The sequence below is a fragment of the Coptis chinensis genome, chromosome 7 (genome assembly GCF_015680905.1).
Source record: "Coptis chinensis isolate HL-2020 chromosome 7, ASM1568090v1, whole genome shotgun sequence".
Lineage (NCBI taxonomy): Eukaryota > Viridiplantae > Streptophyta > Magnoliopsida > Ranunculales > Ranunculaceae > Coptis > Coptis chinensis.
The window spans coordinates 4,623,674-4,695,762 of record NC_141462.1 but is presented as its reverse complement, the minus strand read 5'-3'; the positions used below and the strand labels follow the sequence as shown (position 1 = coordinate 4,695,762).

At 36.1% G+C, this 72,089-nt stretch overlaps 1 protein-coding gene and 3 long non-coding RNA genes across 4 annotated transcripts; all 4 read right to left on the bottom strand.

The window, feature by feature from the left end:
- Positions 1-33,197: 33,197 nt before the first annotated feature.
- On the bottom strand, positions 33,198-34,049 carry LOC147485421 (uncharacterized). Its single transcript, XR_015203253.1, has 2 exons — positions 33,978-34,049; positions 33,198-33,455 (listed from the first exon to the last, which is right to left on the bottom strand). It is a non-coding gene; the product is annotated as an uncharacterized LOC147485421 (long non-coding RNA).
- A 1,743-nt stretch (positions 34,050-35,792) lies between these two features.
- Positions 35,793-39,011, bottom strand: LOC147485420 (uncharacterized). Its single transcript, XR_015203295.1, has 3 exons — positions 38,890-39,011; positions 38,729-38,784; positions 35,793-35,855 (listed from the first exon to the last, which is right to left on the bottom strand). It is a non-coding gene; the product is annotated as an uncharacterized LOC147485420 (long non-coding RNA).
- Positions 39,012-41,686: 2,675 nt separating this feature from the next.
- LOC147485419 (uncharacterized) lies at positions 41,687-48,977 on the bottom strand. Its single transcript, XR_015202287.1, has 4 exons — positions 48,317-48,977; positions 47,786-47,851; positions 47,616-47,692; positions 41,687-41,780 (listed from the first exon to the last, which is right to left on the bottom strand). It is a non-coding gene; the product is annotated as an uncharacterized LOC147485419 (long non-coding RNA).
- A 5,374-nt stretch (positions 48,978-54,351) lies between these two features.
- On the bottom strand, positions 54,352-55,151 carry LOC147485418 (NAC domain-containing protein 53-like). Its single transcript, XM_086572438.1, has 3 exons — positions 55,041-55,151; positions 54,806-54,904; positions 54,352-54,721 (listed from the first exon to the last, which is right to left on the bottom strand). The coding sequence occupies exons 1-3, from the start codon at positions 55,057-55,059 to the stop codon at positions 54,387-54,389; spliced, it is 453 nt and encodes a 150-aa protein (XP_086428564.1). The 5' UTR covers positions 55,060-55,151; the 3' UTR covers positions 54,352-54,386.
- Positions 55,152-72,089: the final 16,938 nt, after the last annotated feature.

The following is a 72,089-nucleotide window of genomic DNA, read 5'->3' as shown; positions in this document are numbered from 1 at the left end:
TAGGTAGGCTGATTTTATTTTTTATTTTGTTTTATTGGGTAAAGGATTTGTGGTTTGTGAAAAAGGCTAATGAAAGGCTAAGTGGGGCGACTAGCGGATAATAAATTTGATATAGGTGTAAATTTTTGGCTATATCGATCAAAAGAGGGCCTAAATTCTCGCTTAGGATATGGTGAGGTGATCAAGCAAGTGGATGTGTGATTTCTCTACTCAGATTTGACTTATCCCTTGTGTCATCACTCAGATATTTCACTCTTATGAGGCTTTTCAGCTAGATGCTCACATGATATGCATGTATTAAGTACTCTAACCTAGGTCTCAGAAAAATATTGTCAAGTACAATCAAAGATGCCCATCCAAGATGTTCATGAAAAAATGCAATGACTATTACCTACGTATTAATTTAAGTTTCAAAAATTAAATCCTAATTCAAGTACACGTGAGATTTCTAGACTAATATCATTATGGAGAAAAGAAACAATACCATTATCACTAAGTGCATAGTATAAATATTATTTATGATTTTTAATATTTTATATAGAAAAGTGCGTAATTTACATCCTAAAAATGCCTAATTTTTGCAAATATTTCTATCCCACCCCCAAACAATCGAACACTTTTTCTTCAAAGTGTAAAGAGATAAAGAAAGAATTTACCATAGAAACATGGCAAAAAATGGCAATACCTGTAACAGAAATATTGTAAAGATGATATGTTAACATGAAACACAATTAAACTGTTACGTACTAACTAACATCAACTCTACTGGAGTAAACATGACAGACAAAGGGTGAAAAAATGATTTGAAATGAAATGCCAAAATATGCCACCCCCAAACAAAATTAGAAAACTCTTTTTAAGTTTGAAAAATTTTGTTGCCTATACTCCAGAAAGGTGGTATGTTACAAAAATTTTATGGGTCTTTTAAAGTTAGATTCCTTAGACTTAATGTGATATATATGTATTAACATGCAGTTTACCATATATCAATAATCTAAATAATTGTGGATCTTTCCATAAATAGTTAACACAGAATGCATCATCAAATAGAATTAAGCACCAAGATTTCCTATGTCGTGGCTTAGTGGAAAGGGAGTGAATTCTGATGGATCTAGAACCTAATCGAGCGTACAGTTTCTTCTTTTTTCTCCTACGAAAGGGATGCCAAGTGAATGAGCGTGAGAAAATGGATGGTTTTGGGAATTACGTGGAATGTGGATAAGTTTTAGAAGGAAGGATGGAAAGAATGAAAAAGTGTCAGGTGGCTTGTCCTTGGGTATTACTACTTCAGCAGATGGGTTTTGAAAGTCATGAAGCACAGGAGAAACAAGAAGGTTTAGTGCAAACTCAGGGTTCCTTTGAAAAGGTGGAAGATGGGGAATATTGGTGATGGAAGGTGAATGAGTGATATGAGGATGTAAGGTGGGTGAATGGTACTCAACAAGTGTTCATAGTTCTATATCATCAGAGGCCTTGAGATATGCAAGACATTCCTTAATAGGTGGGTCAGAAGAATCACTGGGATAGAGGGTGAAAAATTCTTCTTCCATCATGGCGTCAAGGGATTAATGGATGTTAATAGGAGGGGACTCGCAAGGTGGCAAAGAAGGGTTGCAAAAGAGGCCAAGGAAATCTTCCTTGATGTTATCTACGTCTAGGGAATAGAAATTGTGATATTTGTCTTCTTCCATAAGAGGGGTATCTACTAGTGTGGGGACGAAAGCATCAGCCACACTAATGTGAGATACAAAACTCTTAATGGACTTCACTTCTCCATCTACAAGCAAACCTAGTTGTCCTTATTTTTGTCTAAACATGTTAACTTCCACAGAAAGATTTCCAAAAGAAAGAGTTATTGAGCCATCCCGACAATTGATTTGGGCATTGGCGGTTGCCAAGAAAGGACGCCCTAAGATAATGGGAATGGAATCATGAGCAACTTATGTGTCGAGAATTACGAAGTCGGCTGGATAGTAAAAAACTTGAACTTAAACGATAATATTTTCAACTACACCCTTGGGATACTTAATAGAACGATCGGCTATCCGCAAAGTCATTTTGGTTGGTTGAAGTTTTGTTAGACCTAGTTGTTTATATAAATAAAAATGGAGTAATTAACACTCACCCCCAGGTCTAATAGAGCAGTTGTTATGAAGTAATCTCTCAAGGTGCATTGTACAGCAGGATGACTAGGGTCCTTGTACTTAATAATTATGTTATGTCTAGATAAAGATGGATATTGTTCAATTAAGAAGGTTTTGTTGGGTATGTTGGTTTTCTTCTTCTTGGTGCACAACTCTTTTAGAAACTTAGCGTGTCCAGGTAGACTTTTTATAGCATCCAAAAAAGGTAGGTTTATAGTCATCTTTTTAAACACTTCCCTAATCTCATCAAAATTCTCGTCCTTTTTAGACACAATTAGTCGCTGGGGATACGGTGGTTTATCTCTATATTTAGCATAAGGGTCAAATGTATTATTAGTCTTTGCTTTATCTTTAGCTGTTTTCCATCTAGGTGTCCAAGTTGGAACCTCTACAGTGTAGGATCATCAATTTCTATGGTGGTATTTAGTAAGGTTGTACCTTTTGGTTGTGGTTGGACTGGAACTTCTATAGTTGTAGGGTTTTCAATTTCTATGACAATATTTGGTATGGTTTCATTTTCATCTTCTGTTTGCAGCCGATCTTCAGGCATAGTTATTTTGTTATCAACTACTCTCCCTAAATGAAAGGTAATGACTACATGTAAGTCCCCTGGGGTTATATTACCATTACACTGAATACTATTTATTTCGCAGGCGGTGTTTGTTGACTTAGGATTAGGCACTGCTTGACCTAGAAGCACGCCTGTTTGGTTATTATTTTGGTTAGGAGACATGTTAATAACCTTTTAGCACAAAGATTACATCTTTTGCATCATTCGTTGCATCATTTTAGAGTTTTGATCACGATGATCTTTCATCAAGTTAGAGTTTTGTTGCATAATTTGATTTTGTTTTTCCAACAAGGTCACTACTACTTCGTTGAACTGGAATTAAGGCTTGTTGAGCATTCATGTCTTAATGTTGATAGTTTTAGGTCATGGGCACTAAACCTCTATTCTGGTCACCTAAGTTTCCTTGTCCTTGAGGTTGAGTTAACTGGTTGAAGTGTGATAGTTGTGGTGGTGGTTGTGTATAGACAAGAGGACAATAAAAGTCGGAATACTTAAGACTAAAACAAACATTACAATGAGTAGAGTTAATGGTCATGACGGGAGTGGGTTGTTGTTGAACAGAGAGGACATCTACTTTTTTAGTGAGGGCATTGATATGAGTTTTAAGCTTGGGATCAAGTTTAACCTCAAAAGAAGAAGGAGTGGGGCGGGAAGAGTCGTTACCTTCCCAATTGTTGTTTTTCTTATATTGTTCTTCTAAGAATTTATAAGTCTTTAAGGCTCCTTTACTAAGAAAACTATCCCCAGTCATGATATCTAGAACCTCCTTTATAATGATGTGAAAGCCCTTTGAAAAAGGCACGAACAAGCATGTCTTTCGCAAGATTATGAGGCGAGCATTCAATGAGAAGATCAGTGAAACGATTCCTGGCCTCTGAGAAGGATTCATGAGGATTCTGGCGGAAGAAATGAATCTTTTGAAGCATTTCATCTGTCTTCAGAGGTGGGTAAAAAATGGGAGATTACCCCTTGGATTCAAGCAATTAAAATCTTGTCTTAAACGAGTTTAAGACGACAGTGGTGACATTTGATAAACACAAATTTATGTAAACTAACTATCTATGCGTAAACACAAATAATCAATCAACTAAACAAGTGCTTAGATCAATATTCCTACTCTCAAATAATAATGAAGTAATATAAAGAGTACGGATTCATTCCACTCCTAAACTACCAAGACATAAAAGAAATTCAACTAATTTAATTCACAAAGAAACAATGGTGAGAGTAATATTTTGTTGAAAGATTTCTAGTCTACGATTATACTATGGATTCAAATAAATCTAAATTAACTAAACTAATAAAAATAAGTTTTTGATGGAAGAGAAAGATATAGAGAAGAGTAATCAATCCACCTAATTATTAGTTTCAAGCAAGAATATAATTATTCATTGAAAAGAGATCATCTTTAGGTTTTCACACAATGATCCAACCTAAAGCCTCAAACTTTATCATCCCTAGCAACAACCTACATCTCTATAGTCATTATTACTAGCATATATGATTATTATAACCAAGTCTCTCGACTTAATTATAACAATCCCTAGTTTAATTTACTATCTGCTTATTTTGGAAGTCATACAATAAACTAAACTCATTGAAATATATACACAATTAAATAATTCTACTAAGCAATCTATTCCTCATTAGACTTCATAATCACTCCCTCTAATAGGGGTATTAGCATAATATCATTGGATTAATTAAACTAAAATAATGAAAGGAAGACATAATGTAAAGAAGTAATTGAATTGAATAAACTAAAACTTTTATTAAAAGGTTCTAATGGAGGCTACAAACTAAACTAATTAACTAAACCTAAACTCAAAAAGGAGAGAGAACTAAATTATTCTAACTAATGGGAGGGAGAGATTTAGGGTTTTTATTCTCTTATATTATGATACAAAATCGTTCATAGGCTTTTAGGCTAAGTTATGGGCCCATAAATCAAGTTAATAACCTAATTGATTGAATCCAAGACTTCTAATTCATGTGGTATTACTGTAGTGAGAGTTTTCATTGACTTATACTACTCAAATCGAGTCAATGCCTAGACCATTGGAAAACACTTTCTGAGCCGGTCATTTTGATATAAAATGGGCCCAAATCTGAGTCCTAAGTCCAAAGATATGACCTTTTGATGTTCTGTTAACTTTTCTTTAGCTTTCTAATCCGGTTTGACTTTCACTTAACAGTTTTGACTTGGGCTTTTTAAGGGCTTTTTCTCCATTAAACTTGGGCTTTCTTCATGGACCTTCTCTAGCAATCACTTTAGCACCTAATTAGTAACAGTTTGACATTTATTCAACTCCGAAGCCTGAAATACTCAAAAACATGTAATTAGTGATAAATCTATATTATTAATAACATAATTGGCTAAATAGAAATACTATTAAAGGGTTTAAACTACCTTTTTGGGCTCTTATCATATATATATATATATATATATATATATATATATATATAAAGTTTACTAGTTATCATATAATATATATATGGGTTTAGGCCCCATTTGTAAGATCCAACGGTCAGATTTCTTCATCTGAAAAAAAAAAATATCATCTCGTAGCTGTTGGATCTTGCAATTGGGTCTAACTAACCCTATATATATATAAGCTTTACACGGCGGCAAACTTTTAACGTAAACTAACGATATGCAACAATAAAACGGTCATAAAACCGCCACCACAACGGTCATAAAATGGCTCCATTTCCTTTCTATACATAAAAAGTTCACCACATCCTTCACATTCACTCCTTTTATCTTCTCCCCTCTACACTTTTTCTTTAATTCCAATTAAACTTTTGCTCTTACCAATCTTCAGCTTCATGGATGCACTAGAAAAGTTTGAGCAGCAACAAATTGAATATGCTACTTACGTCTTCATGCTCGTTAGTTTTATTATCCTAATGTTGTTGATGTGGCATATAGTCATATCTAATATCTAGATCTGTATTTTTTCTGTTGTCATTATGGTGTTACAACTTAATGTAAGATCCTATTTACATATTCTTATTACTTGTTCTTCTACTTACGCTACATCTAGAGATCTTGCTAAAAAAAAAAAAAAAAAAAAAAAAAAAAAAAAGATTAGGTAGAGTGCACCACTCCTTGTAGTCGTATGCCCTATTCTTTCCCTTCCACATTACATCCACTTTTGCTCTTTGTTTAATTGATTTATGAATATGCAAGTTGGCCAAACTACCCTATGAAACCTTCTCTCGTATATTCTATCTCTTCTCACGTTTGACTCACAGTCTCAGGGATCTTACTTTAAACGATCTTTTTGGCAAACACCTTGAAAGAGTTATTTTAAAAGATACACGTGGTCTAACTACCCTGTGACACCTTGATCTGTATTTTCTAAACTTTTAGATTGGTGCCTATTTAAAGCTAGGCTAGACGCCTCTCAAATCCAGTCTTCCTTTTTACACTAAATTATCTTCACCACTCTATTCCTTCCATCTTTAATGACCCTCACTCGAATTTTCGTGCCCGAGCAAAACTTTATAGAAAATTTTCAGAGCAGTCTATTTCAACCATATTTTGACACTGCAATTTTACGTCGTGGATGGTTCCTTCTATTATATCATAAGGAGGCAGTTTATTCTAAAGAGTTGGTTATGCATTTCTATACACGGTTATTTCCAAAACGGGCAATTCTTTGTCCAGCAAACGGATGCGAGCGCGAATTGACTCTGGAAATCATCTCCGAGATCCTTCAAATTCCCATAATGAACCTTGGGGTACACCTTCAGGATTCACTATTCGACAATATAAGGCATCTAATGTTTGCAACTATCCTTTACGACGAATACAACCGGAAAAACCGCATTGTTTATCAGCAATCCTTGCAAAATAACCAATTAGCTATGATCCAATGGTTAGCCCATAATGTGCCCGACACATCTAAGACTTCCAAAATAACCAAACCCCTCCTCCATCTACTTTGGGTCCTATAGACTAAAAGCAATGATTTTTGCATAATTTAATTTCTTTGGAATGCGATCGCACGTGCCAGAAAAAAAATCAAGTCCTTTTCCAACCATTATGACACTTATCATGGTGCGTTGGGGTTTTCCTATTGCTCCTACTACCTATCTCAGAACAGCTAACATTCTCACCATTCACTCCGTTTGTATGAACAGTTTTTGGACTCCCGACATTGCAAAGAACCATGCCGGTGCAAAAACCAACGAAGGTTTTTCCTCTGTCAAAATCTTCACTGATAATGTAATACACAACGTATTTAATCCTATGGAAGGCCTCCATTTAATTCACCAAGGAATAATGATATTATACACACATCAGAACATCATCATTACCAGTCTTCTTGAGTTTCACGAGCTTCAGACAATGCACGATGAGGAACAAGAACAATTCTTGCACAGCCACAACCAGTTCTCAACAAATCACAATCTCATAATGGAGAACCAATCCGAGATTTACCAAACACAGAGCGCCCTGTTGCAATGGGTTGTTGTACGAATTGACTTCATCGAGAATCTTATAAATGGATTTCTCCCACCTAAGGATCCTCGCCGTTACCCGGGCCATGGCCCAAATTAAATTTAGCAAATTTTTGTTCTTTGTCGTTTTCTGTTTTTTCTTTAGTAACCCTAATTATGTGTAGCGCAATTTTCCTATTGTAATCAATGTCATTTGTTTTTACTCAGTCATTTCCATCAAATTCTAAAAATTGGTTTACCTTTGTGTCTAGGAGGTGTCTTTCATCACACGTATTCTTTCATCCATTTCCTGCCTTCCTATCTGCATCTCCAATAATGGAACCTCCAAAGATCATTCCTGAACAATCCTTCCAGGCTATGTTGGATTCTCCTTCATATGGACTTCATTTCAGAGACCTTATCACCCAAACCGGTTGGTCCTCCCTCATTCTGCAACCTGAGCAGACATACTTTCCACGTTTAGTGGCATATTTTTATGAGCATATGGAGGATACAACAACATTTAATGGTGCACATGGTTTCTTTTTGAACGGATTTGCAGTCCGTATGGGTAACACTAGACATATATTTCACGAGCCAACAGTTGCTATGACTTTGGACCTTCCCTATCACAAGCCCACCCCCACTATTCAATACATCATACATAACTCCTTTAATCACTACTTTTGGGAAGATTTCACCGGCCTCTACGGCGATGGCCTCACCCGAGTCGTTGAACGTGAGAAAGCTGGCCGATGGCCGAACAAAATAATTCCACTAGCAAGTATGACAATGAATGTCAGGACTACCATGTTGTTTATCCTTATGAAAATCATGGGGGATTGACATTTTTCTACTACTACCAAATCAACTTGCAAGACTTTCCATGCTCTCGCTCAGCAACACACTTTCTTCGACATCACAAACCTCTTAATTGAGAACCTGAAAAGGGCTCGTGATTTTCGACACCATTATATCACCTTGTCCGTTACCACATGTCAGATAATGAGGGCATTCTTCCCACAATTTTCGACCACTTTTCAAGACTGGGTACGAGTAGATTCTATGTGTCCGGCGAACATGATAACTCGTTATTTGAGATTTTGGGTCTGGCATTGAGGCTCTTCAAGGTACCTGAAGTTTGGCAGGCCAGGATAAACTGGAGTGACGCCAAAGAATGGCACTTCGATAAAGATGATACTGAGAAAGACAAAATTTATGTTGACAAACTATCTATGCATAAACACAAATAATCAATCAACTAAACAAGTGCTTAGATCAATATTCCTACTCTCAAATAATAATGAAGTAATATAAAGAGTACGGATTCGTTCCTCCTAAACTACCAAGACATAAAAGAAATTCAACTAATTTAAATCACAAAGAAACAATGGTGAGAGTAATATTATGTTGAGAGATTTCTATTCTATGATTATAATATGGATTCAAATAAATTTAAATTAACTAAACTAATAGAAATAGGGTTTTGATGGAAGATAAAATTATAGAGAAGAGTACTTAATCCACCTAATGATTAGTTTCAAACAAGAATAGAATTATTCATTGAGAAGATATCATCTTTAGGTTTTCACACAATGATCCAACCTAAAGCCTCAAACTTTATCATCCCTAGTAACAACCTGCATCTCTATAGTCATTATTACTAGCATGTATGATTATTACAACCAAATCTCTCGACTTAATTACAACAATCCCTAGTTTAATTTACTATATGTTTATTTTGGAAGTCATACAATAAACTAAACTCATTGAAATATATACACAATTAAATAATTATACTAAGCAATCTATTTCTCATTAGGCTTCATAATCACTCCCTCTAATGGGGGGATTTGCCTAATATAATTGAATTAATTAAACTAAAATAATGAAAGGAAGACATAATATAAAGAAGAAGTAATTAAATTGAGTAAACTAAAGATTTTATTAAAAGGTTCTAATGAAGGCTATAAACTAAACTCATAAACTAAAACTAAAAAGGAGAGAGAAAGAAAGAGATAACCCTAATTTTTTCTAACTAATGGAAGAGAGAGTGATAGTTTATGGTTTTTATTCTCTTGTATAATTATACAAAATCGTGGATGGGCTTTTAGGTTAGGTTATGGACCCATTAAACAAGTCCATAACCCAATTGGTTGAATCCAAGACTTCCAATTCTGGTCGTGTTACTGTAGTGCATATTTTCACTGACTTATACTATTTTAATCAAGTCAAGTTCTAGACCATTAGAAAGAGCTTTCTGAGCCGGACATTTTGATATAAAATGGGCCCAAATCTGAGGCCTGAGTCCAAAGATATGGCCTATTGAAGTTTTGTTAACTTTTCTTCAGCTCTCTAATCCGGTTTGACTTTCACTTAATAGTTTTGACTTGGATTTTTAAAGGCTTTTTCTCCATTAAACTTGGGCTTTTTTCATGGAACTTCTCTAGTAATCACTTTAGCACCTAATTAGTAATGAATTGACATTTATTGAACTCCGAAGCCTGAAATACTCAAAAACACGTAATTAGTGATAAACCTATATTATTAATAACATAATTGAGTAAATAAAAATACTATTAAAGAGTTTAAACTATATTTTTGGACTCTTATCAAACCACCCCTAAACAGCATCTTGCTTGTCCTCAAGCAAATATGTGAAATTAAAATAAGTAGCCAAAAATATATTTTTAACTAATCTCATTTTGCTGAATGCGATTGCATTGACCATATGCAATAAGACCTTAAACTACTAAGAATTCCTTAGTGGATAAGTTTTAGCCTCGTGAGAGTTTTCTAGAGAAGGTACTCACAAACTTCATTTATACTACAACGACTAAGAAATAAAAGTAATTGTTCCCTAATTTTATCTCAGAATCTATACATCTCACTAGTATTTAAACAAGGATGATCATTCTAAAACTTAAAATAATATATGTATAATAATCAAATCATCTTAAGATAAACAACTATACAATAAACTATTATATGAAATGCAATGGCAGGTCCGTTTATGAAACTTTTGGGTAGCGTGCCTAAGTAGGTTCTCACAAGGTATGTGTCAAAACACATAACATTGATTTTTCCACTCAAGTTTTAGAAATTAGAGTGTTAATGACAATCCAAGAAAGCTGAGGTTAATCAAACACATCTACCACTTACTATCACACCAACCTATTCCTAATTGAGCTAGAGGTCTTTATTAGGTGATATGGGGCGTAGGTGCTAGTTAAAGAAGGAAGGAAATGAATATTCAAAAAGACAAGTCTGAGAAAATAGGGTCTTTATATTATGTAACTAGAGAAAACCTAGTTCTTTTGCTTCTACTTTTTTTTTGCTCTATACTTAGCCCTTATTTTGGCTTTTGACTCCTTTTGATTCTATTTTTGGAGTTTTAACTTTTATTTTTCTTTCCTTTTGGAAGTTTTTTTTTTCTTTTTCTTTAGATGGAAACTTTCTTTTCTTTTTCTTTTCTGAAGCAACTAACTAATTTTTATTTACACAGGTTTTTCTCTTCTCTTTTCTTCACTCATCCTATTTCTCAGACTTATCAAGATAAGTAGGCTAATTTTATTTTTTATTTTGTTTTATTGGGTAAAAGATTTGTGGTTTGTGAAAAGGCTAATGAAAGACTCAGTGGGGCGACTAGCGGATAATAAATTTCATATAGGTGTAAATTTCTGGCTATATCGATCCAAAGAGGGCCTAAATTCTCACTTAGGATATGGTATGGTGATTAAGCAAGTGGATGTGTGATTTCTCTACTCAGAATTTACTTCTCCCGTGTGTCATCACTCATATATTTCACTCTTATGAGGTTTTTAGGCTAGATGCTCACAGTATATATATTAAGTACTCTAACCTAGGTCTCAAAAATATACTTCCAAGTACAATCAAAGATGCTCATGCAAGATGTTCGTGAAAAGATGCAATGACTATTAGCTATATATTAATCTAATTTTCAAAAATTAAATCCTAATTCAAGTACTACGTGAGATTTCTAGACTAATATCATCATGGAGAAGGGAACAATACCATTATCACTAAGTGCCTAGTATAAACAATATTTATGATTTTTAATATTTTATAAAGAAAAATACGTAATTTACATCCTAAAAGTGTCTAATTTTTGCAAATATTTTTATCCCACCCCCAAACAATTGAACGCTTTGTCCTCAAAGTGTAAAGGGATAAAGAAATAATTTACCATAGAAACGTGGCAAAAAATGGCAGTACCTGTAACAGAAATATTGTAAAGATGATATGATAACATGAAGCATATTTAAACTGTTACATACAAACTAAATTGGAGTAAACATGACAGACAATGGGTGGCAAAACATTTTGAAATAAAATTCTAAAATACGCCACCCCCAAACAAAATTAGAAAACTCTTTTTAAGTTTGAAAATTTTGTTTGGCCTATACTCCAAAAAGGTGGTATTGTACAAAAACTTGGGTCTTTTAAAGTCAGATTCCCTAGACTTAATGTGATATATATGTATTAACATGCAGTTTACCATATATCAATAATCCAAACAATTGTGGATCTTTCCATAAATAGTTAACATGGAATGCACCATCAAATATAATCAAGCACCAAGATTTCCTATGACGTGGCTTAGTAGAATAGGAGTGAATTCTGATGGATCTAGAACATAATCGAGCATACCGTTTCTTTTTTTTCCTCCTATGAAAGGGAGGCCAAGTGAATGAGCGTGAGGAAATGGATGGTTGTGGAAGATACGTGGGATATGGATAAGTTTTAGAAGGAAAGGGTGGGAAGAATGGTAGGATTCTATGAGGGATTAGCTCAGGTGAATGGTGGTCGGGTAGTGTTCTAGGTAGTGTTTAAGAAGGTGGATCATCATGGGTTCTTAGAAACTCATATAATTCCTCATCTAGCTTGGTTGCATCTACATAATTATGGTATTCATCTCCATCTTTAAGAAATTCATCTATCTCGTCTATTGTGAGATTGACTCCATCTTTCATAGAGTCAGAAGGCAGGGTGGAAAATTCTTTCTCTATTTCAGTTATGTTCAAGGAGTCAAATTTGTGATCTTTGTCTTCTTCCATAAGAAGGGTATCTACTAGTGTGGGGACGAGATCGTTGGAAGCAGTAATGTGATATACAAAACTTTCAATGGACTTCACTTCTCCTTCTATATGCAAACCTAGTTGTCCCTGCTTTTGTCTAAACATGTTAACTTCTATAGAAAGATTTCCAAAAGAAAGAGTCATTGAGCCATCCCAACAATTGATTTGGGCATTGGCGGTTGCCAAGAAAGGACGCCCTAAGATGATGGGAATGGAATCATGAGCAACTTCCATGTCGAGAATAACGAAGTCGGCTGGATAGTAAAAATCCTAAACTTTAACGAGAATGTTGTCAACTACACCCTTGGAATACTTAATAGAACGATTGGCTAACTACAAAGTCATTTTGGTTGGTTGAAGTTTTGTTAGACTTAGTTGTTTATATAAATAAAATGGAAGTAAGTTAACACTCGCCCCCAGGTCTAATAGAGCATTTGTTATGAAGTAATCTCCCAAGGTGCTTCGTTAGGTATATTGGTTTTCCTCTTCTTGGTGCATAACTCTTTTCGAAACTTAGCGTGTCCAGGTTGACTTTTTATAGCATCTAGAAAAGGTAGGTTTATAGTCAGATTTTTTAAACACTTCCCTAATCTCATCAAAATTCTCGTCCTTTTTAGACACAACTAGTCTCAGGGGATACGGTGGTTTATCTCTATATTTAGCATAAGGGTCAAAAGTATTATTAGTCTTTGCTTTATCTTTAGTCGTTTTCCATCTAAGTGTCCATATTGGAACATCTACAGGTGTAGGATCATCAATTTCTATGGTGATATTTAGTAAGGTTGTACCTTTTGGTTATGGTTAGACTGGAACTTCTACAGTTGTAGGGTCTTCAATTTCTATGACAGTATTGATAGGGTTATATACTAAAAGCATTACTTTTGTATTAACTCTAATTCTTTATATTTTGAATGAGAATCATATGGGAAAATGTTATACATATATGTTATTAGGTATATGCATGCGTCTAATACTTTATGTTGTAGATGATATGGTGTTTGGTGACACACAGAAAATCATATCATCAATACCTTATAAAGTATAAGTAAACGTTCACAACCTAGATGGATTTGGACAAACCATTGGTACGGTTGTAGTATAATCTAGTATTAGTCTATCTTAACTTCAGGATTACGCTAGTACACTTTGTGTGTATTTAACAGGACCAAGTGAGGTTGTTTCTCTTTATACTGACTATATAAGAGAACAAACACCTCTGTTATTATGGATGTTTGTCCTCTTAATCCGGATATAATAACGGGCACTTACGTGCATTGTACATTGCTTTAAATCATCAATGAGTGAGATTCATTTGTGAATCAACAAACTCAATGGATTGGGTAATGACATTGTATGTAAGGTGTGCTGTTGATTATACAAAGAATCCATGACCCGCAGGAAGTCGGGCTGATGATGTCCCCTTGAGGAGCTCATAAGGATTGTCATGTAAACCTTGCAGGTGGATTTAATCCGACATGACAATGAGGCTGAGTGGTACTACTCAAGGACATAAGAAGTTGATTAATGTAGTTGTCAGTAACTTGACTTAATCAACGGGCATTCCATATCTTAAACACGGGGAGATTGATAAAGATAAAATTGAATAGCTTACCTACGAAATGAACGTTGAACTCAAAACGTAAGTAAACTACAACTAATCTTATGTGTCTAATTTGCTTATCAAAGATTTCTCTACTCTCAATCCCTTGAGATATAGTGGAGTAAGAGGTTCGTTCCACTCCTAGTGCTCTAGCATGGAATGTTTTCTAGTCTAATTGATCAATCTTAAAGTCAATGAGAGCTTTTACTGAAGGTGTTAAACTACGATGCAATGTGAAAAACAATATGTTGAATTTAACTCACGAATAATGCTATGGCAATATGATTGTTTTGAATCTAGATAAAAGATTAGAGGGGAATTGAATCCACCTCGAATCCAATTTAATAGCCTAGCATAGATTCTTGTATCTCGATTTTTACGTTCTTACGGCAAGAAATTCGAGTTCTAATCCCTAGTGTTCATGGCATTTCTACCGAAGTAACTAACTAGCATATGAGGGTCGTCCACCCATTCTCATGGCTTAATCACGACCTTCTATATTGGAATAGACTCTACAATGCTTCTACACTATACCACTAAGTTTTCATCAAGGCTTCATCAACCCCATTAATGGAGGTTTTAGCCTTGAATCATTCCGCAATCATTCCCATATGAATCTAAACTAAACATATTATCAAGATTTGAAATTTACTAATCTAATTAAACAATGATTAAATTCTAATTAACAACTAATAAATGGTAACCAACAATAATTAAAACTAGATCTAATAGATTGAAATAACACAATTCGAAATTGATAAAATAACTATTTTATTTATCTAATCAATCAAGAACAATGATTCAAAGACTTAATCTAAAACAAGAATTGAAAATGGAACTAAACTTAATTTTATTAATTAAACTAGATCTAGAATTATCTATATTGTTTTAGGTCTAACTAGCTACCATTAACAAACAGCTAAGCTTTGATTTTTATATGTTCAGATCCAAAAATCGTGCATGGGCTTGGAGCCATGTTTTGGGCCAGAGAATCAGGCCCAAAACCCAATTCTTTCAGTCCAAAAAGGCCTCTTCAGCTACAGTTGGCTTCAACAGACTTTTTGTCCAGTTCTGCTCCTCTGATTGGGTCAAGGATTAGACCATTGGAAAGTTCTTTCCGAGCCGGTCGTTTTGACATAAGGTAGGCCCAATTCCGAGGTCTGAGTCCAAAGATACAGCTTTTGGAAATTCTGCTGACTTGTGTGCTGTTTCAGCCCACGTCGACTTTTCAGCCTTTGACCGGGCTTTAGAAAGGCTTTGTCTTCTTGAATCTTGGCCTTAAATCACGGAACTCCTTAGTAACCGACCTTAGCTCCTTTATCTCGCTAAAGTGGCACATTTCTGCACATAATGGACTTTGAAACCCGAAATGCATAAAACACGTGAATCGTGTTAACTCTTAATTATTACTCACATATATAATTGGTCTAAAAGTATGACTGTTATAGGGTTAAAACTACAGTTTTGGGCTCTTATCAAACCACCCCAAACAGGATTTTGCTTGTCCTCAAGCAAAGATGAGAAATTAGAATAAGTGACCAAAAATGGAGTTCTATCTACTCGTTTATTTGAGTGCGATTGCATTGACCATATGCAACAAGGCCTTTAAACCACTAGGAATTCCCTAGTGGACGAAGTTATAGCCTCGTGAGAGAGTTTTCTAGTGAAGGTACTCACAAACTTCAACTATACTACAACGACTAAGAAATAAAACTATTGTTTCCTCATTCATGTCTCAATTATCTATACATCTCACTAGCAATGAATACAGAATAATCATGTCGAAACCTAAGCTAATATATACATAATAATCAATCATCTACGAATAAACATATATACAATGAGTAATACTATGAAATGTCTAGCAGGTGCGTTTTTGAAACTCGGAATAGCGTCCTTAAGTAGGTCCTCACATAAATGTCAAGACAAAAACCACTCTGATTTTTCCGCTCAAGTTTCGCTACTCCAGTGTGCAGTGGGCACACTTTACCTTACAATCTCAATGACAACAAGGAAGCCGGAGTCGATCAAACACATCTGCCACTTACTATCACACTAACCTATTCCTAATTGAGCTAGAGGTCTTTATTAGGTGTCATGGGATTGGGAGATGGTTAAAGAAAGAAAAAATGGATATTCAAAAGGACAAGTCCGAGATAGTAGAGTCTTCATATTATGTAACTTAGAGAAAACCTTATTATTTTTTTTTGCTTCTATACTTTGTTTCCATTTAGCCATATTTATTTTTTTTTTTTTTTTTTTTTTTTTTGGCTTTTGACTTCTTTTATTCTATTTTTTTAGAGTTGTTATTTTATTTTTATTTTTATTTTTATTTTCTTTGGATGGGAACTTCTTTTCTTTATTTTCTGAAGCAATTAACTAACTTTTGTTTACACCGGTTTTTCTCTTCTTCTTTCTTCCTCATTCTATTCTCAGACTTATTCTAGATTGGGTAGGTTGATTTTTTTATTATGTTTTGTTTTTGTAACAGGGTAAAGGATTTGTGGTTTATGAAAGGCTAAAGAAAAGCTCAGAGGGGCGACTAGCGGAAAATAATTCATAGGTTTGAATTTCTGGCTATATCAATCCAAAGAGGGCCTAAATTCTCGCTTAGGATATGGTTTAGTGATCAAGCAAGTGGACGTGTGATTTCTCTATCCGGATTTTACTTCTCCCTTGTGTCATTTCTCAAATGTTTCGGCTCATATAGGCTTTTTAGGCTATATTCTCACAGGATTTGTAGAATAAGTACTCTAGCCTAGATTTCAGAAACTTACTGCTAACAATCATAGATACTCATGTAATATATTTATAGATAGATACAAAGATTATTACCTACATATTAACCTAAGTTTCTAACAATTATTCTGATGCAAAAACTATGTGAGACTTCTAGATTGTTAAGAGCATAGAGAAAGAAAACAATACCAATATTCCCAAGTGTATAGCATAACTTATTTATTTATATTTTTAAAAATTTTTGAATTTTTTTTTTGACACTTTAACTAGAAAACAAATGCATATTATACATATCTATATCCTAACAGATGCCTTAATTACACGTGTTTCTATGCCCCCAAACAAGAATCATGCTTTGTCCTAAAAGTATTGTAAATAAAGAGGGTAGGAAAAATACCATTGAAACGTGTGAAATTTAGGAACATCTGCAAAACAAAGTTATAACGTACTAATATAGGAAATAAAAACCGACGCAACTCTATAAGAGTTCCACCCATTATGGGGTTAACCGAATTAAATTGCTTGGGACATAAGCGACACTAACAAAACTAAAAACTTACCTTATCTCCCCGCTTTAAACATCCTCTTCCTCGTCGGTGAGATGAGGTTCCTTCGCGATCCCCGCCGAGTCCATTGTAATTTGCCAAGCTTGCCGCCGGTTATCATCTACTAATGCTAACTGTTAAGTGTTATCATGTCCGATGGGGATGTACGGGCAACGAAATGAGGTCGCACCGCCATCCGGCCAAGTCATTATTCGCGAACGATTTAACCACCCGATTGGTGGGTCTCATGACTTCAACCCTTTTCCAATCTGTGAATTGTGCACAGAATACGGGTAAACAACTACGCATGATGCGGCTTACTAAAACAGGCATAAGAAGATACTTACGCCTCATGGTTTGGGCTCTCTTAAGACTAGCGACTAATACTCGGGGAATGTCATATCTGCGACATCCCTCAGCTAGAGCGAGGAAAATGTCACCAGCAGTACTATTTGCAGAAATGAACTGCCATTCCCCCAAAATATTCATCAGGATGAATAACATGGTGGTGCCTACGTTTAGGGAAAGGCTACCAAGGGCAATGCTATATCGCCCCTGGTCCATTACTCGAAATACCCCTCCCCCATAATACTCATGGAAATATGTATAATCATAAAGATATGCATTATCGGTCATATACGCCCATGTGTGAACAGGATTAGGTATTGGTAATCCTGAAACTAGAGCGACCACATTTTTATCGAATTGATGTGTCGTGTCTTCGACTACGACAAAGAATTCTTGTTCTCCATCCTGATTACTATAGAATTTAACATGATCGTAGAAATAAGCAGTAAGCTGTGGTGAATATGAATCGTCACTTACCAGTAGATGACGCCATCCTAACTGCAGGATTCTTTGTCGGAACCAATGTCCATAGGTCTCGGTGCCCAACACATCTTTGAAAGACTGTTCAGGTATGACTATAGGAGATGTCATCACAATAACTCTTTGAATAGCTCCACAAAAATCCTGGAATGACCGTCTAAAAATTGGAATTTTCCGCGTTAACAGAAGGCAGGGCGCGGGTGCGCTCACATAGGGCGCGGTCGCGCTCGTGTGTTAATGCTTTTACAGTGTTTTGGGCGCGGGTCGTTTTCAAGGAGAGGCTGGTCGCCCGACAAAATTTTTGAAAATGTAAAAGCGCTCGACGAGAAGCAGCGCGTGCTCGTAAGTGTTAAACCCGAGTTTAGAGCAAAAAAGAAAGAAAAACTTGGAGTGGAAGGTCCGGGATGATGGTGGGGTGTAGTATGGTTTGTTAGTGTAGAAAGAAGGGAGTTTAAATAGGTTTCTGAGCTTTCAAAACGAATCGGCAAGTTACCAATTTGTTTGAAGGCAATTTCCGGAAATAGGAAAATTCCAAAACCGAAAACAGAAACAAACCATTTCCATGATTTTCTAAAAATCCTGGTATCTTTCACACTTGATTTAGAATAGTAACTTCTAAACTCTCCTAGATTTCATGCTAGCACCAAACAAATCATAGATATTCCGATATCGGCCAAATTATCAAACTTTCCTCCAAGACAACTTAATAGCAAATGATCATATAACGACTTATGCTCGGTATAAATATTACCACCCCCAAACAAGTCGGGAAGGTGGGATTAATGATAAAAACAAGCAGTACTCGAAAATAACCAGTTATATTAAAAAAATAAAATTTAAATGCAAACAACGTAAAATAAACACATTACTATTTAAATTTAACTACTGAATTAAAATCCAACTAATAAAATGAAATTAGGAAAAATAACAAATAACTCCAACCGGGGTGAACACTTAGTTTTGTGATGATGATGGGCCCGGATGGAGATTGGCTTGAACCATCGTCCTTTGACGACGACGCTCATGCCCGTCGGACTCGGCTGAAACAGAGTCCTCCACGGGTGGCATGCGTCAGAAGCATCTCTATTCGAACAAGCTGGGCTTCCATCTCAGCATCGAAAATCGTGATAATCGGGTTTGTTGATTCGGTGGATAGTCTCCATGTTAGACAAGATATCGCCCGTAACCCCTTCGAAAGCATTTCAAATCCTCCTCGGCGAAGGTTCCCTTGCTTCTTTTGAACTACACTCTGTCTATCTCGGATATTTTCACAAATACCATAAACGCACCGCAAGGCAGTTTGCAACACTTGCATACGTTCTAAATTAGAATTACAATTATCTAATGCATCTTCATCCAAACATGTCATATCCTCCCTTTCATCCTCCGACTCAACCATTTTTTCTTCAGACAACGGCCAAGTCTCTTGGATGCAATCCGTATAGATACTTGCATTAGAATGCAATTTGATCTTAATAGGAGTAGATCTTGCGACAGCTCTAAAGGAGAGCATGATCTTAGTGATCAATACGGGAAGAGGCGTCAAGCTCTTCTCCACTCCTCGAATCACATTAAACATTAAATCAATGATGCATAAATTATACTTTTTTGTTTGCAAAATCCAGAGAACGTGCAGACATTAAAGGCCGATATCACTGACTTTGTCTTTCCCGAGGACGTTCCTACCAATCCACTGAGCTTCAGCCAGTTGATTGGTTCTCAGGGTGGTTTGGTGGGACTTAATGGGATGTCGGATTGTATTCACCCTCCACAACAATATCCTTCATCAAAGCAGAACTCCAAAGATAATCGATTCCCGAATTGTCATTACTAGGTTGCTTTCAAAGCGTAATTCCTAACATTCAACAACAACGCCTCGCGTATTTCTCTCCCTCGTTCCTCCTAACTTTATGAAAATCCTATCCCCTTCCAATTCTCGCTTCTTATAAAATTGTTCTACCAAATCATGGTGATAGAACTCCTCAGTCGAGTACCACAGTCCGTTCCAATGCCTCTTTATCATTTCCGCTGTCGTAAAATGGCGCGAAACTATCGTAAACAAACGCGTGTTCCGGCAAAATTCTACGTCGTAGCGCCATTGAAATTTTGTTAGACAACTAATGGTTTTGTAGACTGTGGGGGAGGCGAGTTTGAAGAAAACAACTAAAAACAACGTAGGTGGCGGTGGTGGAGACTTAAATTGGTGGCTGTTTTTCGGAGTTGGGTTGGTTGTGGTGATGTTTTAGAGAAGATTTTAGGTGGATTTGATTTTCTTGGTGTAGGTTTAGTTAGGTTTCCTTCTCTCTCTCTATTTTTTTTATTTTGGTTTTCCAGGTTTGATTTAAAATAGGTAACCGGTGGGATTCAAAATGGAAACACTGTGCGTGCGGTTTGGGAAGGAAGGAGACGCATGGTCGTGCGTCCGGTTTGGGCCAAAGCCCAATGTGAATTCCGAAATTTCCCATTTTTTCGCTCAATTTCAAATTCAATTTGCCGCTTCGTTACTGGCCCGATTTTGGCGAATGAGTTATAGAAATGATCAGTAGAGAATTTCCAATCCAATGATCCATAAAATATTCAATTCCAACCATGGGTGACATATAAGAGGGTGGAAGAATGCCTCAAAGTGCGTGTGTGACGTAAGTTATGCGAACGAAGGAAATCTAAGTTTAGATTATGTCAACCCAAATTGAACTACAAGTAATGGGCCTAAGCAACACAAATGGAAAGTTCGAGCAATCCAGATGGAAAGATCGACTTGTTTAAAACGTGGGTCGTTTAAAGTCAGATTCCCAAGACTTGTTGGATTGCTATTTCTATGATTTTAGAATTTTTATTTTATTTTTTTTTTTTTTATTTTTTATTTTTATTAGTTTATTATAAGAAACATGAAAACAATAAATACATAATTCACCCCATAGAGGAACATGACTCAAAAACCGAGAAAACATGCAAAGGTGGAAAACATGAATTATGTTGACCGTAGACTTAGGATCCGGTACTTACAGCCACACATTCTATAGGGAGGGCCCGGTTACCTGAATGGTGCACTTACCACTATATGGGAGTGAAAGGAAGTACACCAAATGACAAGGTCAGTCCTCATAGACAGGGTCCTGTAAAAGGACTTCTTCTACATCAGGGGACAGAAGTTCGTGAAAATGTTTTAATCGTTGACCATTAACTTGAAAGGTACTATTGTCATTTGGATTTACCAAGGTGATTGCCCCGTAAGGGGTGACTTCAGTAACCAGAAAGGGGCCAGACCAACGGGTTTTTAGTTTGCCTGGGAAAACATGTAGACGGGAGTTGTAAAGCAAAACCTTTTGACCGACCACAAACTCATTTGCACAAGATATGCTTATCATGAACACGTTTCATGTTAGCTTTATAATCCTTCGCGAGATCGTATTTAATCGCCACGGATTTCTTCAAGCTCATTCAATTGCAACTAGGTTTGACACCGCCTCATCAATATTGAAGTTAAGGCTTTTATAGCCCACGTGAGCACGGTGCTCTAATTCAACGGGCAAATGACATGGTTTCCCAAATACAAGTCTAAAGGGAGACATACCTATAGGAGTTTTGAAAGCAGTTCTATATCGCCCATAAGGCATCCGATAGACGCTTTTTGACCAGTATTTCCTATCAGGGTTTACAGTTGTTTCTAAAATCTTTTTGATTTACCTATTAGAAACTTCTACTTGTCCGCTAGTTTGTGGATGATAAGGAGTTGCTACTTTGTGTGTAACTCCATACTTTTTCACTAGGGATGCAACAACTCAAGGTAAAAAATGTGTTCCACCATCACTAATGATGGCTTTCGAATGCCAAACCGATAGAAAATATATTCTTTAATAAAAAATACAATGGTCTTATGGTCATTGCTACGCAAGATAGGGCCTCTATCCATTTAGACACGTAGTCCACGGCAACTAGAATATAAATGAAACCGTGGGAAACTGGGAAAGGACCCATGAAATCAATGCCCCAAACGTCAAAAATTTCTACTATCAAGATTAGATTTAATGGCATCATATTACACATTGTGATTCGCCCAAGTTGTTGGCAACGAATACACGTCTTGCAATGCACTTGGGCATCCTTAAAAAGGGTAGGTCAATAAAATCCACATTGAAGAACTTTAGCGGCTGTTTTCATCCCACTAAAATGGCCACCACACTCTTTGTCATGGCAGAACGATAGAACTTCATTGTATTCCCACCGGGAATACAACGATTAATAATCTGATCAAGACAATACTTAAAAAGGTAGGGCTCATCCCAAAGAGTATAACTTAACTCGCAAAAACTGCTTACGCTCATTTCTTGACCAATTATAAGGCATAACATCAGCCGCTAAATAATTTACAATGTCGCAAGATACCATGGTGCTGAAAAAAATGGCATACGATGCTCATCAGGGAAAAGAGTCCGGTATGGACTCGTAATCGTTTGATCGCCGTTTGTGAGTCTAGATAGGTGGTCGGCAACTACGTTTTCGACCCCTCTTTGTCCTTTTTATTTCTAATGTGAACTCTTGCAGGAGAAGGATCCATCGGATTAATCTCGCTTAGCATCCTTCTTCGCAAGAAGGTACTTAAGGGTCGCATTGGTCCGGTAAACTAAGGTTTTAGAACCAACCAAATAAGGACTAAACTTATCTAAAGCATAAATGACGGCTAAGAATTCTTTTCGGTAGTTGAATAATTCCGTTGAGCATCGTTTAATGTTTTACTAGTATAATAAATAACAAAGTGGACTTATTATCTAGTTTTTGTCCCAAGACCGCACTAACTACATAGTTACTAGCATCACACATGAGTTCGAAAGGTTTAGACCAATCGAGAGGTCTGTATAATTGGTGCAGAGGTTTATGCTTTTAAAGTTTCAAAAGCCCGCTTACAGTTAAAATTAAAATCAAAGATTGCATCTTCTAAAAGCAGATTAGTTAAAGGCCTAGCTATTTTCGAGAAGTCTTTAATAAATCGCCTATAAAAACCTGCATGGCCTAGAAAGGCTCTAATATCACCGGATAGTCCGTGGTTTAGGTAGAGTCGCTATCTTATCTAGTTTGGCCTTATCCACTTCGATGCCATCACTAGATACAATGTGACCTAGTACTATGCCCTTTTTCACCATGAAATGACACTTTTCCCAGCTTTAAAACGAGGCTCTTTTCTTCACACCGTGTCAAAACCTTAGACATGTTAGACAAACAAATGCGGAAGGAGTCTCCATAGATAGAAAAAATCATCCATGAAAACTTCCATAAAGCTGCTCCTACCATGTCACTAAATATATGAAGCATACAATCACTGGAAGGTTCCAAGAGCATTACAAAGGCCAAAAGGCATTCGTTTTATAGGCATACGTCCAAAGGGACATGTGAAGGTAGTCTTTTCTTGGTCATCAATATCAATAATAATCTGAAAATAGCCCGAGTAGCCATCCGTAAAACAATAAAAAAGCATGACTAGGCGCTCGAAAGCATTTGATCTATAAAAGGTAAAGGGAAAGTGATCCTTTCGTGTCATAACATTTAACCGTCAGTAATCAATACAGATCCTCCATTTCATAGGACCTTGTGTGACAACATAGTCACCCTTCCCATTTTCGCACCACGGTAACTCCCGATTTCTTAGGAACTACATGAATGGGGCTTACCCATTCGCTATCGGAGAGATGGGGTATATGATACCCGATCGAAAGTAATCGTAAGACTTCTTCCCTAACCACCTCTTTTCATGGTGGGTTCAAGCGACGCTTAAGGTTCGCGAGAAGTCTTCGTTATCCTCCAAATGGATACGATGATGAGTGCAAATATTAGGTCAATTCCCTTAATGTCGGCTAGGGACCAACCAATCGCAGACCGATGTTCCTTAATCACCCGGATTAAACTTGTCTCTTCATTCTTAGATAACAGAAGATATAATTACCGGATGACTACCATCCGGATCGAGTTGAATATATTTTAACTCGGGGAAGGGTTTAAGCAATCGGGTGGGAGGAAAATCAATAGATGTTTCGTCCGGTCGGGGTCCTCATTTTGCATAATGAATAATTGCTTAGGTAGCAAGTCTTCATACTCAATATGTGGAGCAAACCGGTGTCTACAATTGGGGTGGACTCAAGGATGGTGTTGACTTCCTCTAAGTAGGAGTCATTTACAAAATCTGACTTTCCAAAAGAAAGGAATTTGTACATATTGTTTTCGTGAAACGTGTTGTTAAAATAATCTTGAGCTAAGCTCGATCATGCTAACCTCCCCATCTATAGACGGATCCGGTAATTGTTTTATCATTTTAAAAACATTTACCTCAACTGTAAGATGGACAAAAGATAAGGACATCTTACCATCGCGGCAATTTATAAGGGCGTTGGCAGTTGCTAAGAAGGGGCGCTTTAAGATGATCGGTACAGAGTCGTTGGCTTAATTTCTATATTGAGGATAACAAAATCAGCAGGATAGTAAAAATCCTGAACCTTAACAAGCACGTTTTCCACTACACCCTTATGATACTTAATTGACTGTCCGCTAATTGCAACATTATTTTTGTAGGTTGCATTTCCTCAGAGACCTATTTGTTTATACAAATAATATGGAGTAAGTTAACACTCGCCCCGTGTCTAATAACGCGCGGTCGCCGTGGTGGGAATCTCCTAGGGTGCATTTTTAAAGGGATGAATTGTGGTCCTTGTACTTAACAATTCCATTATTTTTCGGATAAAGTTGGAAATTGTTCAGGTTAGAAAGGCGCCTTTAGGTATGTTGGTCTTACGCCTAGTAGTGCACAACTCTTTAAGAAACTTAGCGTGATTAGGTAGCTTTTTTAATAGCTTCGAGAAAAGGAAGGTTTATCGTTAGATTCTTGAAAACGTTCCTAATCTCCTCAAAGTTTGTATCCCCGGGTTAGCATGGCTAACTTCGAGGGAATGGTGGTTTTGCTCTATATTTAGCGTATGGCTCGAATTTGATTTGTTACCTTGGCTTTCGTTTCTTAGGTTGTGGTTTAATTGGTACCTCTACTATGGTAGGCTCTTCGGGGTTTCTATTTCGTATCTAGTTCGATATCCGGTGTAGGAGTATCGATGGGGTAACTATAGGCATAGTTACTTTGTTATCAACCACTCTTCCGTAATCGGAGAGTGGTGATGGCATTCAGTGTCACCTACTATTGTCGTTTCCGCACTAGTATTACCGTTTACCTCAAAATGATGTGTTTGTTGTTTTAGGGTTTGGTATAGCTTGTCCCGAAACACGCCTTTTGGTTGGGCTTTCTCTTGGGCTAATTGTTGTATGCCCCGATTTATGGATTGTAAGATCCGTTGATTTGATTGAGTCATTGATTGGAAAAGTTGTTGGGTAACCTCGTATAAAGGCGCCGATACGGTCCGGTTGTGTAGGTGTAGTAGTCACTGTGGTGCGACCGAACTATCTCACGTTGATTATTTATGGGTGGGTTTTGATAGTTACTATTGTTAACCCGAACGATACCTCTATTGGTATTATAACTATTATAATTACTCGACCTTGTGCTACACCTTGTCGTGGTTGGCTTTGGTTGTTATAATTATTATAATTTCCTTGACCTTGTCCCCGCCCCTTGCCTAGTTGGAGCTTGATTATAGTTGTTTGTTTGCCTAACATTTTGGTTATTAAACCCCGGAGGTGTAACTTGTTGATTGTTTCGCCAACTAAAGTTGGGATGTTGTCTCCATGGGCATTAGGAATAGGATAGTTATTAATGGAGCAAACATTATCTTGCTCTAATTGTTGTTGTTCATAGGCTTAGAGGACAATAGGAGTCGTGGTGCTCAAGACTCAAACAGAAATTACATGGGTTGGAGTTGACATTCATGACGGGAATAGGATTGTGTTGAATAGAAATAGCCTCTACCTTTTTAGTTAGAGATTCGATTAAATTTTTAAGTTTCGGATCGGGTTTCATCTCAAACATACCGGGCTGCCTTAATCTGTTGAAGAAGAACTAGCAGAATGGGGATATCATCATCCCCAATATTTTTAGCGTTTACTTTGTTCTTCTAAAATTTGTAAGCCTCCGAGGCTCCTTTACTTAGGAAACTACCCCCATTCATTATGTCAAGGACTTCTTTATGGCGATGTTGAAGTCCTTTGAAAAAGGCACGAACTAACGTGTCTTTTGCTAGATTGTGGTGTGGACACTCTATAAGCAGATCGGTGAAACGATTCCAAGCCTCAGAAAACGATTCATGAGGATTTTGTCGGAAAAAATGAATCTTGGAAAGCATCTCATCCATCTTTAGGGGTGGGTAAAAATGTTCCATAAATAGCTGAACAAGTTTAGCCCACGAGTCCACAGAGTTCGGCGCTTGGGCAGTTAACCAAGATGTTACCTTATCGGCTAAGGTGAAGGGAAATACCCTCAGTTTAATTTGTTCCGCACCAACCGTAGGATGATGGAATGTTGTAAGAACTTGTTCAATCCTACGCATGTGTTGGTAAGGTTTTTCATGGCCTAACCCATGGAAAACGGGTAACAAATTAAATATGTTTGGGGGGATTCAAAATCCCCACGGGTCTACTAGAACGATGCAAGATTTAGGGCTATCGCTCAAAGCTTTGTAGAAGTCGGAGAGAGGAGTCTCTCTTTCTTCAGCCATTATGTCAGGTATGGTTGGTGGGATAGTAGTTAGAGGTGTAGTGATTGGTATACTTGATATGTTTGTTTGTTGACGGTTAATTACGTTCGGTGTTTTTCTCCGACCAGACCTTAATCTCATGCAAGTCTAAGTCTAAACACAAAAACAATCCAAACAATCTTGATATATTAGTATGAGCCTCTAACTGGAGATGCGAGGTATGGAAGAAAGGAATACCTGATAGCGCCCTTGCTTCGCTTTTATGAATAGCGCCTTATTTATCGCGTGTTCGGGTGTAAATAACAAGTTAGAACACTGAAAAACTTAAAAATCGGGTTGAAACAAACCCGTAGAAACTGAAAATTTTGAATTTTGCGCCGCAAAAAGGCGATGTCCTTGTTCGTGTGACTTGAGGCTTGTGGCCGCCGTGGGTCGGGTCCAAGAAATAGAGCCGGTCGCTGCTCGTCGTCCGGGGCTGGTCGCTTCGTGTTCCAGACTATAGGGCGCAGGTGCGCTCCTTACAGGCGCGGTCGCGCTCAGTGTAAATTTGTCGGAACTTTTTCAACGTTGAAACGGATAACCACAATATGAATCAAACAAGGGTGGGTGGGTTTAATGGGACTTTAAAAATGACTAATTCTACTATGAAAACAATGCTAAAGTGCAACTAAGATGGCAGCGGCGCCATTTGATAAAGATAAAATTGAATAGTTTACCTACGAAATGAACGTTGAACTCAAAACGTAAGTAAACTACAACTAATCTTATGTGTCTAATTTGCTTATCAAAGATTTCTCTACTCTCAATCCCTTGAGATATAGTGGAGTAAGAGGTTCGTTCCACTCCTAGTGCTCTAGCATGGAATGTTTTCTAGTCTAATTGATCAATCTTAAAGTCAATGAGAGTTTTACGAAGGTGTTAAACTACGATGCAATGTGAAAAACAATATGTTGAATTTAACTACGAATGCTATGGCAATGTGATTGTTTTGAATCTAGATAAAAGATTAGAGGGGAATTGAATCCACCTCGAATCCAACTTAATAGCCTAGCATAGATTCTTGTATCTCGATTCTTACGTTCTTACGACAAGAAATTCGAGTTCTAATCCCTAGTGTTCATGGCATTTCTACCGAAAGTACTAACTAGCGTGTATGAGGTCGTCCACCCATTCTCATGGCTTAATCACGACCTTCTAGATTGGAATAGACTCTATAATGCTTCTACACTATACCACTAAGTTTTCATCAAGGCTTCATCAACCCTCTAATGGAGGTTTTAGCCTTGAATCATTCATAATCATTCCCATATGAATCTAAACTAAACATATTATCAAGATTCAAATTTACTAATCTAATTAAACAATGATTAAATTCTAATTAACAACTAATAAATGGTAACCAACAATAATTAAAACTAGATCTAATAGATTGAAATAACACAATTCGAAATTGATAAAATAACTATTTTATTTATCTAATAAATCAAGAACAATGATTCAAAGACTTAATCTAAAACAAGAATTGAAAATGGAACTAAACTTAATTTTATTAATTAAACTAGATCTAGAATTATCTATATTGTTTTAGGTCTAACTAGCTACCATTAACAAAGAGCTAAGCTTTGGTTTTTATATGTTTAGATCCAAAAATCGTGCATGGGCTTGGAGCCATGTTTTGGGCCAGAGAATCAGGCCCAAAACCCAATTCTTTCAGTCCAAAAAGGCCTCTTCAGCTGCAGTTGGCTTCAACAAACTTTTCGTCCACTTTTTCTCCTCTGATTGGGTCAAGGCTTAGACCATTGGAAAGCTCTTTCCGAGCCGATCGTTTTGACATAAGGTAGGCCCAATTCCGAGATCTGAGTCCAAAGATACGGCTTTCGGAAGTTCTCACCGACTTTGTGTCTTCTTGTTTCAGCCCAGCGTCGACTTTTCAGCTTTTGACCGGGCTTTAGAAAGGATTTGTCTTCTTGAATCTTGGCCTTAAATCATGGAACTCCTTAGTAACCGACCTTAGCTCCTTTATCTCGCTAAAGTGGCATATTTCTGCACATAATGGACTTTGAAACCTGAAATGCATAAAAACACGTAATCAGTGTTAACTCTTAATTATTACTCACATAATTGGTCTAAAAGTATGACTGTTATAGGGTTAAAACTACAATTTTGGGCTCTTATCAGAGATTAACAAGCATATAATATGGAACCCATAAACATAACACGTAATTTGGGATTAAAGCGGTAGTACGACAATGGCCTTTAGTGGAATAAACTATTTGTTGACAGACTTAGGCCATGTGTTTTGGGCGAACATGGGAAGCCCAAGCCCATTAGGAGACCTAACCCTAATTTCTCCTCATGGTCCCGATTGTAGCCTATATAAAAACCCTTTCTTCTTGGTTGTTTTTACTATTCATTGACTGGAAAAAGAGAGGCAAAGAGAGAGAGAAAAGGTTGGTAGATCGTTGTCCACACAACGTCCATTCTAAGGATAGGAATACAACAGAAGATCAAGAGGTTACTGATTCGTATTCTCAAAGATATCACAGCTAATCTAAAGGTATGATTTCTAACCAAAATTGTGAGAACCTTTATTCCGCTGTGCATGGTTTTTACGGTTTGTAGTAAATCATTCAGTGCGACCATAACGGTTTATATAAGTGTTCTGTATGGTTTCATTTTCAGCTTCCGTTTGCGGGTGATCTGTAAGCATAGTCACTTTGTTATCAATTACTCTATCTGAATGAATGGTAGTGACTGCATGTGGGTCCCCTTGGTTTATATCACTATTATAGTGAATAATGTTTATGTCAAAGGCGGTGTTTGTTGACTTAGGATTAGGCACTGCTTGACATGGAAACATGCCTGTTTGGTTATTATTTTGGTTAGGAGACATGTCAATAACCTTTTGGCACAAAGACTGCATCATTTGCATCATTTTAGAGTTTTGATCATGCTGATCTTTCATTAAGTTGGAGTTTTGTTACATAATTTGATTTTGTTTTTCCAACAAGGTCACTACTACTTCGTTTGTAGATAGTTGAACTAGAATGAAGGCTTGTTGAGCATTCATGTCTTGATGTTGATAGTTCTGGGTCATGGGCACTAAACCTCTATTCGGATCACCTAAGTTTTCTTGTCCTTGAGGTTGAGTTAACTGGTTAAAGTTTGATGGTTGTGCATAGACAAGAAGACAATAGAAGTCGGAATGCTCAAAACTAAAAGAAACATTACAACGAGTAGAGTTAATGTTCATGACTGGAGTGGGTTGTTGTTGAATAAAGAGGGCATCGATAAGAGTTTTAAGCTTGGAATCAGGCTTAACCTCAAAAAAAGGAGTGGAGCAGGAAGAGTCATTACCTCCCTAATTGTTGTTTATCTTAGATTGATTTTCTAAGAATTTATAAGCCTCCAAGGCACTTTTGCTAAGAAAACTACCCCCAATCATGATATCTAGAACCTCCTTATGATGATGTGAAAGCCCCTTGAAAAAGGCACAAACAAGCGTGTTTTTAGCAAGGTTATGATGCGGACATTCTATGAGAAGATCAATGAAACGGTTCCAGGTCTCTGAAAAAGATTCATGAGGGTTATGGTGAAAGAAATGAATATTTTGAAGCATTTCATCAGTCTTCAGTGTTGGGTAAAAGTTGTTCCATGAACAATTGAACAAGTTTAGCCCATGAGTCCACAAAGTTTGGCGTTTGGGCAGTTAACCAAGACGCCGCCTTGTCGGCTAGGGTGAATGGAAACACCCTAAGTTTAACTTGATCCGGAACTTACACTAGGATGATAGAATGTAGTGAGAACTTGTTCTATCCTATGCATGTGTTGATAAGGCTTCTCGTGGTCTAAACCATAGAAAACTGATAACAAGTTAAATATATTTGGGGGAATTCAAAAATCCCCTACTAGGTCTGCAAGAATGATGCACGACTTAGGGCCATCATTTAGTGCTTTATAAAAATCAGAGAGATGAGTCTCTAGTTCTTTAGTCATTGATGTAGGTGTAGTGTGTGAAATTTTAGATAGGCGTGTGGTATTGCATCTACAAAAAACAAGCCTAATTATACTAGAATTAAAACTCCTTTGACATCAAAAACGAGGAGTGGAAGAAAGAGTACATGAATGTCTCCTTGCTACGCATGTGAATAGCGTCTTGTATACGTAATCCCACTATATTTAAGAAGTTGGAAACACTGAATATATATATAAATATGAACAAAATGAGAGCTGATGACTAACCTGTGAAAATCGGGATTCCTTCAGAAGGGGCGCAGGTGTGCTCAAGTATAGGGTAAATAAGGGCGTGGGCGCGCTCAAGGTACTATTTGCAAAATTATTTCTAGTAACATGAGAGTAGGCGCGCTCAAATGATAGGGTTAAGAGGGCGCAGTGCTCCAAAAATTTGAAATTTTTACAGTAGTTTGCTAAGATGTCCAGTAAGTTGCCTGTAAAATATCAGAACAATCGGAGTCATGAAAGTTTTTCTACTACCCTGCAAAGTTTGTGAAATAGTTTTCAAACACAATACAAACAACCGAATGGTTAACCAATCAAACCAGTGCCAAAATTCGCCAAAATTTTACTGTAGGCTTCTGACATATCATGCGGGTTCCTATAAAATGTTTAGAACAATTGGAGTTCTACAAACCCTCCATATCGGCTGTTGTTCCAGAAATTAAGTATTGTAAAACTGCAGAAACACACTGAAAACAATCTACTAGTTAGATGGTCAAAACAATAAAAAACTCTTCAAAATTGTACTGTAAATTCCTGACTTATGATAGATACTTTTGTCAAAATCGTAAAATTTTCGGACTTACCTAAGTAACCTTACTCGTCCGTTTTTCCCAAAACTTACGGTGTGAAAGCTGAAATATAGCAGTGTAAAGATGGTAATAGTTCAATAGGTAAAACAACTAGAACAAATCTGAAAATATTTCAGTAAATCAACAACACCTTATATATTATGTCTACAAAATATCAGAATTTTCAGAATTTTAGAAATACCATTACCGCAGTATTCTTCACTGTGATCCCGCAATCTTAAGAGAGCGCTGACGCGCTTTGTGCAAGGCAAAAGGGGGAGGGCATGACACGCTCGTAGTTTAAAACAGTAAATTTCAAGCTTGAACAATAACGAAAATATGAGAAACAAGAATAAAAAATGAAAAAGGTGGGTGGGTAGAAAATGGGGGATTTCCCTTTGGATTAAACCAATTAAATTCTTGTCCTGAATGAGTTTAAGATGGCAACGGCGCCATTTGATAAAGGCAAAATTTACGTTGACTAAGAATCTATGCGTAAATACAAATAATCAATCAACTAAACAAGTGTTTAGATCAATATTCCTACTCTCAAATAATAATGAATTAATATAAAGAGTACTGATTTATTCCACTACTAAACTACCAAGACATAAAAGAAATTCAACTAATTTAAATCACAAATAGGGAGAGTAATATTATGTTGAGAGATTTCTATTCACTACACCAAAACAGCTTTTTTGTGACGCCAAAATGGCGTCACAAATAATTTTAGTGACACCATTTTACGCCACAAATATGGTGTCACAATTTATTAATCAATTATTTTTGTGACGCTAAAATGGCGCGGATAAATATTAGTGACGCCAAAATGGTGTCACTAATTTGTCACGCCATTCCGGGCCACTATTTTTCTGACGCCATTTTGACGTCACAAATATTTGTCACGCCATTTTGACGTCACTAATTTGTGACGACAAAATGGCGTCACTTAATTTTGTGACACCATTTTGACGTCACAGATATTTGTCACGCCATTTTGACGTCACTAATTTGTGACGACAAAATGGCGTCACTAAATATTAGTGACGTCACAAAATGGCGTCACTAAATTTAGGACGCCATTTTGATCGTCACAAATATTTGTCACGCCATTTTGACGCCACTAATTAGTGACGCCGAATGGCGTGATAAATATTTGTGACGCCAAAATGGCGTAAAAAATGTAGGCGTTACAAATTTTGTGACGCCGTTTTAAGCGCCACAAAATATATTTTAGGAAAAAAAAAATTATTGGTTGTCAGAATCCACCTTACAGTCTTGCACCCTGTAAAAGAACTCATTTAAAACACCGCCCACTCTATAGAATACAAAATACACCATCAATCAAGAATATATAGTATTCATTCCATCCCTTTCAAAATTATGAAGTCACTTGCGTAATAAATTTCAAACGAAAGTACTATGTATTACATTGTATTTACAACTAGCTACATAAAAAAAATCTTATTAGAAAGTGCCCAAGTTGTTGCAATATGGACCGCCTCCATTCTTCAAAGCGAGACAAACCAATGCCACATACTGTACATGTTTCATTTAACAGAGTTTAGATAGATCTGGTCTATTTAAATTATAACAAGAGATAGGGACCCTTTTATCCCCGCTGGATCGCCCGTGATCAAATCTCAGTCAAAAGGGCAAGGAAGCAGAGTAAAGGCGAGATCAAGAACACTAAGATTGAAGGAAGGATTAAATGAGCAGGATTGGCTTGAACTGAGCGCTTTCCATCTTAGTTCCAACATATTTTTACACTAAAGATAGTCAAAACATACTAAACATAAAACTTCTAGGTTTGAAGACGCAACAAAAACCGGTGTCGAAGGCAATGTCATATCGTTTCACAAATTATTTACACTGGTGAATGTATTGAAGTATTGGTAAGCAATAAACCACAAGTTACACGAGAAAAAGAAACAAAGATTTTTCAAACCTGAACTTAAAATATATGAAAATAGTCCACCCCTTATCTCCACATCTTCATGGCCTTGCACATTAACTCTGTAGTTCCCCATCCTTAGATTTATTGTCACCTATGAAGTAAACATACATTTAAGGTGCCAAGAAGTGATAATGAACTAGGATATATAACATTAGTAGGACACAAACTTTAAGAAACCCATATTATGAGAATTTGTACACGATGGCACCATCTAGACATTAACATAGATGTTATGATAATCAGCCAAGATACATTGCTATTAATATGGGTATGAGGCATAAATTTTCAGGTTTAATCATAATAACACGCTGAAAGCAACTGTGTGTTTTTAGTGAAATAACACACGCTCGACTGTGTTTTAATGAAGTAACACACGCTCGACTGTGTTTTAGTGAAGTAAGAGTTCATTTAATCTTATATCTTGTGCAAATGGCAAAGACACATAAGTAGTCATTCCAGCGCAAAGGTTCTGCCTATTCGATCTTTAACACTTTTAAGTTCATATATAACAAACCCGGGTTCTTGACAATCAATTGTAATGACTATAAATACCATTCAAAGCTATAAGCATTACTAAAAGAAAATCATAAGATAATGAGTAAAATAAACTCACCTTCATCTCAAGGTCCTTCAATGCTAATGCATATAGCTTGAGTGAAAGGAATATAAACCAAATTGCTCATCAAAGATCACTTTCCAAATTCAAACCTTAATCTTCACAACAAATTGTTACTATTAAACGGTAATTTAAGCTAATAGTACTGATTGTTTCAAAGAATTATCAATTAAACGAAAAAGTTTCTTTTTCAGATGTCAAGTAATTCAACATGCTCAAAAAATAACTCAATGATCAGACGACAATATATTCAAATGTGCAAAGATATCATATATCGACGCCGCCTCGAGTCCCATTTGCCTAACAAAAAGAGTAATGACTAAAAAAGACGGCAATAAAAGTTTTTTCAACCATTACCACAAAGGAATAATGAGATACTTTTTGGGATGTCTGGAAGCACCTTTGTTAATTATACTTACAAGAAGTTATGCTCGCTCGGGCTTTCGCCTGCCTTTCCTTTCGCTTTGGACGAGGATTCTTCCCATCCAGCCACCTAGGCGAGGAAGCCTATCCAACCTCAGATGTGTCTCATGAGTTTAAGACTATAGAACTTACTTGATACCTAGATATCTAGCTACTAGGAACAGCCTAGCCAGTCAGATACAAAGGAAAGAGTAGATAAAACAACGGATAAGTAGAAGCGGTAACCTATTATACTAGATATGCATTGCTGCTCTTGGAGTCTAAGACTTCTAACTCTTTAGCCTCATTGGACTCAAGGACATATCAAATATTAACTCAATGATTGGGGCCACATAGTGCAAAATGCACTTTGGTGAACCATGCACCTTCCCTTCCGTTCGTCATCTGACTTAGAAAGAATCCCCTCCTGGGATTCAAAGAAAACCGAGCAACGATTTTAACTTGGTAAAGAAAAAGGTTTTGTTCATTCCGTGCACAAGAACTGGACTCAATTCAGGTTTAGCTACAATGCAAACTAGCTAAGCTAACTAAAAGAGTAAAGTTACGAATGCTAGAATAATAACGCTTTGTATGCAAAGTGGGTAAAGTCCATCATCAAGAGCATTAAAAGAGGGAAAGACAAGCCCAAACTTGTGTGTGTGTGTGTGTTTAACAATTTGCAGCAGAAAATGTATTTAATGAAAACAACATATGAAAATAAGTAAATAACATCATATGAATGTTCCTCGTGACTTTATCGCATTAACGCCCGCTTTATCTCATATGAGAACAGCTCCTCCTTTGTCTTAGGAATCATGTTAATCAACTACTTTGCATCCAAAAGTTTTTGTTATCTTGTGTCTTAACACGCTCACGCCCCCTCGCCACGGTCAGTTATCTTCTCCTTGTAGTCATCCCTCGAACGATGTCCGGCCTCATCATTTTCGTTTCTTCTTTCGCTTAACATTTGAAATGCACTTGGCAAACTCCACCGCAAGCAGCCAAATTAGGTGGTGGTGTCTTGAAACTGGGAGTTTGACATCTTGCGTTCCTCCGTTGAGTAATCAATAGGAACCAAGGGCCTCATTTTCTTGTCTTTATCCCCATCATCTTCATCTTCTTCATGGAATATAGAAGGTACAGACCATTCGCTTTATTCGAACCCACTAGACCGAATCCCAGTTTCTTAGTAGGAGCATTACTACTCGCACATTATTCGGTAAAGGAACCGGCAAGACAGCTTGAATCAGAACAAAACCATGAAAGACCAACAATACGGTTGAAATAAAAGTCCCCCTACTTATTCAAATAAATGAGCCGCCGCACTCACGATTCTTGGAGACCGAATGAGAGGGAGGAAATAAAGAAATCAACTTGAAGATGGATCATCGTTTACATGACGAGGTAATCGACTTTTTTCGAGTCTAGATGAAAATTGACACGACTTGGAGATGCATAGACAGTCTTTACAACCTCGCATTATATAAAACAAGATCATTTGCATGCTAAAATCTTGCTGGTCAACAGGCAACTAAGTACTTAATGGATACTGCATTATTCTTGAAGGATAATTCCCTAGCCCATGTGTATAGCATAAAATAATACAGCACAATGTAACATAGAAAGTAAAACCAATAAATAGTCCAGCCTACCACCAACTCTTGCCCATCAACGTTAAATTTACTTCGCATGTGTAATGCACGAAGAACAGCGTATAGCATAACCAAATGGAAATGTATAGGAAGAAGATTTTACTGATCGAACAAATTATGGATATATAGTAGACGTTGGCTAGGAATATTCCTGATCGACCAAGATAGGCTATGTAAGCTGCGAGAACAGAGAGAGAGAAGATTGGTTCTAGGGTAGTAGTATAGAGGTTCGTGCTAGGATTGATTCTCACAAGTACACGAAAGAATTATACCCGATCGAACACGAGAGCTAGTGACCGATCTAAATCTCACGGATGATGGCCGAGCCAAAGCAAAGCTATAGGTTCTTCTTCCGTGGGGCTCTAGTTCCCCTTATACAGCCTAGTCACAACATAGAACCGAAGATAAAACAAGACGATAAAATGTATTTAATCAACTTAAGCTATTTCCTTAGCCTTTGTTGGTTGGGAATCTCACTCATCGCTAGTGAAGGTCTCAAAGTCAACTCCGAAGTTAAGACAAATCAAATATGATTGAAAGAAATAGTTGAGTAAAGTGTTTACTAAACAGGCAACTAGCTAACAAGTCAAGCTTTCAAGTCCAGTTGTTAAAGTGTACTACACGATCGAAAAGCCAATCCAATCGAAAGCGCTTCTAGCCAATAAGTTATCCATTGCTGGCGTTCAAGCCAAGCTACTTCCTTAATATACCTCTATAGGCATTACGATCTTCACTCAATAAAAAGATCGAGTATATGTATGCGGAACTGGTTTCCTTTTGTACATATGGTAAGGGAATCGATAAGAGAGAGTCACTATTTTTACTATTCCCTAACGCACATCCGTACTAATTGACTCCCATCCCCATAATGGATTGGGCTCCCATCCTTGAACCTCGCCACCCGCTATTTAAGGAGCAACTTGTCCGGGTGTTTGTTGTATCTATCGTACTACCTAAGATATTCCATAAAAAATGGAGAATCTAAACATGAGGGGAGCAGATGCAGATGAATGAGATGCCCTCTCATCTGTTCTAAGTTATGATTCTCACTCCGCTCCAAGCTTCTTAGTCGCCTAACAATGACATATGACATATAAGTAAGAGATTCTTCTTATTCCACTTCAAGCTTTTAGTGATATATATGTCCCACCAACTACCCGAAGTTCTAGCCGACGTCTGTCTCACGTTGATGCAGATTCGATTTCATCAGAATCGGTGTCACCGTCCCAACGGATCAAATAACAACCGGAGTCGCCCCCGTTGTTGGTGTCCTCTCACTCAGCCCGATCCCCTACTTTAGGGCGTAGGAGCTCTTTTTGGTCCAGCCTGTTTGACCGTCCAGATCTTGTCCTTCCGCCTTTAATGAGAAAGGTAATCCCTCGAAAATTTTAGCTGAAGATCAATTCCTATGTCCAAATTTTTATCGAATGTCCCATTAAGAAAGTCCCGCTTTGGTATTGATGAAATCAATAGTACCGTCTTCCAGATTTACTTCCCCTGCTGGATTCTATCCTTTTCACACCCCGAGACTCCCTTCACTACATAAATACAGGAACCGAGAGAAATAGTTCTACCTCGAAGCTAACACCATGACGGGGAGAAAAGACATTTATGCGCTTTATAAGTTGGCCTTCTAGGATCAATCCCGAACGCCAAGTCCCCCCGCCAACCAAACAACGAATTCTCATTTCTTTGACCAATAGGAACCTCTTTATGTGATTCAAGAAGTGGATTAGCTTAACTAAACTAATCTACTTCAAACCTATCTTGATAAAGCCAATCCAAGGCTTATAGGAGGGAGTTGAAAACGACAAGCAATTACCTCTTTCTTTCCCCATACGCCTCGATTAGGATGATGCATTCCACTTTGTTGACTTTTCAATCCCCGACCGTTCACTTGAACACGCAAGCTTTCAAGCGAGAGACAAAGCAAGAAGGAATTGACTTGCCGATTGAACAAAACGAATTCTATTGGCATTACTGAAATCGCATTTTATTCGATCTTGAGTACCGTGAGTCGTTCTAAAATGACTTGATTCGGGCTCCACAACGTGGTCAGTAGAATCTATATTTAGTGATGAGGTGAGGACCGTTTACTGTTGAGGACTTCCGACTTGGATTACCGGTTTCTCATTCACCTACGAACAACTAGGGACATATAGAGGTGGGATACCAGAGAGAGATCGTACTTTTAGAAGGTTATCTTTCAGCTTTCTTGCCTGCCAGTCCAAGAGTTCACTCAAAAGCGGGTAGCCATTAGGAAAGCGGCTGTTGGCGAGGTAGTATCCTCCATCGATTCGGGAAATACCCAAATATACGATGCAAACTGGTTCTTTGGGTTCTATGTCTGGTCCATTAGACATGAAAGTTACTGAGGATTCGCTCATCTAGCTTGTCGGGGTTGGGTGGGAATAGACGGGTAGCTCGTTACCTCTGCTTAGGCCGCTAGGGCGGTCCCTAGGTCGTATTCCCTATTTGTGACAGGTCCGGCCCCCACCAACAACAACAACCAGTAAAGTAGCACCAATCAATGTAGCAGCACCACTAGTAGCATCAGTAGTGTCAGTTTATGCCGCAGAGGAAGAGGCAGAACCAAAAGCAGGACTTAGAGTTCATTGCCTTGAATCGAGAGGAGAGGAATGAGATCACAGTCAAGTAAATTGTAAATTAAATACAATCAAGGTGCGTACACACCCTCCACACAGTTGCAACAAACCAAAAGAAACGTGAGTCGCAGTATCAAAGAAGCACTGCAAGATTCAAAATCTAAATCAGTTCTTTCAACATTGGTTCACTAATTGAGACAAACTAAAATCTTAATGTCTAATGCAAAAGGAAGCAAGCGTAGAACCAACCTTGCAACAACTTTAGCTAAGATCAGCAGGTCATCTACTAGATGAAATTCCATGTCCCTTTAACCCACCCCCACATTACAAGAGGACTCTCATGAGCAAGTCAACCAATTTGCAACCTCCACTCCTAGACGCCAACAAGAAAACAATAGCGGACCTGCCATTCAAAACATTCAGGTGACATAGCGCACTATATACAAAATAATTTTATGTTTTCGGACAATGCTCTACTGCCGCAGACTATATACAAAATAGTATGTATCATCTAGATTGTTACTTTCCGAATGAACTTTGATATACAAGGCTGCGACATGTATAAAGTCGCGAGAATCTATTTACCTTTTGGAGGACTATCTAGTGCCCATGCAATGCCCTCATCCCACTCTCGAGTAGGACTGTTGAAACAACCTGAAAAGTGAAAAAGACAATGAGTTTTATAAATGTTACATGTCTTTGCAAGCATATAAATTAGTTTAATTCACTATAAGGTGCCATACCTTTGATATACAAGTCTTTATGAAGTAGTCACCTTTCTCTCTCCTCCTTTATCCGGGCTTGAGACCGGCAATGCAAATTCTTGATTAGTTGCATTGGCCCGGAGTTAAAAAGGGTTAGTATACTCAACTCTAAACTGCAAAAGCAACCACATGCAAATACATATGAACGATCAATGGTAAGGAGCGCATTACACATATATATAAACAAAAGTGTTCATTCATTACTTAAAATATCCATGAACAAAAGGTCCATATATACAAGCCACAAAATAACCACAGATAAACTATCTAAGTTTCCATACACTTAACATGAGGTTTCATACCACTTGAGTTCCAAACTAAAACATAACAAAACAAAAAGGAAGATAAAGAGTTTATAATAGCAAGCATGCAATTTAATCTTCATATTGCAACCTACCTCCAGCCCAAATCAAGAAACCTCCAGTAGCTATATCTCGTAGATACGCGATATCATCTTGGGGACCATCATACACAGGAGCATCGCCAACCAAGACATTGGTAACATACACAACCTTTTCATCTCCTACAATATCTCTAAAATGACATTTTTTACTGTCAGACTTAACATAGCCATTAGCCACATGTTCACCTTTCCTCCCCAATATCTTCACATTAGGGTTAGAAGACAATCTAGAAGGAGGGTTCAAATTTGGGACTTGCTGAGTACGACGGACAGAAGTAGAATCAACTTCAGTTGTATGCATGCATGGTTGGCCATTTGTCGATCCATTATGTCTCATATTTTCAAGAATACCCTATACACATTGAACAACAACAATTAGCTACAATAAAAAAAAAGTTACAACTATGGAAAAATAAGAAATAGCACAGGGCACGCCATAACTCACTGCCATCGAGTCTCCATTCTTGTTTGGCCAGCCAAGAGGTTCCCCATCGTAGACTTCACCTCAGATAATTCATTCTCGAAGTTTCGAAGTTACTTGAGCTCTCCCTGCTCGAAAGTAGCCTCTGCTATAGCAAACTTTTGCACTTGTTTGTTGGACATGCAAGAGCTATATCCACGAGTAAGCACGTCTCCCTTTATCCTTCCTAAAACTCGAAAGCAAAGCGGATCACGTGTGATGTCAGAATCAAGATCACCCCACGCTCACTTGACTTTTTACGCCATCTCTTCCTCAACACTTGTAACTTGTTCCTAAAATTTTTGTAAGTGATATGACAAAATAAGATCTACAAAGTGTTTTGGGCCTATACGTGAATATGGACGGCAAGACTTAATAAAGGTACATAAATAAGACAGTTTTTTACAAACTCACATATAATAACTCGGGCATTATTCAAAAAAAGTCCCATCTCGATGTTCATGACCATATTTCCAACCATCCCAGACGCCTATGTTTCTTCCCCGGATTTGCTTTCGTCCTACACAAACAAGTATACAACAAGATTTAGTAAGTAGTAACATATCAAATGAAAGCAAAATATGAATTAGTTATAATAATACATACAAGTTCCTCTAATATTCTCGCTATAAGGTTTCCTCCCACAAGTATGGTCAACTAAATTCATACTTCTATTTTGAGCATTCTTAGCACAAAGATCCTTGACTTCTTGTGTGCTCTCACGGATTGCAAATGCTTCCCAATGACTTGGATCAAAACCCGTTGGACATGATAAAATAGCATCTTGCTCGATTCACAATTCTTCAAAATTTTATGTCGCAAAACCATATTTCCAAGATCGCAACTTAGGAGAAAACCATTTCTGTATATTTTGGCGCGCCATTGTTGGGTTTACATTGAGTTGGAACTCCTCCTACAAATCACATATATACATTTATAATATATATATATATATATTGAAAAGAAACTACATACAATGAGCTAAAAACGCTTGCCGCATGGTATATGGTCTTGACTATCAATAGGTGGGGAAGCCTTAACTAAGAGGAATAACTAACTACAGATGGTCTATGGCATGCTCCATTGGGTTAAAATATGGTTATAAATGAAAAAAAGGGCAGATAAATAGTTACCATTAATTTTCCCCAAACTTCATCTTTGAATGTATCATCTATCAGATCCCAACTTGCATAAGAAATTGGAACAATAGCTCGTGATCCAATGCCCCGACTCTCGCTCCATTTGCCACCATAAACTCCCTATTACCCTACCATCGGCTTGCACTATGACTGGCAACTTAGTTTTCTTAGATTGGGAAGTATTGTCTCCCGTTGAATGAGATGGTTGGGACACACTAGGTTCTTTGAGAAACCGAAGGAGACGATTGAGACATAGTGCGGTCTTTGAGAACGGAAGGAGAAGATTGGGACAAAGCGCGGTGTTGTGAACCGGAAGGAGAAGATTGGGACACACCACGGTGTTGTGAACTTGAAGCCATTATTTAACAAATAACCTAATAATTGAAGAAAGTGAAGCCGGGTTCATCAAAACAAATATAGCACAAACTTGGCACATATAATTAAGAAAAATCATAAATGAAATACCTAATCAATAGACTTGATAAGATATATTGGCACAACACATATATATACTCAACCAAAAAAAAAAGAAAAATAAAGGTCATGAAGTATGCATTACCCAAAAATAAATAAATAAAGTGCATAATTCAACTATTATCATTTGCGAACTTTCTGCATCAGGGGTATCAAGTTAGGTTGGTCTTCAAAAATAGACTGGACTTCCATTGGCGCTTCTAGTTCATCTACATTACTACTCAATCGAGGAGGAGGATGTATGACCACCCACCAATCAGGATTTTTCAAATCTTTCGAATAGAACACTTGACTAGCCTCAGAGGCAAGAATGACTGGCTCGTCGAGTTGATGATGGACACTCTTGAGCCTATTAAAGTTGACCATCACCAAATTAGAATCGGGACAGAGTTTACAACCATTAGTTTTGTCCTCAACCCTCACCCAATCACAATAAAAGACCACTTCATGGAATGTTGTGTAGTCCAACTCCAAAATTTGCTTGATAACCCCATACCACATGGTTTCTGAGTCAACCGGATTTTTATCTTTCCTACTTGCCGTAAATGAGGTAATAGCCTTCATGCAAACACCACTATCTTGAGTGACAACAGTATCATCATGAGACTTAGTAGCGAAGACAAATCCATTAATGCGATATTTCTTATATGATTTAGCCTTGTGCATTGGCCCTTTAACTAACTGCCACAAGTTAAGCCTTTTGCGTGCTTTTAGCCTTCAACAACTATACAGCAAAGAAAAAAGATAATTAACAAAAAATCAACAAAACTAAAAGGCTCACCCTAGCTTAGCTACTATAAATGCCAAGTAAGAGAATACCTTATCGTTATAACCGGACAATGAATTTCAATGCGAGATCTCCACTTTCGACTTTGCTATTCCTTTCCCCCTACCACGCAGTAGTGGGTCGCAAGTTCCGATACTCTCACTGCAATTCATTCATGGAAGTCCATACGTGATTCTTCATAAATTACCAAAAAAATATTAAATTCCAAAAGCCGGAATGAACAACCCACCTGTAAAATTCATCGAAGTCTTTCAACTTGTAATCGAAAAATAAGCCATCTTCGTATTTGTATCCACTGTGCCGTTTCTAACATCACAACTTTGAAGTCAAGCAAAGGCCCTTCATCAATGAAATCGCCATTTTCATCAAGGTAGCGTTTACGAGTCAATTTTTTATTTCCTCCACGCGGCATGTACTCCATGGCATATCGGACAGATTCAGAAACTATGTAGGACTCCACAATTGACCCTTCAACATATCGTTTATTGCTGGGTATGTTTTTACACTCTTTCATAGCTCTATTAGTATTAAGAAATTCAGAAAGTATACGTGTTAGTGTTGTTATAGATTATTTTTATAAAAGAAATTGAACTAATATATAAGACACATAGTTGACTTCATCTTTCGAAAAGGATACATCCACCTAGGCCACACAACTCCACAAACCAACGCTTCATCGGGCTAGATGAACCATCAAATGGATACTAATATCGAAAAAAGATGGTGGAAGATGCTTCTCCAAGACACACAATGCTTCTACAATCATGAATTTGGCACCTTCCATATCCTTACGACTTAAAACCTTTGAGCACAAGAGTCCGAAGAATAAGCTTATCGGTGTAAGGCTCTTCGCAAGTCACCATTTTTTCGGAAAAGCATGTTGAAGCAACACAGGCAGCACATATTGCATTATAACATGATGGTCATGAGACTTCATCGTGAGCAAAGAAGGTGGGTTGGAACCGACAATGTTGCTCAGGTTAGACGAAAAACCCGAAGGAAGCTTCAAGTCTTTCAAAATTTGGAAGAAATGTCTTTTCTCATCAGCATCTAAGACGTAGGAGGCTTTTGGTTTTTTTTGTCTACCGGTATTAAAGTCCTCTTGCATCCACAAACTACTACGGATGCCCTTCATCTTCAAATCCTCTCTAGCAGCAACTGTATCCTTTGATTTTTTCACATCTAGGATCAAGTTCAATATATGTTCAGAAACATTTTTCTCATCATGCATCACATCAACACAATGTCGAACTTCATGACTTGGCCAATATTCCAGTTCAAAGAAAATGGACCTCCTATAAAAAGCCCCTGTAACTTCAACACCAGCGTTGTTGTCGTCGTCATCATCATCATCATCATCATCATTTATACTCCCATCAACTCTTGACCGTTTGGAACCTTTTTGGATCTTACCAGGTACATATTTAACGCAGGTCAGCATTTTGTCAATATCAGTTCCTTTAAGACGTGTTGGAGGAAGGTTATGTTCTTGCTCCCCATTGAAGTGCTTACTATATCTGGAGATAGTGTTAGAATTGCTTACTATACATAACTTGAATTCAAAAAAGTTAGCCAATATTTAAAGTGTTTATTATACCTAAATGGGTGATCCGGATCAAGAAACAAGCGGTAGTTTGTGTACACAATCTTCTTACTACAAGGTAGACGCCACGAGGGGTGTTGTCACCACAAGCAGGACATGCTTTATAACCATGTGTCACACAACCAGATAAGTTTCCAAAAGCCGGAAAATCGTGTATCCCCCACATCAACATAGCTCTCGAGTAAAGTGTTCCCTCTTTGTGCATGTCATACGAGGGATTCCTTCCATCCATAGTTGTTTCAACTCATCAAATAGTGGTTCAAGGAAAACATCAATGTTTGTAGTCGGCGCCTTTGGTCCAGGTATCAACAAAGACATCATTTGAAAGTCGGATTTCATACATAATGAAGGTGGGAGATTGTATGGCACTAGTATGATAGGCCAACAACTGTAGCCAGTTGATTGAATACCACGAGGATTGAAGCCATCAGTTGCAACTGCGAGCCAAACATTACGGCCCTCATTAGCTTAATTCGGCCATCTCTCTTTACATTTTGCCCATTGGACTGAATCAACAGGATGTCGCATATAATCCCATGAAGGTGTTGCTCGAGCATGCCATGTCATTTCCCGTGCTAATGATGGTATCGTATATAATCGTTGGAGTCGTGGACCTAAAGGAAAATGTCTCAATACTTTTTTAGGCACTTTTGACTCCTTCCCTGTTTTACCCTCCACTTTATATCCGGGGCGAAGTCGCAATGAGGACATATCGTCAAATCTTTTTTGTCCCATAATACAAGATGCAATTATTCTCGCAGATGCATCAATAAGCAGCTTTCATACCTAGGTCGGTCAACATTTTCTTCATTACTGGCCACTTTTCAGGCAAAGTGTTTTCTTTTGGTAACCAAGTTCTTAGCATAGACAAGAGTGCACTCACACTATTTCCAGACCAACCATACTGTTTCTTTAAGTCATGAAGCTCTACAACTGCAGATAGAGTTGTCACAGGCCCCTCACATGAAGGGTATAATTTTTCTTCGGCTTTTAGTTTGTACTCCGCATACTTTTTACCCAAATCTGGTTCGGGAACGAAAGGTCGTTCAAAATCAGAAGTTTGACCGCCATCCCCTCCATGCACATCACCCCTTCCACCTTCATGTACGCCATAAGAAGCATCAACAAAATTCCTAGCCCAAGCTCTCTATCTTCAATGTTTTCATCTCCAACTATGTCTACCACGGGATACTTTGATCGTTTTTTCACCATGTAAGGACCATACCGTTATCGTTAGATCAAAACTATTTTGAACTATATGCCTTCGGACTTCATCAAATACCAATCTTTTCCCATTCCGACATGTTGTACATGGGCAAGGACATGTTGTAAACCCTTCATACTTTTCTTTTGCTAAATCAATAAAATCGTCTACCCCTTGTCTGTACACGGTGCTCACTCGGTTTGGTTCATGAATCCAGTCCTTTTGAATGGGTCGTGACATTTTACCCCTATATAGATAAAAATTTAAGAATGGAAACAAGAAAAACAACTCTAGAGTTAGTTAATTTGAAGCCATCATAAAGTTTAAGCTAATTGTCAGTACCATGAATAGGTAAAGGAAAAAAAAGCATACCCCCATTTCTTGCTATAACATAGCCAACTATAAAATAGGATTAAAGAGACACTACACGAAAAAATAGCATATTAATCAACATGCGAATTCTTCAAAATAGTTCAAATAGCATATTAATTTCCTATTGAGGGAGGTTAGCCTCAATATAGTTCTATTTCATGATCAAGCAAAAGAAGCTAAAAAGCACACATTTGATCAAATATGGCCATTCAATATAGTCCGTGAGCGTAGCGAACTCTTGAGGTCGCTTTAGAAGTCACCTAAAAAACCACTTCGTGGGTGTCTGTCTGTACCCCCCAAACAAACCAAAATAATAATAATAATAATCTTTCCCCCTTACAGAATTCTCCTCCACATTTTCTCTCCTCTCTTACCTCATCTCACTTCTCTCTAATTTCTCATCTCACGCCTAACGAAAAATATTGGGTTCCAATATCTCTATTCCCGCCCGGTGTCCGAGTCAATAGGTTTGTGTGCCGTTTCTTCGGGCTTTCGATTTTGTTGTGGCCTATTCTTTGTGGCTTTAGCTTCTTTAGCGGGGAATCTGTTGAGGTTTTTCTTGGACTTTATCTTTTGCTTCTTTGTTGCATATCAAAGTTCATTTTGATCATCTACTTTTCCTAACGTAGACTCTTTTTCCCTTGGTTGATTTTGCCTAAACTTCTTGTACTTCAATTGTATATTTCATAAGTTATTTTTTCTATTTTAGGAGAACTCTACAAAGAGTGGTTTACTCTATGTCGTTCTTTGTATTGGCCTTGTTTGATGAATACACCAATGATTTCCTCTACCTCGAGAGGGTCGTGCTTTCCTAGGTATGTTATATATCTTATGAGTGGTTCATGTTTATTCTTTTTGAGTTAAGCTAACTGAATTTGCTGATTGAATTTCATTGCATCCTATGTTTTACTATATGATAGTTTTTGTTATGTGTCTAGCCAGGCCTAGGTATCGTGGAGGTAGCTGATTCTGGTGTAGGTCGGTTGTAAAGCTGGTTTAATGAGAAGCCTCGAGGTTGTTAAGCACCAAGCAACCTCCTGTAAGGGATCTTTGTCCATGCAAATGCATGCACCTCCATTCTTAGGTTCTCTTGGACTAGTTTAGTTTGAACTTCGTAAAAGCGGGCTTTTGGTAGCCAACCATACTATCATTCAGTTCCTCACTCTTTAAACACCTAAGATCACCTTGTTTGAAACACAGTTCTATTTGGATGGAGGGATGGTATGAATGTGGGGGCGCTTAACTCTTTTATTTCATATTACATTTTTTTTGTTCCTTAAGTGATGTCCTCAAGAAATGCATATCTTGAAATAGGTGTGGGCAGTCACATTTTGTATACTTACTCGCTTTTACATTTTGGTATCAAATATGGGAAAAAAAATTCAAGGGCTGGGGGAGAGAGCTTCTTGCTGCTGGAGCCATTGGCGTCAAAGATTTGGAAGTATGGCAATATTCGAAGAGCAACATAGTTAACATTGGAATTCCTGCATATACATTTTTACGGTGCTTTTTTCACTCAATCGAAAGTGTGAGTCAACCGATTTCTCATGCGTAAGTATAGTATTTTGTTGACTATACATATCATTTTTGCATCAATATAGTATACTAGTATATCCTCCAAGAACCATAAAAGAAACCAATACATAAGATGTTCCGAAGGGAAATGCTCTAAGTTATGCACTAACAACAATTAGAAATAGGAAAAAATAAATGAATAAATAAAAATAAAAATAATAAATGATAGGCACTATGATTGAAGATATATGTACCTGAAGTCAAGCACTGGGAGCACAATCAATGTCGAAACCTAAAGCTCCAAGCTAAGTGTAAGAAGTTTGTACTTTTCCTGCATTTGAAACTCATCTTCAATTAACTAAGAAATGTTGACTAAAGAAAAAAGTATGCAAAAAAAGGAATAAAACGCATGAACAATATCTACCTTGTCGACTCTCAAGCCACCACTTTAAAAACACCAAATCTGTACGGCATCTTATGTGTAGGGAAACTAGAAAAAAAAAATAGAATAACAAACAAAAGTTAAAATAAACAAGCACACACCTTAGAGTATTCCATTTTGTGTATGTCAAAAGTCAAAACCAACAACCATATAAAAGATTCTGACTTAATATCTTAGAGGAGAGTGCTTTAGATGCTTAACTATGGGTATAACAAAGCATGTACTTTTATTCAGCTTGTAATTAAACTCCTCCATCTAATTGACTGATACCACGTTTAAAAGGTAAAAACATAACATACTACAAACTCAGAAGAAAACCAAAACATGAGTCATTCAACAAAATATGCATCTAAGGCTTGCACTTCTCCTTGTATTCGGATTCCACTTAAAACTCTACATGGTCGAAACTTGAGTTGCAATTCAAGTTCAATGCAATTTCATTTTTTTTTAATTAAACAATTAATATGAATTCTAAGCAAAATTCAACTTGACTAATTGAAAAACAAGTCAGACCTGAGCCATTTCATGATGAAAAGGGATGATCTGATCAGGTGGAGACTCATTAGCTGTGAAAACTCGGCCAATAACATTAGTTCTAGGAGCAGCACCACCCACATAAGGTAACTCTTCATACCCAAAAGCTTCAACAACTTGATTGAAGTCTGAAGCTGTTTTTACAGGAAACCCTCTTAGAAGAAGTGCTCCACTTGAATGAAGTAGTGATTCAAGCCATTGTTTTTTGTTTGTTATGGTTTCACAGAAGGTTGAGAGATTGAAGCGGTTAGAAGTTTTGGGTGTTATGATTGATGGGAAGTTATTACCGTTGTAGTTTTTCTGGTAAGTTAATTTAATCAATTCAGTGAAGCCTAGATTTTCAACTGACATTTTCTTTTTCTCTATTTGGTTCCAAGGGTGAAATGATTCAGTGAAGGTGTGATATAGGTGCACACATCTGCTTTATGTCCCTAGTGTCTAGTGTCTGCTTTAATTTAATCAAAATGTCGATTTCGAATTCCTAATTTTCTGATTTATATCGTGATATATGAAAGTATGAGACCAATATATTTAGGTCAAGGCATAATTGGGTAAAAATCATCAAGTAGTTCTAGTAGAGACTGTGCCACAAATTTACACCTGAGCAAGAGGAAAGAAATGAAGAACAGAAGAAAAAACAAGGACTGTCAAATTTGTAACAAAATTTACTACATATATAAATATATAATTATGTCAACAATACTAGTACAACGACAAAAGCCTCTATATAGGATTGAAGAAAAAAACAAAGCCAACAGATCAAAGTTTTATCGTAACTTATATAAACAGCCGGATGAAACTGAAATACCATTATAATAACCAACTTAAACAAACTATTATAAACAAACTCATTCACCAAGAAAATTAAAAACCCTAGAAAACGAAATCAAGAATTGCAAACCCAAAAACCAAAATCGTGAAAAAACAAAAACTAATCTTTATAGAAACTGACCTTAAAAGATCGGAAAGATGGTAGCTTGGCTTAAGATGAAGAATTTGAGATGATAAAACTACCTCCTTTAGTTTACTTTCATCAAGATGAACGAAAAATGAGTGGATAATTCGAATAGATTGAGAAAAGTGGAGAAGAGTTTTCAGCGGGAAAGGGTTTCTGTCTTGAGAAGAAAAAGAGAAATTGCAAAGATCGAATCGGCGCCTCCCTTCGCTCAAGACATGCAAAACACGAGACTTTGGATTTTTATTAAACTCCGCCTCTTTGCCGTCACTATGTTTTAAACAAATTTCATAAATAAAGTAAAACTAATTTTTGATTTATTGTGACGCCAAGCAACAAATACTGACGGCAATTTGATGTCACCAATTTTCTAACGCCTATTTGGCGTCACAAATTGGGAAAAGTCCCTGTCACAAAAAAGCTGTTATGGTGTAGTGTTTCTTAGTTTGATACGTCTCCGAAAATGATGGCTTATAGGATAATTCGGATTTTTGAAGATTTCTCTCATTATCGGCAAATCTATTATGACATCTGCATCGTATTGGTTGTTTTCAATCTTTGATATGTAAACTGGTTCTCCCTGAATTTTTTCCTTGATTAGAATTTCCCTCAACGCTGTCTTAAGTGAAATTTTGTGTTTGGTTTCATCTCCATGAGCTGCATTTTAAAAATTACATTAGTTTATATTATCCAGAACTATGCAGTCTCACCATTGTCAGGGCATATAGTAATTTGGTATTTTTAGAACATGCAAATATTAGGTTTTGTTTTATTGATGGATCTTTTACTATTTTGTAGGCTTTGTGGGAGGATACCAAATGTGTGTCAAAGTGGGATATAGTGAATAGGTGCTACTTCCCTGCGGATTTTTTCCTGAGTTTGAGATGGAAGGAAAAGATTTTTTTGTGGCCAGTAGGAGAGGAAGGAGAAATGTCATGAAAGATGGATATAGAGTTATAACCGATATTGTGGGAGACTCTAAGTAGGTATATATATACCACTAAACTTGGTTCCAGCATTACATAATTTTGATATAAAAACATGCATTTTCTTATACTATACTTGCATATATATACTATACCGTACCCGGCCTATACACACACACCTTTCCCCCTTGAAATAAATTTTAAAGCATATGGATGATTTGAAAGTTGATATGTTCTCCTTAGGTCTGCTCTTATATTTCATATAATTTCATCATATCGAAATTATGTTGTTGAGTATAGAAAATTATATAATGGAAGATTTGATGTTGAAGTTCTTTAAGATAAAATAATTGTGATGTTGGATTGATTGACTCAATAGCTTCAACTCGAGACTTGTCTCTCCCACAATCCCACTGATTTCACAATATTGAGAAGAATTATATTATAAAGAGGAGGGGTAAGAGGGGTTCTAGGAATAGTTAATAGTGAGTGGTTGTTACAGTAATACAGATCTTAAGTTCAATATAGTTCAATATAATTTTGAATTAAAAGAATAATAAAAAAACAAACCGTTATAGGCTTACGCTAATATCTCATGTGTTTAATAAACTTTATTATTATTATTATTATTTTTATCATCAGTTGAATCATAAAAGAGAAATCAACAAAATTATTAAATAAGATACTGGAAAAGAAATAGTTTACCTTATCTATTTTTGTTAACTCTTTCTGAAGCGTTGATTGAATATCTTCTATTGTATGCAATGAAAAAAAAGAAAAAGAACTCAGTTATATATGTAAAACTAATGTAAATCAGAATAAAAGAAAAAACTGAAAGTTTACATTTGTTTTTTGTTTTTTGTTAGGAGGATCGTTGGTTTTATATATATATATATATATATATATATATATATATATATATATATATATATAGGTTTGTTTAGGTTAATTAATTAGGGTTTCTAATGTCATTAGAAGTTTAGTATTAATAGGATTCTTATTAGATAGGTTTGTTTAGGAAGTTAAGTATAAATAGGATTCTTTTGGTAGAAGAAGTCTTTATGTAGGCCTGGGAATTAGACCGTATACTTCCTTGCTAGTCCAGGAGATTAAAACAAATCACATTGGTATCTTCCTCACGCAATGAAGTTCGGGTACAAAGTTGATAAACACTTTATGAAAGGTCCATGTAAGATAATACATTCTTGTGATATACAAAAATATCTAAAGAAAAGAAAATAAAAGGAAAGAAGAAAGAATCCATGCATCAAGCAAAATGAATGTCTAGTACGTGCAAAAACAACACCGATACTCTAAAAGCACCAAGCTTATTATTAGATAGGCAGATAGCAATGATAGAAAACCCCTAATATAGTAATCAATAAGATAGTTATTGAGGCATACTTAAACTTTCAGTTTGAGAAATAGCAACTTTTTTGAAAAACCCATGAAAAGGCGGGGCTATTACAAATGAGTTATGATTGACTTCAAGTTTTAGAAGAGAACTTTTGGACTGCACATTTCTAAGTTCTAATTATGACAAAAGTAGAAACTCCGTTCAAAATGCCTAAGACACCCTCCACCCCTCTCTAAAGTTAATTCTCAAGTCTAAGTACTATTAGTGCATAGTTCAGCTCTAGCCCCTACTCACATCCCAAGGAACTAATGCATATCCATAGATGAACCTTGATGTTCCCTCTGTGTAGACTGTAGTCTCCTTAGGCAGTCTATTGAAAGCCAGAGTAATCATATTACTATAGTCTCAAACTATCAATGTGATGATTATGATAAGATAGCACCGATGAAGATATCAATACAAAGTGAGAAAACCTACGATTCTCTGACGACTTTGCATACGATGGAACCTGATGCAAATGTCTTTCCATCGAGATATCTGTTGTCGCCTTTGGTCCTCTGCTTGATTCTTAGGTCTAACTCTTCGGAATCAGTTGTGAATGACATATCTAATGCCTGAGAATCATCAAAAAGATCTAAGGATGTTGGCTACATACTGTTACTGATGTATTTACTTGCTTCCTGCATTAAAAGTATAATAATCATAATAAGAAAGTCTCTCATAATTTGGTCCTAGGCGTAGTCAACCATGATGCTTGTATCTAGTCAGGTTCTTTAATAGGATTTGCTTATCACGTATATGTCGGTCAATGTGTCTGACATATCATACCCATGTCAAACGCCGAAACAGGTGTCCACGCCTTTGTTTCACTGCATGTTAGGCACAGTACTTGCAAAAATTGTGTGAATTTCTCTTAGATGTATATCAAAGATTTCCATGATTCCTTCAAATTTGCCTTCTGAAGTCCTGGCTTTCAAATTTTACAAACATAAGATCCCTTTAACTGAAAAGCATTTCAGAAAAAGCTGGTTTCACACGTACATACATATATGATATATGTATATCTGTAGTTTCGTTCTTAACTTCAGATATTTTAAACCTCCTCTTTTATAAGTAATAATTTAAAGCCTCGTTAGGCAAATATAAATATTCTGTTTCTGCTAGTTAATACACTATATTTTTGATTCGTACTTTCCCCCTCCTTTTCTGTCATGATATTTTAAAAGTAACCTCTGGTCTGCTCCCCCTTGAAGCTTTCTTGCTCCTAATCCCCCTGTACAACGTGACTTTTTTCGTACACAGGTAGACTCTGTTTAGTTTTCACCAAAGACCTAACCTTTGGTGAACCTGCATTCATGTTATGAGGGCTTTGGCTAGAATTGAGTGAAGGGAAGTAATAGTTAGATTAGTAAAACAGCCATCGTTACTTTCATCATCTCGTCATTAGTCTTTGTCTGATGTCTTTCAAGTTTTCTAGTATATATCTCATTGTAGATTAAAATTTACTTGTGCTTGCAATACTATATTGAAATATGTTCAACTTCATCACAATGATACATGTACGTCTTATTGGTTACTTTGAGAAGTTACCACTGAAGATTACTATAAGAAAAGGCCTTAGTGATAACATCGCCATCACTCTTATGTTCACATTTGAGCGAGGTTTTTTCTAGACTGGCATTTTCTTGCAGTCATTTTAATACTGTGTTTGTTGTCACTTTTTATTGAAATGATATATCCTCCCTTGTCAACAGGAGTAGTTACATACCTTTTTATATTAAAACTCCTTAAGCTCCTGTCTTGTTTTGCTCCTTTGGCACATCACCATAGGAGATGTTCTGATTCATTTGGTTGATATGAAAGAAACCTCTTCTTGACCTTCTATATCGTTCCGTAAGATCTATATCTGGGAATTAGTACTCTTTCAACATGCATGCATAGATCTGTACCCTGCCTCGCAAGTCAGCTATCGTCCTTTGCAACTTTATAGCTTGGCACAGCGGAACAATTGGCAATAAGGATACACTTAAGGAGAGGAGTATCACAGTTGGTCAGCTAACTGTTTCCAACGCAGGATAGCCTCCTTTTTGAAAACGGATATGCACATTAGTTTTTCTGAAACATGCCTGCCTGGCCCATATGCAACAAAACCCTAGGCTGAGTACAAAAGTTCATTAGTCATTACCTATGCTGAGGATGAGAATATGGTTAAATTTGAAAGATATCATTTGCATAGGGAGGCCTTGTGGTAGATGAAGGGAATTATAATGGGTAGTAAAAAACTTGAAGTGCAAACTGACTCCTTACAAACTGTTAGAATTCTGAATGCCTAGCTGAGTACATTAGGAGTCTATCTAACTTCTTTGAGGCTATTATGTTTAACCGTGCATATAGTGAAGGCAACAGATGGTCTAGCGGCAATATGTGCTAACAATGACTTAACTTTGGTATTTTGCATATCTTCATGAAAGGGTGCAGATATACTTGTAAGGGATGATGCTACCGACACTATGCTGATTAAGTAACTTGAAGCCATAAAACCTGTAAAGGGCAGATAGATTATAATATTTGTAGTGAGTTGTGATCACCGACCAATATGATACCACTTATTGTGTTTGGCATAAAATGGAGATATAGAAGCATCAAATGCGGGATGTTGTTTTGGAATAAGTTAAGCAGACTCAGCAGCTGCCTATATCCTCTATGTACTTTGTGCTAGTGATACATATCTCATTTGACAGCAATATAGAAAACACTGCTTGCAAAATATGTAGTATAGCACTTAGCAGAATCACATACTCTAATATTAGATTAACCATAATACAACAATTTAACTTGACAAAACAGGTCATAAACCAAAGAAATATAACTACATGCAAATTTGAAACAAAGTCTTACTTGTGAGACACCGGTGTCAAACAATTGCTTGACTTCAAGTCGATATTCATGCATAACCCAATTTGTCCTATCTCCTCGCGGTGCCCTTCCTAAATGGAAAATCAGTGTCTTCTTCATCCCCACAGTGTCTGGGCCATTACAGATGGGTCTATCTCTACCAGTCGTCTTCCAATATCCAATTTCAGTGGCACGATTAGTCCTGTCTCTTGGACAAAAGAAGTACCATTCCAAATCCCCGCAAGATTTGTCTGCATAAACAAAACAAAAAATGAGTTCAACACAAAGTCGAGACTACTAACTAAAATAAAAGTACCAAGAAGCTTCATAATTACCAGGAAGGTCCCAAGGATTCCAGTTCTGCCTATTTGGAGATAAATAATTCTCATTCTGGAAAGATGGACGCTGAAATTCTCTACCATCAGTTGCACCTCCTGTAAAAGAGACAAAACACTCGATGGAAGGTTTTAATTAGTTGAACATGTAGAGTACCGTGGTACTTCCATTGATTCAAACCGGTCGAAAACAATAATAAGGACAAAACCAGAGAATGTAATTTCTTTTTCATACCTGAAGCTCTCTGCTCCATAGAACTGTCAATTGCCGCGTCAGTTCTAATGTTCGTAGGATGAGAATTCTGAGAACTCTGTGATGATCCATTAACATTTTCGACATATGACGATTCGGCTTCGGCGATTTGTGGGAGGGAAGATACGGAACATAGGGTTCCACAGGTCTCGGATTAACAGTTTCGTTAAAATGCGGGTAGAGGAATTGGTCGACTCATCGAGAATCTCAAGAGTTGTTTTTAATTTTAGTCGTGGGTTTACTATATATTAGGCAATGCCATCCATTCTTCTTTCAAAAGTTCAGACAACATTAATAATTGAAATTAATGCATATATAAAATTTAAAATAAGCGTTCAATAGAAAAAAAAAATATATATATATATTTGATCAACATAATAAAATTTTGATATTCAAGTACTAATTCTCATTGTTTTCTTTTCTTTATTATGAAACCGTTCTTTTCCTCTTTGTTGCTTTTGTCATTGTTTTGGTTTTTCTCCCTGTCCTTCATTTCTTTAATTTTTTCTTCAAGACAATATATCTTATCTTTGTTGTGTTTATCATCAACCAAACAATTTAGCATAATATTTCTGAGGACATCGAGTTGATTTTGTTTCTCTTCAACCTATTTTCTTTTCTTCATAAGTTCTTTAAAATTGAAGTCTTCAATTTCTATATCACGTTCATCCTTTATAAACTATATTGCATGAAAAGTCTGCTTTGAATCTGCTCTTTGCAAATGAATATAATATGTAGTGCTTCCATCAATTTCTTTAACTACGACGTCTTCATTGTTAAGGAATAAGTCTTTTGATACCTTTAATGTTACAGTGCTTTTGAATCGTCCATTCTCTATTTCTGTGTTGTAAACCGGATCTTGTTGAACGTTAAGTCATGTTTCTAGAATTTCCTTTAGCAATTTTTTTTACACAAACTGTAATTTTCACACGCCATTATATGCAATATACATAATAAAATTTATAAATTATTTATCCAATACTCTTTAATATAAAAAAAAAAAAAAAAAAAAAACTTAATCAATATGAAATGAACTTAGAAAAGAATTGTAAATAATGGAGAAGAGAAAGAAAGTAGGCTACCTGGTTTTTCGATATGTGTAGTGCAATTGTTGTTTTTTGTACATATATAGGAGATAAGACATGATTTCGTAATAGGCTCAAAAATTCTACGTGTAGGAGATAAGGCATGATTTCATAGGAGGCTCAATTACTACGGGATTGGATTTGCATAGGATTCTAATTTAGTTTTGTATCTATATATTAAAATATTTTTTTTGTTTTTTAAAACTTCTACATATATTGTACTATTGGGCCTAGGCCCAAAGATATATTTTAAGTGGGGATTTCTATTGCAACTTACATTCAAATTAAGTTACATAGCACCCCAAATGAAATGATTGGAGACTTTCACTTAAGCAAGGAGATTGGGGGAGATGGTAAAGGAGTTGCAAGAGTCAGCCTCCAGGTTCATCTCCAAATCCACAGTCGAAGAACAATCGCTCTGTCAGCGTGCCCTCTAACATCCAAAAGCTCTGTTTTTCTATTCCCCGGGGACAAAAGGTACCACTCTCTCTGTCATCCCATCTCTCATGTTGCATGCGTGGCTGACAAATAATAATTCTTTTTCTTTTATAATTCTCCCAAAGCTGGACGAACAACTATTCAGAGCCAAATGCATTTTAAACGATGGGGATGCTGCTTCCTTTCTTCCTAACAAATCTCATAGTACTATATTTCCTCCTTACTCTTCATTTGCTTGCCTTCACTTAATCTTTTACTAATTGAAATTCATGTTAGGAGGGTGGAGTGTTGAGTTGATAGAAATTTTTATAGCCAATTTGGCCGTAATATCAGATGGTTCCATTTTTTTTTTGGCTTTATTTAAGGATTGGTAATTTGAATTTGAAACCTAATTCGAATTACCGATTAATATATAGGAATTCAAATCACTCGATATCACTATGTTGAAATTCCTATACTGCAATAATCAGTTTTCCTCAATTCCTCAAAAACAGTACATTAAATAATAACTTAGATATATAAACAAAAGAATTGGCATAATCGATAAACATTGTAAAATAACAACTTATAATGCTTATTAGAGGATAGATAAATAAAAGAATTGGCATAATCGATAAACATTAAACTATCAGCTAATTGATCTGATGGATCTAACACTACGCTGATCCTCATCCAATATAATTCTGATCAATTATTTGGGATGGTTAGGTAGTTCATTTCCTAATTTGGTCCTCCTATAAGCAATGCGTCATTTATTGACTTCAAATAGGCATTTTCGTTTCTCAAGTTTTCAATATATTGATGAAGTTGTTTTTCTCTAGTCTTTGCTTCGTGTAGCTCTTCATGTTTAGTAATGACTTCTTTGTGGTTGACGTCTAAAACTTTAAATTTGTATATTTGTTGTAGAAAGCGGATAGCGTTTCCTGCAGCCGCATTTTCTGAGTCCACTTTCTTCGCTTGATACGTCTCCGGAAATGATTAGCTTATAGGATAATTTGGATTTTTGAAGATTTCTCTCATTATCGGCAAATCTATTATGACATATGCAGTGTATTGGTTGTTTTCAATCTTTGATATGTAAACTGGTTCTCCTTGAAATTTTTCCTTGATTAGAATTTCCCTCAACGCTGTCTTGAGTGAAATATTGTGTTTGGTTTCATACTCCATGAGCTACATTTTAAAAATTATACTAGTTTATATTATCCAGAAATATGCAGTCTCACCATTGTCAGGGCATATAGTAATTTGGTAATTTTAGAACATGCATTATTTTAGGTTTTGTTTTATTGATGGATCTTTTACTGTTTTGCAGGCTTTGTGGGAGGATACTAAATGTGTGTCAAAGTGGGCTATAATGAATAGGTGCTACTTCCCTACGGAACTTTTCCTGAGTTTGAGATGGAAGAAAAAGATTTTTTTTGTGGCCAGTAGGAGAGGAAGGAGAAATGTCATGGAAGATGGATATGGAGTTATAACTGATATTTTGGGAGACTCTAAGCAGGTATATATACACCACTAAACTTAGTTCCAGCATTACATAATTTTGATATAAAAACATGTATTTTCTTATACTCTACATACATATATATACTATACCGTACCCTATACACACACACCTTTCCCCCTTGAAATTAATTTTAAAACATATGGATGATTTGAAAGTTGATATGTTCTCCTTAGGCCTGCTCTTATATTTCATATAATTTCATCATATCGAAGTTCCCAACACCATCTTTGGAAAAGTTCCACACAGAAAATAAACTTATTTGAGATTTCTGGATACATTGATTTGGGTGTTTTTTAGTTTTCATGTTTTAATTATCATTATCTTCGTTATTGATCGACCGGGATATTACTATATAAGTCTGTAAATAGTTGGGACCAATCACTTTAGACATCATAAATTAAACAGTATGTTAATTTCATTGGTTATGTACAGAAGATTTCATTTCCCTAAAGCCTATAAGCTCTTTCATTTAAGTTCATAAAGGACAACCTATCCCCTTTTAACATAACCTTTAACAATACCTTTTGGACTAAGGACTACATTTGTTTGCAAGTGCACTTGGTAGGGATGAATGACTAACCAAATTTTTTTTGTCCTTTTACATATATTTTTCACAGGTTTTAAGTTCACTGAAACACTTCTTTAACTTTAACAATTTATTAAATTTCTGCAGCAGTGAATGTGCAGACTAAGATCATATATTACTCTAAACTCTCAGTGTGTAAGTTAATTAGAAACTTCTCATTTTCTACTTGCAGACTCTTCGCGACAATTCTATTGAGTGTATATTGCAATGCCGCACACCTGTATAACTGCATTTCATGGATATCCCCAATTAACTTAATCGGGCTCAAAAGTTGGTGTTGGCTGAGATTTGACTAAAAGAAGAGGTAGGTTCTATAGCTAAAGAGACAAAGCAACATAAGAAGTTCAATACATGAATCATCTTTGTAAGACATTTTAACTTAATGTAGGTTGAGAGCATGAAGGCTAAGGCATCTGAAAACGATCGAGGCAGAACTACTATTCAAATTGGAAAAGCATGCACACAAACTTCGGGACATAGACATTTTGGATGAGAAAGTCATTCTGGTTCAAAAGGATCTTTCACTTGCTTACACTGGGATTGCTGAACAGGTTATTCTTTTGTTCTGTTTTCAGATAAACTTTTAGGGGTAATATGTTGCTAAGTATAGAAAATTATATAATGGAAGATTGTATGTTGAAGTTCTTTAAGATAAAATAATTGTGGTGTTGGATTGATTGACTCAATAGCTTCAACTTAAGACTTGGCTCTCTCACAGTCCCACTGATTTCACAATATTGAGAAGAATTATAAAGAGGAGGGGTAAGAGGGGTTCTAGGAACAGTTAATAGTGAGTGGTTGTTACACTAATACAGGTCTTAAGTTCAATATAGTTCAATATAATTTTGAATTAAAAGAATAATAAAAAACAAACCGTTACAGGCTTACGCTAATATCTCATGTGTTTAAACTTTAATATTAATTTTTTTTTTATCATCAGTTGAATCATAAAGGAGAAATCAACAAAATTATTAAATAAGATACTGGAAAAGAAATAGTTTATCTTATCCATTTTTGTTAACTCTTTCTGAAGCCTTGATTGAATATCTTCTATTGTATGCAATGAAGAAAAGAAAAAGAACTCAGTTATATATGTAAAACTAATGTAAATCAGAATAAAAGAAAAAACTGAAAGTTTACCTGTGTTTTTTGTTTTGTGTTAGGAGGATCGTTGGTTTTTTATATATATAGGTTTGTTTAGGTTAATTGATTAGGTTTTCTTATGTCATTAGAAGTTTAGTATTAATAGGATTCTTATTTTGTATATATCCATAATTAGTGTTTTGTTTTGTGATTATATATATAGATAGGTATGTTTAGGAAGTTAATTATTAATAGGATTCTTTTTGGTAGAAGAAGTCCTTATGGTGTTTGGAATCCAGTTAAGTTAGATTATTTTCTGGGAATAGACCAACTCTGTAGGCAAAGGTTTTTATTATACAATATTAAATACCGCTTTGTTGTCCTGGGAACCTTGCAGTGAGCAAAACTGCGCTAGTTTCCCTTTGCCTAACCTCTTCTATTGTCCAAGTATATGGTGCCAAATACAGAATGTATCAAATAGAAACATCGACAGTTCAAGGGATAAATTTCAACCACTTGGTGAATGTCATACTGGTTAAGACTCTTTGTAGTCTTGATAGACTATTTGCTACATAGTTACTATAGTATATTAACTGATAGGAATTGGAGGACTAAAAAGCGGTAAGAACGCTCTACTTGGGCACGCCCAAGGGGAGTCCTCTACTTTCTCTCAAGCTTTGAGTTAGTTCCTGCGCATCCCATTCAACGATTGTTAATTCTAATAGATCACTCTACTTATTGATTGAGCTTTATCAAAGTATGAAGTATCCCCATCTGAAGTCTAAACTGAAGCTGACATGAATCCCAGTTCGGATTGAGTATCCTGCTTCAACCAACCAAATGGTAGTGTCGCTGCATTGTTCTGTGCTCTATTGCTGTTCTCAGAACTCAAGGAAGTGTTAGCTCCATCTGCATGTGGAAAAAGGTGGATCAATAATCTGGCAAGAGCTCACGGCCTCACGCTATGTCACTTTGATAAAATTGGTACTGATAGTTACACTTTAAGCAATCGAAGTCTTGGTCAATAGAATATCTAATACGTTGCCAACATTTCTCCAAAACAAAGACAAAAAAATAAATGAAAGACAAAAAAAGGGGGAAATGTACTAATGTATGCTTGGACTTTAGAGTTGAATCTTTTTAGTCCATTTTGAAGTTGTGAAAGTGTGAAACCGTTGTTTCCACTTTCTAGTTTTAAGTATTTGTTTTTTTTTTTTTTTCTTTGATGAAATTTACTTCGGCTTCATTGCTTGCAACATTTTCAACAACTTGTATCTGTCTAATTTGCCTTTGAAGGATCTCATAGGGTTGCCAGGTTTTATGTTTTCTTTTATGCATCCAGCTCATGTCTAGTTATCCGTCCATCTGTGTATATATTTATATTTCGTACTCTTCAAAAAAATTGTTCTATTTTGAGGCACTTCCTACTTCACGCTCGAACATGTCTGAAGAAACGAAAAAAGGGGATGAGATTAAGGCATGTTTTGTCGCAGGCTCGTTAATTTACTGTCTCTTTAGAAGGAGTAGGCACGGAGTTGACTATTTAAGATAAGGTGCTTGTACCTTTTTTTTTACTGAAATAAAAAGGGTTGCACCATATGGTTTCTCGTCTTGTATGTGTAGTAGAAATATGTAAATTTATTAGTAAGTTGTAGCAATTAGTTCATGGACACTATAAATTGGGTAGCAGAGTATCTGCTAATTCTAGAACAATATGTATGTGTTCCCCCTACCCCCTGCAAATGACAGTTTTCTAAATTTCATGGCCTCCACAGAATTTATTAGGAGCACCAACAAACAAAAAAAAAATGAGGAAAGTAGTATCTTTGAAATAAACTGTACAAAGGGGGAGCACCAGTGAAAAAATTAAAATGAGGAAACTAATATTTTATTTCTAGCTCGTCCCAAAAGAACACATATATCAAATTACGTCCAGAGTTACTGGTAATTCCAACTTGGGGGGTCACAACAGCGTTACTTTTGTTGAAAGATGATTCCATTGGAACAGGCAACTATAGTGTAATGACTCGACTTCGGGTCACCGGGTGTAAGGATCACCTTTGTGGTAGTCGATGCGGAAGTAGATCCGTGTGTGGGCGGGTTGGTTTCAGATAGGAAAGTCTGAAGCTAATTGGGGAATACTGGAATTTTCATCAAGACAGAACGTACGCCCCCTGTAAGCGTTTTAGCTTAACCCACTCAACCTGAATGTGATTCAGCTTAAAGACTTCGAATTCACTAGTGAAGTAAGTTCGACTCATCATCTGCGCTGGTGAGTAACTTCCACCTTGCGATCTAGTGGAGTCCCCGTTTTGCCTCAGGACATGAAATAGGCCAATTTTCTATGTCCACCATAGATTGCCCGATTATAGTGCGAAAAAAAATTCTTTGTTGTGTGTGTATTTTTTGTGTTCCTCCATTAGAAAGTATAGTAGAGATGTGCTTCTTTTACGTTGAGGTGGATTAACTTGTCATCTTAGTATTTTTGTCGATGATGTGCACTGATAATGAGGCTTTCCTTTCGGAATACTAAAAGTGAAAAGATTCCATCTACTGTTTTGAGCTTCTGACTTTTTTTTATATGCAAATTTATATTTAGGTTAAGTAAGGAGTGTCTATGGTTCTTTTAGAATTTTAGGAGTTGTGATTGGTAGCTCTTGGAGCCTGGTAAAGTCCAATTTTCACTTAACTACATAATGTACGCAAGCAAATGTTAGCCTAGATTTTCTCTTCGTTTAGGTTCTGACCTGAGTCATCGGAATCAATATCCTTCAGTGAGCACCAGGGCATGTGAAAGAGTTATCAGAAAGTATATGTTATACTTTGGTCTATAATCATTTTGTTCCCCATTTTTGTATGTGGCGAACTTGTATGCTACCTAACTGCCTTATAAAGATAAAGCTCATTGATTATTTTTGGTGATTGCAATTTGGTGCTTAAAGATAGACATTGGAAAAGTTTTTGATAAGATGCTCAACATTATTGTATAGAATGAATGCACGTTAGAGTCCTTTGAAGCTTCAATGTTGGAGTTGGAATCTGATTTTATGGGTGTGCACTGTTTTTTTAGCATTCCAGTTGAACTTGAACCATGACAGAGTTGTAGTTATAAGCAGAGTCGCATTTTGCATTCAAATATTTGACTGTAAAGTTGACTACCCTTTGAGTCACATCCTGTAGTTTTACTCCAGACTCTTTATTTTCATGTACCTTCTTTCAGTTCTTTGGAACAAATTAAAAGAAATGGGTAATCCCAAGGATTTTCTGCATGGATACTAATTTTTGCATAAAAAACACACATATAAATAAATTGCAGGAAAAACTGGAATACTAAATTATAAGCTAATAATTCACTAATTGGAGTTGGTGTTGCCTCAAGTTTATATCACTCTTCCAGAGGAGATCTGAGGAAGTATCTGAGATGGGCTGACTACACAATGATAGCCACAGCAACTGTTGTAAGTTAAAGTTGGCTCAATAATTCTTTGAAATTACTTTGAATTGTTAATGTTAGTATTATTCTTATTATTATTACTATTGGTATTTTTATTGTTATTGTTGCTGTTGGTTGTTGTTGTTGTTGTTGTTGTTGTTGTTGTCGTAGCAATAGTAGTAGTAATAGTCTGAGTAGCATGCAATACTCAATAAGATCCTAGCAATTCTATCCTTTTTAGGATAAGGACACTCATTTTCAATATTTTCCCGCTTTTAATTTAGCTAGGGGGTGTGTCAATCATACTGTCATTGTAGATACTCTTGGCAGGTCTGGTATTGTTTTGTCCTTCATTCTGGGGTAGTTTGAGTAGGCCCCTACTAGGTGAACGAATTTGTAGTGCCTTGGGTTCTTCTTCACTCTTATGAGGGTAGCAGATTGCAAATCATGTGGTCAGATCCGTATCTTTGGAGGGTTTGATCAATGCGACATGGTCTTCCTTTTGTAGAAGGTTTAGGAAGAGTGGGAAGACACCCATTTGGGAGCTTTTTATTTAGATGGGACTCTTTGCTTGGAAAGTTGTAGTGTGGGGAGGCTCATTGGGGCTGTCCACATAAGCAGAGGGATTAAGAAAAAATAGGAGAAAAAAAAATAGTAAGTAAGAGTCCCAATTAATTATGTTTCCTTTATATACTAAATCTCTTTTCAAGAGTCCTAAATAGGAGAAAAAAAATAGTGCGTAAGACTCCCAATTAATTATGTTTCCTTTATATACTAAATATCTTTTCAAGACTCCTAATTAATTATGTTTTTGGGCTCATTGGGGCTGTCCACGTAACCAGGGGATTAAGAAAAAATAAGAGAAAATAAATAGTAAGTAAGAGTCCCAATTAATTATGTTTCCTTTATATACTAAATCTCTTTTCAAGAGTCCTAACTAATTATGTTTTCTATTTCCTAATCTATACACATCCAAACAAAAAATAATAAGGATTATAAGAGAGACTCTCTTCTTCAAGAGTCCTAATTAATTATGCTTCATGTTCCTAATCTATACACATCCAAACAAAGAATAATAAAGATTACAGGAGAGACTCTATTCAAATCAGGAGAAAAAAATTGTTGATAAAAAAAGCTAGAGAAACAAGTTGTGAGAAAAAAAACTAAATAGGAACTAAAAGTCCTAATTCTTGAACTTCTAAGTATCCCATATTCTTGAGTTCTTCAATTTACAACTATTGTGCTGATTTAAAAAGTCTTCTTTCTCTACCTCCCCAGTATGTGTTGATTTCAAAAGTCTTCTTTCTTTTGATTTGTGTTTACCATAAAGTTTGGAGTGTTAAAGGAGAAGGTAATACAGGTCTAACATTAGTACATTTGATTGTGACTTCCGAGATTGACAAACCATACACTTTACGTATATATACCAACCCTAATTGTTTATCAACTCAGTCTACTTCCTCATCTAGGGAGAAGGTTAAGTTATTTATTTTAGTCGTCACTATCTATATACTATCCATATATTTTAGTATGTTAGTTCTATAAAAATGTTAGTAAGTGGATCTAAAGTTTTAAACTTTACATGTATAGTTTTGGAGCTTTGAACTTCTCTTTCATATGAGCAATTCTTGATCAATAAAATTTTTCAAGTAACTATTTTCACTCACCTAATCGTCATCTACTAGCTGTATTTTATATAATGTGTTTAAGACTTATATTTCCTTTTTCTGTAGTTATTAGCATGCCCTATCCATGCTAACGGATAAACTTCTTTTGACATAATAATAAAATTTAAGTGCATCATAAAGATGTAAATGTAGTTACTTATTGATGGATCTGATAACCAAGTATTCCCCATATTCTATATTGTTTTTATTTGTTTCAATTTGTGGTTGTTAGTTATTTTTTATTCTTCACTCTTAATTTCCTAAGACCAATTAATTTCTAGACCAAGTCGTGCATGGGTAGACATAAATTATTCTATCCATAATATCTTTAAAAGTTGAAGTAATCCAAACTTACTTTCATGGTTGTTATTTGGTTATATTGGCATAATCTGATAAGTTCATGGTCGTTGTTTAAATTTTGAATGGGGTTCTTGGTGTTAGTAGTGTACTCAAGTTGGAATGAATTACTTTGTACATGTTTAAGGTTTGTGTGTTAGTAGTTTGCATCCCGATGGTATTTTAGAGTAGATAAATTTCTCAAGGAGTGTCAGTGGCGCTGCCAGAATTAGGAGATTCTTACATGAAAACACAAATAGGAGATTCTTCAACAGAAGGTGAGTTAGTAGACTAAATGAGGTTTTATATATATATATATATATATATATATATATATATATAATAAGTAAACCTTGCAAATCTAATACGATATAACCGAGTTAGGCTGTGTTTTGTGAAGTTGTTGGACTATATATTCAAAACTTGAATTTGTACTTTTAAATTTTTTGGTCGCATTAATTTTATTGTGTACATATGTCTATGTTGGAACATTTGTACCGTTCAGACTACCATTCTTCAAATGCATACTTAAAGTAAAATGATGTAAATCTACATGATAATATAGATACGTGAAGGAAACTAAAAGGTTCCATGATCATGTACCATAATAGTTGAGTAATATGCTCATATGGATTTATTTTCTTAAAATTGAAGTTCAGGCACACAACATAATTCATATATATTTGATATTTCTTAAATTTTATGGGAGTCGCTTTTCCTGATTTTTCGGTTCACAAGTTAATGTTTAATGTATCTTAAAGTTAAAACAATCAGTACTGCATTTTTCGACCCAGTTGGGTACGTTTGATTGATTTTCTAACCTGATTGTTTTGTATGTTCTTAGATTCAAGTGTGCTATTAATCTAATATAATGCTGATTTTCTTTCACATGCGTTGCTTTACTATATTTTTGTTAGCCTTACGCTGCTTCATTGGTACTTTCGTCCCACTTACAATTACAAAAGGAAGGATTTCTTAGCACTTGGTTTCTTTTGCAACAAATCGAAGACGAAGAATCTTAAAAAACATCACATTTTGGGTATGAATTTGAAGGTCTTGGTTATCCAAGTCATGGCTCAGTCCTGAAGGTTGGACGACTCATTGATGCTTATCTAGCGGAAATTGCGCTTGATCCATATCTAGGTCTACGGAAATTCATTGATATAATTGAAATCTTGTTTGACTATGCTCGAGTTATTGATGATGGACTCTACAGAGCAACTGATATATATTTAAAGACAACTTATCCAACTTTTTCTTTTTGTTAGTGTTGCGGTCTGAATTCATTTCTAATATAGAGTGATGCTGTGATTCAGTGTTAATTCGACTCTTTCTTATGCTTTACTTCACTTTAATTTGTGATGGGGTTCTAATTAATAGATTTCTTTCGTAGAACAAAATTGAAATTTTTATCACAAGTTTGTTTTGAAATTTTCATGTTTTTAAGAGTGATTTTTTTTGTAATTGCACTATTAGTAAATTAAGTATTTATTTGCCTTCTATTACGAACCACATTCCACATTTGTCTCTTATAGTTTTTAAATATTAAACCATGAAGAGGAGTACCTGAGTTTTTTTGGAAAAAGGGTCATTGAATCAATAAACATATCAGTGCTCATGCTCTTTACATGCTAACATGAATTAGCAAACGATGAACATTCTTATTATCTGCTTTGAGGATTGTACATAACGATAAATAGAAGTTGGTATTACACACCAACTTTGATAATTATCAGGAAATCAAAAACTGGACACAAATGCATTGAACTAACCCTAAAGAATAATTAATGGGAAATAGGATAATAATGAGAAATCGCAAGTTGGATGCAACAACATTGAACTAACCTCAAAGAATAATTAAAGAGAAATCGAAAAATGGATGCAACACTGCATTGAACTAACTCAAAATAATTAATGGGAAATAGGAAAATGGATGTAACACTGCATTGAACAAACCTCAAAGAAAAATTAATGGGTAACCGGAAAATGGATGTGAGTGCATCGAACTAACCTCAAAGAATAATTAACGGGAAAATCGGAGACTGGATGCAACACTGCAATGAACTAACCTCAAAGAATAATTAAAGGGTAACTGGAAATAGGAGACTGGATGTAAATGCATCGAACTAATCTCAAAGAGTTATTAATGAAAAATTGGAAAATTGAATGCAAATGCATTGAACCACTAACGTCAAAGAATATTAATGGGAAATCAGAAACTTAATGCAAATGCATTGAAGAAACCTCAAAGAATAGTTAACGGGAAATCGGAAATTTGATGTAACATCGCATTGAACTAACCTAAAGAATAATTAATGGGAAATCGAAAATTTGATGCAAATGCATCGAACTAACCTCAAAGAATAATTAGTGGAAAATTGGAAACTGGATGTAACTGTATTGAACTAACGCCAAAGAAAAGTTAACAAGAAATAAAAAATTGGATAAAAATGCATTGAACTAACCTCAAAGAATAATTAACGGAAAATCAAAAACTAGATGCAACTGCATAAACTAACCTCAAAGAAATAATTAACGAAAAATAAAAAATTGGATGCAAATGCATCAAACTATCCTCAAAGAATAATTGACGTGAAATTGGAAACTGGATCCCAATGAATTTAACTAACCTCAAAGAATAATTAACGGAAATTAGAATTTCGGATGCAAATCAGATCGAACCAAAGAATAATTAACATGACATCGAAAACTGGATGCAAATCCAGCTAACTAACCTCAAAGAATAATTAATGGGAAATCGAAACCGGATGCAAATGCATCGACTAATCTCAAAGAATAATTAACGAAAAATAATAAACTTAATACAAATGCATTGAGCTAATCTCAAAAAAATAATTAGTGGGATGAAAATTGAAAACTTGATGCAAATGTAATGAACTAACCTCAAAGAATAATTAACGGTAAATCAGAAACTGGATACAACATTGCAATGAACTAACTTCATAGAATAATTAACGAGAAATCGAAAACTGGATATAACACTGCAATGAACTAACCTCAAAGAATAATTAACGGGAAACCAGGAACTGGATACAAGTGCATTGAACTAATTAACCTCAAAGAATAATTGACAGACAATCGAAAACTAGATACAAATGCATTCAATAAACCTCAAAGAATAATTAATGGGAACTCGAAAACTGGATACAAATGCATCAAACTAACCTCAAAGAATAATTAACGGGTAATCGGAAACAACATCAAACTGCATCAAACTAACCCCAAAGAAAAATTAACAAAAAATCGGAAAGTGGATGCAATTGCATCAAACTAACCTCAAAGAATAATTAACGGAAAATTGAAAACTGGATGCAACTACAAGGAAGTAACTTTAAAGAATAATTAACAGGAAATCAGAAACTAGATGCAAATGAATGGAACTAACCTCAAGGAATAATTAACGACAAATCAGAAACAAGATGCCAATTCATGAAACTAATCTCAAAGAATCATTCAGGTGTAAGCGAAAACTGGATGTGAATACATCAAACTAACATCAAAGAATAATTAACTGGAAATCGAAAACTAGATGCAAATGCATTAAACTAACCTAAAAAATAATTATCAGGAAATCGAAAACTGGATGCAAATGCATTGAACTAATTAAACTCAAATGATAATTAACTTGAAATAAGAAACTAGATGCAAATGCATTGATCTAACCTCATAGAGGTATTAACACGCAATCCAAAACTAAGTGCAAATTTATGGAACTAACCTCAAAGAATAGGAAATCAGAAACTGAATGTAATTGCATTGACCTAACCTCAAAGGTGAATTAACAGAAAATCAAAAACTGGATACAAATGCAATGAACTGATCTCAAAAAATATTTAACAGAAAATCAAAAATTAAATGCTAATGCATTGAACTAACCTCAAAACATTGTTGTTTTATGTGTAGTGGAAATGTCTCAACAAGTGTATGATTGGGAATGACTTGCTATTCAAGTATATTCAATATGAATTTCGCCTCATTGGGCATTCTCACAAAAATTTTATCAAACTTTTATTATTAAACAACAAAAAGAACTCGAAGGGTTTTTATAAAAGTGCGTTATTATTATCATTATTTTCTGGAGTGTGATTTTCATGTTGTAAGAAATTTGGATAAGTGACCAATATTATATTCATATCTCATAAGTGGATCTATCTACATAGTTCAAATATTTTTTAGAATAATTTAATATAATGGTACCCGTTCGTAGGACGGGTTCGAAAGCTAGTATTCAATAATGCCAGCCAAACAGGCAGATCAGTGAGAGAGGACCTCACTTTCAAGACCTGCAGAAATCATCGACAAAACAAAACCCATATAGGTAGAAACAAGGACACCACAACCTACTCCCCAAAAGTACTAATCCCCTGAGCTCCTCGCCTCAGCGATGATATCATGCCAATGCATAACAATGTCCCTGACGTCGTAGTTTGCTCTTTCCATTAAGCCGGAAGTCCAATACCACAAAAACGCCTCAACTTTGAAACAAGTACGCGCTACATTTGGTGGTCTCCTCCTGAAGATGTGATTGTTTCTAGCCTTCCATATAGCCCAAATCACAGCATATATAGGGCACCAATCTCCATATCTTCGCTCCAAACCCCCTACTTCTCAGCCTCGGCCATGCAACTAAACATTCCTCCACATTATCAATCTACGCAATTCTTGGGAAAGCGGCCCCATTCGGTTGCATAAAAACTGTCCAGCACTGCAAAGCAAAAGGGCGTACTAAAAACAGATGCATGATGGATTCATTGAAACTGCTACACATAGAACAAGTGGGGGAAACATCGAAACCTCTACGAATCAGTGAGTCAGCCGTTAGTGTGCGGCCTTGTAACAATATTGATTTATTGAAGTTGTGAGAGAGACAATGTTCTACTTCTTGAGGGTTTTTATTTGTTTTATAAACTATCTGCAGTTTTAATTTAGTAACTATATGAAATAAACCGCAATATGTTAAAAATTCGGAAATTAATCGGAAATCGGATCGGATCGGATTTTGAAAACACATCCAATTCCGATCCAATTATTTTTCGGAAAAATTGGATATCGGAATTTCGGATATTGAAACACAAATATCATTGCCAAATTCAAAAAAATATCAGATCGGAATTCGAAAATATTTGGTTTTCGGAAAAAGTGGCACCCCTAATTGTTTGAATTGTACACCCATGGGGTACTAATTATAGCTAGCACAAATTCCAATTGTATCGTGACTTTCTTCTAATGGCAGATGTCTCTAAAAAATATATATATAAAGATGGAATTTCAAATGGGATTCATTACCAAAAGTCCGACATAGATAGTCTTACTTACTAAAGAGGGCAAATAATCCAAACTCACTCTCTCTTTAAAAAGTCTGAAAATACTTATAGATAGACGATTATGACAATAAGCAGAATTAATGAGCAATAAGTATATAAAAACTGTAAATGTGCAAAAGGCTTCTAATTTCTATTTTAAAAGCATCAGTCAATATTTAGTCCAACAAAAAACTACAAATTACAAACTAAATTAGACCAATAAAAAAAATTGACCTGGACCTTACGAATTGAAGGGATCTTAATTCCTTCGGGGCAAGCCATGTAGCTGTTGAACGTTGTCCCGTTACAGATAGATGGTAGGTTTAGGATTACCTACTTGTGATGCCATACTTTAAAACTTGTCCAATTTGAAGACAAAAAAAGAAGAACTGAGTTGAAGAAGTGTATCTGAGAGGGTACTAAGAAATGGTAGTCGTCAAAATTGAAACTTCATCGCTTGATTTTAGGTGAAGAAGATGATGTTTGAGAGACGGTGGGTTTTGTTTGCTGTGGATTCTTTGTAGAAAAGAAAGGGTTTTGGTCGGGGTCTTGGGGAAAGAGTACTGGGGATTTGGGGTTTATTAGGAAGAGCATGGGTCTTTTTAGCAATTTTTTTCTCCACTTTTTTAGTAATCCCCCTCCTTACGTGGATAGCCTAATAGAGCTCAAAAAGGGACTACTATTATATATATAAAAAGATTGGGTTGTCAAACATGATCATTGCCATATATCTTTATTGATCCGGTGACGTTTACTTTTTGTTTTGTAAGATAACTCATTGTGCGTTAACAACAGCCTAAACACATACTTTAGTGAGTAGTGTACTGAAAGGAGTCCCATAATTGTTCTCGAGGGTTCGTTTGTTTTTACATATATCTTCAAGATGTGACTGAAAAATCTTAGGTGGTCTAGTTCTGTTAACATTCAATGCTTCAAATGGAAACCAAAGCAAACTACGTTTGCATTGTTGGTAGCATCTGTGGATGGGGCATAAGAATGAGATGTGTCCAAGGATTTCTAGAAACTGGCCTATCTCTATTGAACTTTTATAAATCTGGGCAACACTGTCTTGGCCATTGATATCGATGACCAAAGGACAGGCTGAAAATGCAATATATGTGATCCCCTTCGGAATGCAATGAACCATACAAGATTAGTTATCTCCTGGTGGGCATCCAAACAAATCTAAACTACACATTATTTGACTTCAAACCAACAACAATTTTTTAACAGATAGCCTTTGGTGTTTATTTTTTAAATTCAATCCTAACCCATTGAATCACTATGATTTTTTACTTTATTTTATTCGGGACCATTAGAATCGGTTATTCCATTTTTATTTTATTTTCTATGTTTTGTTTTATCTGATTTCTCACTATGACGTCATCGATTGCACCAACATGTGAGGCTATCGCCCAAGGTTTAGGCTTTCTTATTAGCTTTTCTCTAGCAACGGTGGTTATAACTTCACATGACTCCAGTTCCTCATATTCTTTAAGTGCTGGACATATATATGATTTCTGCAAAATTGGGTCATTGTCCATCGGCGTATTAGTTATGCTGTTGAATATA

What these genes read in the sequence shown, in the direction of transcription:
- LOC147485418 (XM_086572438.1), bottom strand. An exon ending in GAATCCTTGGGACCTTCCTG is followed by an intron (nt 54,722 to 54,805) that starts GTAATTATGAAG and finishes TTGTTTATGCAG; the next exon opens with ACAAATCTTGCGGGGATTTG.